We start from the raw sequence: 72,089 nt of genomic DNA on the forward strand, positions 1-72,089 counted from the left end.
TAGAGGGTCTAAGAATTCTGTTAACATAATTTTCTCTTACTATATTTTAATCTTCTCCCAACCACTTTACTGACTCCAATAGTACAGGAGAAAAAAACAAAAAACAAACTGGAAAATTAGAAAATCTTCACACTGTACAGTTAGGTATTAGCTTGTTGCTTTGGTTTTTTTCCTTTTCTTTCTTTCTTTTTATTTTATTTTTTTAATTTTTATTGGAATATAGTTGCTTTACAATGTTGTGTTAATTTCTACTGTGCAGCAAAGTGAATCTAGCTTGTTACTTTGAATAGCAGAATTTGAGAGTAGCAGAACTTCTCAGGATCACTGTTGTTGTAATATTCACTCATTTTAAAGCAGAATACCACTGTTCTACACATCACAACGATCAATCAGATCAAGTACGTATCTCATCAATAAGTCATGGCTATTTTAATAAGGAGATGAGACACGTATTTTACAATTTACAATTTTTACTGAAATTTCATCACATCATTCATAAACAACTCAAAGTTTTTCTCCCTTTTCAGCTAATTCATCCCTCAGTTTCTTTGGAGACATGGTGCCTCAAAATCACCTTGAATGCCTAAGCCATTCAGCTCTTACTCCCATCCTGCCAAATCTTTTGCTTCACAATTATGTCCATGGTGAGAATGGGAAGATGTACAGGGTGAACCTCAGTTAATTTTGTAAAAACTGCAATGAAATGAAAATGAAGTAAACAGGAACTATTTTAAATGTTCATTATTTTATAAAATTAGGCATTTAAAATAACATAACAAGAAAAATTACTTATAGTAACTGATTGTGAAACCTAGTAGAACTATTCCTCAAGGGACTGCATTTTGTTACCAAAAAAGCAGTTTAATGTTACTACATCAGATATACTTATTAGTGTGTAATTTAGCAACAAAAGATAAAGAGAGTGAAATAAAACTGCCTAAGCTTGTGCTTCCTTTTAATTATGAGCACTTGGGTACGGGGAAATATGCAGGTTTAAAACCCAGATGTTTTAAAATTCAAAGATGATGCTACACTATGTTATGTAAATAAGCAAGGTTATTGACAACTATATCACCACTGCCTACTTGGAGGTCAAATTTTAAGGAGATATCTTTATCCTCTATAATTTGAAATTAAAAAAATATTTGGATACAGTCAGTTCATTCAAACAAAATGTCTTTTTTTTTTTTCACTTTCTTTGTATCTTGGGCCTAAATATTTATTATTTATTTATTTATTTATATTCCACTTTTTCAATCTTTGAGCATAAAATATAATATTATACGTCTGCTCATTGACAAGAGGGTTCTGAATCAAAGCGGGCTGACGCATTCAATTAGAGAAGGAGTTTGGTCTTTATTCCTCTTCCCAAAACAGAACTCCCTGTTTTGTGGCACCAACAGCAATTGATACCCATGCTTTTTTCTTTTGGAGATTGGCAGAAGAAGCAGGCTGCAAACAAAGACAGGCTTCTCTGTGCTTCAATGGCAATTTAACTTCTTGTTCATCTTAACGTATAAGCAAAACCTATTGAAAAGCAACTCAGAGACTATTCATTGTGGAGAGTTTCTAGTTTCTAAAATGTGCTGTATTAACCTATACATGTTAATACAAAAGTAATATACATGTACTTTTGGTTTGGTGCTCATATTTATAAAATATTTTCATCAGGAATCTTCATTTTTAGTTTTCTTCCTATGAAACACGGGGTACCAAAATAAGATTTGTTTGTTCTTTATCACTCCAAAAATTGCTAAATGATAGAAATGGCTAAAAAACAGAAAAGAACTATTTTTCAGAAGAATTTGGTGAGGAAAAAGATTTTTTTGAGACCTTAAAACATGTCAGGCACAGGCTTGGTGCACTACTTACATTATCTCATTTAAAATAATTCCGTAAAGTTAGATGAATTACATCATTTTAGATGATAAAGTTGAAGCTGAGTGGAATTAGGTAATATTCTCCAGGGTCAATGACTGGCTATCAAACTACAAAGCTGGAATTCAAGCAGGTGCTTGTTTATCCTGAAATCTCTTTTACCCAGTATGTATGTTGGGGGAGGGAATGAGGTTTCATGGTTAATTTGCTACTCTGAGCCCCAGAAATTCTAGGGAGAAACAGCAAAATGGTTTCATTCCTATCTGTTTCATATCTTTGGCTCTCATGTAAAATATGATATTAAGAAAATATTCTTCTGCTAAGATAAATGTGAAAGCCGTCACTATTAACACACATACAACTATTTTAGAAAGACTGCATAGCTGTGGAGAAACCGTCTTTTTCTAAAATCTTTGTCACAATTTTCTCATTTTCACTAGTTTTAATTGTTTGTTAACTTATTATGCCTCTATGTGTGTTTCCCAAATGAGTGTGGATATAACACTGAAAGTTTGCAGATACAAAGAATCCTGGCCCACAAAACTGAGGAGCCAGAACAAGATGAATAAATTTCAGTATTCAGCATAAAGAGATGATGAAATTTGAGAAACAAGCAGGGTAATGTGGAAAGATACAAACTTGTGATGTTAGGTAGGTTCCCAGGGATTAAATCCTCTGCAGAGTGAATTAAAGAGAATAATATGGAATTGATTGAGTTCATTTAACTCATAATTGATTGTTTGTTATTTCTAACATTAGTTAGAATAAAGCTGAAATATATAGATTAAATTTCATTAGTGTAAAAACTAAGTTATATATTATTTGTACCCATAATTTTCAGGAAATTATGCTATTTCTAATATGCTATACATATTAGAAAATTATTATCTTACTATGTAGTTGTCTTGAGATTCTAGTGTTGTTTTGTCATTGACACATCTTTTTTCCTATATTTCCTTGCATATAGTGAAGATTCAGGAAAGAGTGTTAAAAGAGTCAATGAAATGAAATTTGCTAATTTCTGCAAAACACAAAATGATCACTTCTTTTAAAATAGTTTCATTGTGTTAGGTAGAATAATGTACCACCTCCTCCAAAGAGGTCTGTTAGGTTCTAATCCCTGTGACATGTGAATCTGTTCTTTCACATGGCGAAATGGATTTTTCAGAGGTGATTAAGTTAAAGATCTTGTGATTGGAAGATTATAGTGTACTATCCAGGTGGGCTTATTGTAATCACTAAGATTTTTATAAGAGAGAGTCAGTAAGAGCTAGAGTCAGGGAAGGTGATGTAAGGAGAAAAGCAGAGTTTGGAATGCTACAACCACAAGCCAACTGATGCAGGCAGCCTCTAGAAGCTGGAAAAGACAAGTAATAGATTATCTTTTATAGCTTCCAGTAGGAAAGCAGTTATGCTGACACCTTGACTTTAGCCTTGTAAGACTCATTTCACACTTATGACTTCTAGAGCTAATGAATCTGTGTTGTTTTAAGACACTGGGTTTGTGGTAATTAGTTATATCAGAAATAGAAAGGTATACACTCATCTACTTCTATAAAAATGACTTCCAGAAGATTGATAATCAAAACTTAGAAAAATCCAAGTCCATGTTTCTGTTAAGATGTTGTTGTCACGGGATCATTTGCTGGAGATATAGAAGCATATAAGGGAAGCCATCTAGTCTAATCTGAGGAAGTATGACTGTGAGTTAACTGCTATGCAGTAGACATAAGAGTTATCCAAGCTAAAGGGAAGTTGTGGAGGAATGTGCAAGAAGAGGGAAGTACTTCTGTCAAAGGGAAAAATTATTTGTGAATAATTTATGTTGGTTAAGAGCTTGGAGAAATTCAGAACTGAAAGAACTCATATGGCTGAAATCTTCAAAGTAATGTGGAAAGTAGTGTAAGATGAGACAGGTGAGCTGGAAAGAGCGTAGAACTATTGGTCATTTTAAGTTGGGCAATCAAGGATTTCGCCTTTCTTTTAGGAGCGCTTGGAAGCCATCAGTGGATCTTACTGCACAGGACTAGGGTAGTTTGGACTTGTGCTTTAATTAAACTATCCCATTTTATGGCATTCCACCCACATAATTCATTCACATATTTCAAAGCTGTTCTTCACCCCGACATTAAAAGCATCTGCAACAAATATATGACAAGGGTCATGATAGTTTTAGGATATCACCCTAATATGCATCTGTAATAATGTAGACACCATAGATGATTGAGGTGTTTTGTACAATGAAATACCATAATTAAATCCCCATATTTCTGGGTACTGGGTAGGCAGTTTAGATAATTAATGAAAGTCAGTTAGTTGTTCACATCATCTTAATCAATAAAGTCAGATGGCCTCAATATTTCTCCCAGCCCTAATGTAAATGGAGATTAAAAAGAAAAATCACTGTGATGAAAAACAAATCTTCTATAAGTGAACTTTAAAATGAATGTGCCCCTTGTGATAGTCATGGTCTGAGTTTTATTCCCAATTAAGTGCAATCTAAAAATGAATTAAAAATGACATTTGTAAATGGATGGAAAAGAAATCATATATAACAGTGATTTGATTTTAAAGACCCAGTGATATTAGCTCTTTAAAAAATTCTGAGGGTAAGAATGAATTGGCCTATAAAACTTCAGGTGTCAGTATTTCCCAGAGACAGATAAGGCCTCACTAATTTTTACTTATTTGAATGGAACTGCTCTAAGTTTGATTAAGCTCTTTTTTAAGAGGGGTACAGGATGACATATATATATATTATTTTATATAATCTTTATCAGTCATAATAAAAACTTAATGTGGGAAGAGTCCCATTGAAAATTGATTTTAGAAAGGGTAAGAAAACTTCATGTGATGGCTCTAATTACAATCAAGCTAAAGTGTCTACTCCCCTATCACATATTTCCAAATAGATTTAGATGTAATTTTTAAAAATTAAAATGGGTCCAGATCTTTTTGTATATTATCATAGATCTCCTACTAGTGGATGAGTAACTTGGGTTGAAGCAGTAGGACTCAGTTAAAGTCTGTCTTAGGGTCAGGATATCTCCTCTATGCTGGCAAAAGTTAAGTTTTTCTCTACTCAAAGTACATGTTCTCATTTTTAAACCAGAATCATTACGTTCACATAAAAATACTTTAAGTACTATGAAATCATACAAACTCAAGGCACCATGTTCAGTCTTGGAGATAGAACATCAGATTCTTAGACAAAAATGTCAAGGTTCTTCCAGACTGTCCTCCACACACTGACTTCATTTTATCCCCCTTTCTCCCATTCAAATAATTATTTTTTCCTTCTTCATGATCCATTTCTAAAATAAAACCTTGTTGCTTATGGCATTATGTTATTCTTAAAACGATTTTAAGTGAGAGATTGAGTATAATGGCTGTGGTCCATGAAGACATGATTTCTGGATTCATTTTCTTACGAATTTCAGATTTAATTCATGGTCTTCTGTGTTAGGAGACACTTGTGTATGTTTTGTTTTTTTAAACTCCAACTTCTTTATATTTAAGGTCTTGAGGTGGTTTGTGATACTTGAAACCAAAAGTTTCCCTAGAGAAACACCTATTATTCACATAAGACAAAATTAGGATATAAATTATTTGTGTTTATAACGTTAAACATCAAAACTGGTTAAAATACTTCTGAATAAAATAATGTAATTACTAAATTTCTATCAAGAAGTTTAGTACTTTAGACGATTATTTCTATTCCACCTGAAAAAGATCTATAATGATGACTTTCTTAATTATCTACAGAAATATTCTTTTGCATCATTAGGAGGTTAAATGACATATATATGTTCCACTTCCTTTTCAAATTTTCCAGTATCTTCCATTAGTAAGTGATAGTAAGGCTAATAGACTCCTTTTGGTTGTCTAAAATTTTTTCATGAAACAATCAGGGACACCCTGGTTTAATCTAATCCTAAACTTAATGAAAAATGACGTATGTAGTGAACAATTTGTTTCTCAGTAAGATATTACCTATGCACTAAAACAATTCTGGTAGTGGATATATGTATATGTATAACTGATTCACTTTGCTGCACAGCAGAAATTAACACAACGTTGTCAATCAACTATACTCTAATAAAAATTAATTTAAAAAAATAATAAAATAAAACAATTCTGGTAAATTTTTTAGACCATATACAGAGATTGCAAAATCAACAAATTATTTTAAAATCCAAATGAGTTCTACGTGTATTTATATTTTATATATTAATAGAATTATATTCTTATGTGATATATTACATAATATCACATATGAATATAATAATACATATTAATATATGTTATAAATACAATTTTTCAACTTTCATAAGCAGGAAAAATATAATCAGATATGGTTGGTGTTGACAATTGGAAACTAAACAAATAAAGGTTAAAATAATTTAATGATGAGGTTAGTCTGTCCCTTGGGAGGCTCAGTTTTGATCTGGATAACATAGAAATTAGTTTTTGGTTTCAGAAATAAGTATATAGTCACGGAGAGTAGAGATTAGTGCTGGCCTCTCACATTCCATTCTTCTCTTAGGGACAAATTAGGATTGGAGAAACCAGCTTCATCACCTGTAAGTAGAATGCATGTGTTCTTTTATGCATTTGATATCATGGTGCTAGCAATTTGGAAATATGAATTAGGTTATTTATTTATTGGAAGCAAAATTTGAGGAAAATAGGGCTTTATTATCTCCATCTGTAGCTGAGGGAGACTAATACTCATTTATGTTTGTGACCAATGTCACACAACTATGTAAAGACCTGGTTTTGCTGTGATCATCAGGATTAACAGTTGACAAGGAATGCTGGAATTAAAGCTAGGATGGGTGAGGACAAACTGGAACCCACCAAATTATCAGTGGAGATATTTCTCACCACCTCTGAACAAAGATGACCTTTCAGGGTGTCATGGCAACTGCTTCATCTTGACTCCCAAATCTTGTACAACTTCATTTTGACCAACTCTAACCTGGAATCACACAAGAAAGGGCATTTTGTGAAATTTAGTGCCTAGTGTAACCAAATTGACAAAAACATAATTCAGCCTATTGCTCAACACTGAAGCAAATATTTTGACCATTTTGTCAAATCTTTTTTTTTTTCTGTTTGAAGCTATTTTTAACTGAGGTATAATTGACATGTAACATTATATTCGTTTCAGTTGTATATCATAATGATTTGATATTTATACGTATTGTGAAATGATCACCATAATAAGTCTAGTTAAAAAGAAAGCATGTTCTCTGTATATATATATATAGAGAGAGAATGAGTAGCACTAAGTAGAATCTATGGTACCCTTAGTATTCTTCTATACATTCATTTAACTACCAGCAAATACTTTTCTAAAGGTCATACAGGGACACTGTTTTGAGAATATTAATAATGATGTTAAGGATCAAAGAGGATAGGGATTCTACACTCAGTTGTTTGGGAAATGCAGTGTTAAGCTAGGTTTAAGCAAATACTTAATTAACGATGCTGAGAGAATTTAATATTCCAGTATTTATTTTGAGTCAATAAGAAAGGAAAACAGGAACTTGTATGAGGAATTTTGTTAAATTATTTGTCTATATAACTCTTACTTTTCCCCCCACCTTGGTAACATCTCTAAGAAGAAAGAAGGAAATATCTTTATAGACTGAAAAATCTGTTACAAATTTTCACCTACAGATCTTATTCTCTGAATTTAAAAGGTAAATTATCTCTTTAATATGAAGGATGAGGAAGGTCGATGACTTTCCATAATATAGTCATCTTCTGACAATTTTGGATTGACCAGAAACTAAAGAATGGATAGTTTAATGCAAACAAACCAACCATTAAGGGTCATTTTTAGTTAATCAGCAATTTTAAAAGTTTCATAAAGTATCTGCAGAGTGGAATTCTTTCTTTGTCCTTGATTCATGATACTCCTATGACTTTGCTCAGGGGAAGAGTTGGCAGAATCATGCTGCAGTCAATCATAAAGCTATCATTAAATGTCCATGTTAATGACCAGATTCTAATCACATTGTGGATCATTTTAATCAAAGATAGAGACATGCTTTGAGAAAAAAATTACTCATGAAATTGGTTTTGAGTGAAAAGTTACTCTTTTGTGTATAAAGTTAAATTTTAATTTAATTTCATATTTTTATTTTAACCCTAGACAACTCACATTTCAGTCTGAAAAGACATTTAGCACTGACAAGTTTTCCTAATATATTATTTAAATAGCAAGTCAGTATGAAGACTGTAATGTCTTAAAAATGCTTTAGTATATTATAACCCAAATCCAATGTGAATGAGCGCTCAAAACTGGCACCCTGAAGAGACATATAAGAAAGGTCAACATTTTGAAGCAATATAGGTACTTTCTATTCATAGATCAAAATTAGTGTTTATAAAACTGATGCTATGAAAATATTGCAAGAATGCTAGGATTAGAAAAATTAAAACAAACATATGAATAAAATTTGTATTGGTAAAATGTTTTCAATGCTTTTATATTTGCAATAGGATCGATTATTCACTCCAGATCTTCAATGGTTTGGTTTAAATTCTATCAAGTCTTCTCTAATCTGCATAGTTTTATCTCTCACTTCTTTTGATTAAAGAGTATAATTAAAAATAAGATTATCTTGTTAAATATTAAAATATATACACTATATATGTAACAATATATTCTTATAATATTCACATATAATATCATGCAATACAATATTGTATAAACACTTGTATATGCTATAAGTAGCATATTTGAATTAATTTTGATATGATAAAAGGATTTGAAATTGAGATGAAGTGATATTTCCTATACTTGTAGAGGAATGATATAAATCTATTTTCTGATCTTTCTGAATATATTCTATATATTTTTAGTTAAGCTATATCTTGTAGCAGAGAAAATTAACTTTTTGAAAGTAAGCCAAAAATGCTGGTAGAGAAAGTTCACTGAGTTTCCCTGAATAATTCTTCCCTGAAGAATTAATACCATTATGATTTGAAAATATATTTAAATTTGCCAAATTTAATGAGAGAAAACCCATTGGAAAGAAATGCTAATCCGAATTTCCAAAACAAAACTAACAAAACTTGAAAATACAACATAGTTATCAAGGTACATTTGCAGAAAATAGATTGAGTAGACACGATTTCATAGTAAAGTTAGATGCTTAATTTTTAAAAGATTTTAAAAGAATTAAAAAGGAGATTGCTTGGGAAATAAAATAAGAGATTCCTTGATGAGTAAAAGAAGTCTAATTTTTTATTGAGTTAATTTTGAACAAACTATTCAAACTATTCATTAGAGTATGGATAAACCCCAAGACAAAAAAATTTTACTAGTTTGGGGTATAGTTAATAAAGAAGACCAAAAAATTGAGTGGGTCAATTCAATAAGATCATTTTTCTCTGACTTAGGAATACAGAAGTAAGTGGGTAGAATGTAGGTTGATCAGCTGATGCAATTACAAAAAGACCCAGGTTTCTTCTATCTTGAACTTGCCTTCTCTAAGGTGTTCTGAACAAGAGATCAATGCCATCTTGCCTACACATTGTCTGTTCTACAGTTACTGAGAAAGGCAACGGAGTTATTTCCTTCAAAGCATTTAAAGTCAGAAACCACTTCCTTTACAAAGATTTGACCTGGAAGTCACACCCTTTGCTTCTGCTCACCTTTCACTGCTTGAAGCTTACTCTCATGCTGCGCCACACAGATTCAATGGATGCCCAGGTTTGTATGCTCTAAATTAGGTCACCATATATCCAGCTAAACCAAAGTGGCAGGGGTGTGGAGAGACCATGAGAGGCTCTGTGGCTGGAGTCTCTGTACAATTTTTCTTTTTTTTTTTTGTCTTTGTATTTCTCAGACTAGAAAATCTCAATTGACATATCTTCAAGTTCACTGATTCTTTCTTCTGCCAGTTAAAATTTGCTTTGAACCCTTTAGTCAGTTATTCACTTAATTTATTGTAACTTTCATTTCCAGAATTTCTAGTTGTTTCTTTTTTTATAATTGCTATCTGTTCATGGTTATTCTCTATTTTGTGAGACTTTATTCTCATACTGACTTTTGGTTTTTTAGACATAGTTTTCTTTAGTTCTTTTAACATATTTATAATAGTTGATTTAAAGTCTGTCTTAAGTTCAATATCTGAGCTTCTGCAGGGACAGTTTCTATTAACAGTATCTTTTCCCGTGTGTGGGCCATACTTTTCTGCTTCTTTGCATGTCTCATAATTTTTTAATGAAAACAGACAGTTTGAATAATATACTGTGGCATCTCTAAAAATCAGATTTACCCACCTCTTCATAGATTGTTTTTATTGATATGCCATTGCTTTTTGTCTGTTTGTTTGGACTATATTTATATAGTCTGCATTATTTGTCAGATGCAGCCACTGAAATTTTTGCTGAGTTATCTTAGTGGTTAGCTTTTGTTAGACAGAAATATCCTTAAATACCTTGAATCTTGCTGAGGGCAGACCAGGCAGTTTGCAACTCTTCCTTAGCCTTCACATTTCGTTCAAAAACAGCTAAAGGTGAGACATTAGGGCCTTCTTATGTATTTCTGGGCAGGTACACTGTCCTGCATATGTGTGTGACCTTTAAATTTTCAAAAATATATTAGAGTTTTCCAAAGTCTACCATGGACACATTTTCCCCCAGTTTGTCCTTTTAAGATTTTTGGTGAGTCTCTTATTATCCCAAACTGATGTTGCTGCTTCAGACTTCTGTGATATTAAAAATTGCCAATGATTATTTTTGAAAAATGCCTTGAATATTAGTCTTTATGCTTAGAACTTGCACTGAGTCATGTCAGTACAGACAACCTTGAGAAGAGAACTTTTCAGGGACCTTCCTGCTATGTCAAATAATGATTCTCCCTTGCACATGGGACTTCTGAGGAGCTCCAACCCTAGTCTGTTTCCTGTAGTGACTGCTGAGCTGCTAGGCTGCTGGGTTTTATAGATACTGTAATTGCAAGCCTGTTAATTTTCAAGGATACCAAAAATACATTGAGGGGAAGTATGGAAAGATTTGTGGCAAGTTAAAATGTCCCAAGACTTGCTCTTTTCATTGAGATTTAGCCAATTTTCTCAAATAAACTCTTCTTGGATTGTTACAAGATTTTGGTTGATTTCCAGAGTTTTTAAAAGGTTGATTTTGAACAGTTTTGCCAGTGTTCTCAATATTTTTGTTGAGAAGCAGATTTTTGAATTTCCTTAATTTTTTGTTTGACATCTGGTTTTATAATTTGACACCTCTATTGTTTAAATTGTATATAATAACTAGTTACCTCAGTAATCTTTACCATCTCTTTAAATATATCAACTTACTCTGGAAAATAGCTATGGTAGGCTGTCTTTCTCTTTACCTTATATATGTATTTTTATCTTTCCCTGCAGATTGAATACATAACACAACTCTGTGGAACTCAAGCATAGTTATATGACTTGTTTAGATTAATGAGATGTGAGCAGAAGTGTGCTTATCACTTCTTGGCAGAAATATAAGGGCCAATGTGTACTTTTCCATACCCTCATTATTCTCTCATGATTCTAGGTATAATCCATATTGAAGCTACACCAACATCATGAGTCTCTGAGTAAAGATGTTGGAGAACAATGTGTAGCCTCCATTGATGGACTCATGCAAAAACCACTGAGATTCTGATGTTTATTACTGCAGCATAACATACCTCATTCAAATGTATATATTGACCTAACATAACACATATATATGTTAAACAAATACCTGGCATTTTTTTTTACGACAAAACCCCACAACCTTTATGATTCACAGAGGTTTTTTTGTTCATTAAAAATAAATAATAACTATTTTGCTTCTATATGGTGAGGCAGTGAACTGCACTTGATAGTGTATCCAAGATGCCAAAATATCCTGTATATTTCAAAAAAAATGATACATGAAGATCCTAGAGGCTATTTGTGCTTATTTTTAGGGAAAATGGGTTGTTGCTTACATATTTGAAACAGAGTGTATGCACGGAACACTTGATGGGAGACTGAAAATTCTTAACTCTGCATTTCATTTTTCTCACTAAAAAAAAAAACCCAAAAAAACCCATAATAGTAATGATTCTCCTATGTTCCATTCAGAGTTCTTATAAGAAAGCATTAGTGAAAACAAAGTTTAATACTCTCTAGGTGTAAAGCAATGATGTGGTGACTCAGATCTGTGTAAATCTTCAAATACTCATCTTTAAATAACTACCCTGTTCTCTTAGGGAACTTTAGACTAGGCATGATCACAGAATAACAAGATATTCTGTTAGGAATCAATGTGAGATCTCACCTTTCCCAGTCCCTTTATTTTACAGACAAAAAGTCTGATGTTCTAGAAATTTAAATGACTTTCCAAAAGCAACCCAACTGGCAAATCCCTTACCTAGATGGAACCAAGGCCTTCTGCATCCCTGGCAAGCTCTGATGAACATTTAAGAAAAAAATTGATAATGTATAATACTAGATATTATATCTTATGTATGTAAACATAATATTATTTTATATACAATTATAAACACACAGAGTAGAGTCCAAAGCCAGATAATGGCAGGGTAAGCTTGGAAGAAAGACAAGAATAAGTCTCAGGTCAGGGAAGAAATGACCATGCACGTAACGATGGTGTTTAATTCTTCAAAATAAGCTGTTATCATAGTAAAACAGAGATTTGATTTTGAATGAGAATTCATGTTTGGAAGTTGTTTCAAGGATGATGTGTTTTCCTTTAAGTTGATTAGAAAATTGCTTTTTTCTTCAGTAATCCTTTCGTCTTTGCAGTTAACAGCTGCTTGTCAAAGGAATATATGTGTCACTGCTGTCAGTTAACAGTAACTTCATTTTACTTAATTAAAGGTTTAAGAAAATAACATCTTGCAGTTACACCAAGACTTCCTCTATAAGTTTATCATCATGAGCATTAGGTAATTGCCATTCAAGACCCAGATATTCTTTGGACACGACACATTGAATCTAGCTAGCCACTCTAGAATTTAACTAGCCACTCCAGAATTTAGCTAGCGTAGTTACTGGGGTGTCTTCTGGAGCTCCCCAATCATGTGGTCAAATAGCCCTCATGAAGATGTGGAAAAAAATACCTGAAGAATGCTGACACATCATCCACCACCCACCCCCAATCCTTATTTTTCCACTATCAGTAAAACACAGTAACTGAGTCTGTCCTGCCCTGTTTTGGAGCACATCGTGTGTGGATCAGACAATTCTGTCACTTTTTTTCCCCTACTTAATGTTGTTTTAATTTAGTATCTTCTGGAAAATTATTAATGTTGTGAGAGAGGGGAAAGCCTGTGTGAGTGTTTGCCTCTGGCTCAGCTTTCATCAGGGGATTTCCTGTGGCTAAGAACCCTGGGTGAGTTTTATGATGCAGGTTCTGCTCACAAACCCATCATTGTCCCTGGAAAAATACTGACAAGGCAGACACTCACACTAAAGAGAAAACCCCAGGGATTCTGGTCACTTGTCTCTCCCTTAAGCACAGAACCAGGCTATGAGAGGATCCTTTGAAACAACACACATGGATTTCACTTCTCTGGTTATGTCCCTGTTTCACCAGAACATTAGGCTGAAATTTGCCTTTGACATTTCCTGGGGTTGCATCTCAACTGCTGGCAGATTCTTTGATTCTTTATGCAACATCCTTTAGAGAGCTGTTAAAGTTAGATCAGAAATACCTATGTGGCAACACATTTAAGCTGTCTTATTAGAAACAACTTTGCAGGCAGCTTTGCCATAGTTTGTTGCAGAAGCTTGAACAAGAAACCTATTTGCACACACAGCATGCTACAAAGGCCAATGTGATCTTTCCAAACTTGAAGCGCTGCCTCATAAACAATCTCAAAACACCTAAGTCTGCCGGAAGGCCCTCAACTGTGACCAACTATGAATATCTGTTTGGAACTTGGACCACAAATTTGTACATTTTTTGGAGATATTAATGTGTTAAATGCTTGAAAGCAGACAGTGCACTTTATTTTGTGCAGAATGGCTCTCCCTCTTCAGTGAAGCCTATGTAAATGGATTTTCTGATGAATTCTTACAAGCAAGCTGCTTTTGTTTCAGTTGTAGGAATTTAATTGGTTGATTTGTTTATAATTGCGGTTACATGCAATGCTCTACCTTCTGAAAAGATAGATGCCATGTGTATTTTTAAAACCTTCTTAAATAAATTATGTTACTTAACTAAACAGACCTTTTTAAAATGCAAAGTGCCGCTTCAAAGACCAAGCAATAGGTGCACTGGTAATTGAATGGAAAGTGGTCTCCCTGTAATTCCATTCATATTGTATGTGGTGATGGTGTTTAAAAGGCAGTAACCTGCCTTTGGCATTGTAAAGTGCCTGAAGAGGTTATTCTCCAATGTTTGAAGTTAAATTATTACTTTGATTTATAAATGAACAGGTAAATACCAAGAAATTAACAGCTATGCCAGTTGGAGCTCTAAAACAGGATTCAAAGATTTGTGAAATGCTGGAGCTGCAGTATTTATGCAAGGAATGCAGAAATCAATTTTCAAAATGTTTTCCATGTGTTGCCAGGGGAAAAAGAAACTGACATTTCAGGTAATGCAATAAGCATTGACAGATCAAATGTCTAGGAATTCTTTCCCTGTTATTATCTAACATGGCATCCTATTATTCCCCTACATAATTCTTTCTTCAACATTCAATTAAGTAATATTTGTTGAGTTCTGCTATCTTCTAGACACTGTTTTATACACCTGGGTTACATTAGCAGGAAAAAAGCAAAGTAACTTAGAACTATGGAGCTTAAGTTTTAGTTTGACAATAAAAATTAGTTGTAATAAAGAAATAAATTTTATGGTATAGAAGATGATAATTGGGGTAATCAAAAAAAAAAAATCCTAGCAATGTGAGGAAAAGGGAATGGGTGAGGGGTGGAGGTATGGGAGGAAACTTTTCATTATTAAGTAAAGAGATCAGGCTTACTTGAAAAGACTTAAAGGAAGTAGTGGGACTGAACAATGTTTCAATCTAAGACAGAGCTTTACAGGTACAGGAAAATGAGTAGAGGGTCCTAATGCTCCTAGGAACATGCCTAATGCGTTGAAGCAGGAGCAAGAGTGAGAAATGTGGCTGAATAGCTGGCTGGGGTATCGGGGGAGACAGAGGGTGGATTGTAGGAAATGAGATTAATCAGAGTTTCATATAAGAGGGGTAGGGAGATCATGTAGAACCGTGTAGGTTATTGCAAAATCTCTGGCTTTCACTTTAAATGAAGTTGAGAGCTGTTGTAGAGTTTTGAGCAGAGAATCTGACTTTCTTGTTTAAAAGATATTTCTGGCTTGCAGGTAGAAAGAGACCAATTCAGAGGTTATTTCAGTAGTCAATTTGAGAAAAGATGGTGACTTAGACCAAAGGTTGGCTTTGGTAGATGTGGTAAGAAGTGCTCAGCTTCTAGGTAAATCTTGGACATTAATCCAACAAAATTACTGACAGATTGGATTAGAGTGTGAGCAATTCAGCATGACCAAAAGGTATCCACAAGGATGGATTTGCCGTTGAATAAGGTGTATAAAACTGGAGATCAAGCAAATTTGGCAAAGTGGGAAGTTCAAGAGTTTTCCTTTGGAAATGTTAGGTTGAGATATTTGTTAGACCTTTATTTGGAGATAACCAGTGGCAGTTACAAGGACCTGCAATTCAAGAGCAAGTTGTGAGTTGGAGATATACAGTTAGAAATGTAGATGGAATTTAAAGTCATGAAATTACATGAATATGAATGTAGATAAAATAGAGAAGACAAAGGAATAGAAGAAAAAGAAAGGTGAGGGGATCACAGAGGAGCCAAGAGGATAAAGGAGAGAACAAAGGACTGAGACCTCAGCAGTCAATATTAAGTGGTCAAGGAGAAGATTAGGAATTTAAAAAAGAGATTGAGTGCCCAATGAGACAAGAAAACAAAACAAGATGAAACAAATATCCTGGGAACTGAGTGAAAACGCTGATAAAATTTGTCAAATACAAAGACAGTTCAAGCAATATATTGACTAATATTGATCATTGGATTTAGCTACATGGAGTTTATTGGTAATTTGACAGAAGCAGTTTCAGTGGTGTGATGGTAGCAAAAGTTTGGAGTGGGCTTAAGTGAGAATTGCTAGATGCTTCTTATCTGTACCTACACTTAACACAACAGAAGAACATGAAAACTCAACAATGTAGGAAAAAGAGGAGGCAAGTTCTGAGGAAAAAATATCCTTTAACAGATAAGAGGAAGTGGTATCTCTGCTCCACAGAAGATATTGTCATGCATTAGGCTCACACATAGTTGACTGATGTCAAGTCAAGCTGTAAAGATACGGAGGCTGTTACGTAGGAAAGTATGATGGTGAGACTGTCAATTTTATCTTTTGATTGCTTCAGTGAAGTCAGAAGCAGGATCATTAACTGAAAGTAAGGATGGGAAGGAGATTTGGGGTATAGGAGAGAGAAGAACATAGGAAATAGTCTTCTAGATCCTCTTTCTAAGGGTATGGTCTAAGAAAAAGCAATATCAGCATTACTGGGAGTTAGAAATGCAGAATTTCATGTTCCTCCTCAAGTTTACTGAATCAAAATATGGACTTTACTAAGACTTTACTAAGATTTCCAGATGATTTGTTTGCACTTTATTCTATTTATCCTTTTTTATTGAAGGATAGTTGATTTACAGTTTTGTGTTAGTTTCAGGTGTACAACAAAGTGATTCAGTTATATATATTTCAGATTCTTTTCCATTATAGTTCTTACAAGGTATTGAATACAGTTCCTGTGCTATGCAGTAGGTCCTTGTTGTTATATGAACTTTATAGTTTAAGGAAAAAAAAAAAACTTTTCTAGGAGAGTTAGGAGAGCAAAATAACTATAGGAATATATTTTGAGTGACTGGTAGCATTAAGGAAACACTGGAGCTTGAGGTCTGTGGTTATGAATACAGGGGCCACGAATTGTGCTTGTGTGGTTTTCTCAACCACGTTCAGTTACATGGATATATACAAGGATTGGGCAAAGAGTTAGATTTAACTAGTTGTGTTTTTGTCAATGGAAAATAACAAAACATGAGGGGACAAAAGAGACAAGAGTGTGTACAAGAAAGAGATTTTAATGTCTGGCAATGGAATTTAAGTTAGATAATGCAAAAGAGGATATTTAAGGAGGTGAGGTACAGTGAAAAGAAAATTAGATCAATGGATTATAGATTATGGTGAGTTAAAGGACTTCTAGACACAGGATATGAGAGGACTTGAGATGGAAAAATAAGAAATAGTTTGTTGGGACTTCTCTGGTGGTGCAGTGGTTAAGAATGTGCCTGCCATTGCAAGGGACATGGGTTCGAACTCTGGTCTGGGAAGATCCCACATGCCGTGGAGCAACTAAGCCCGTGTGCCACAACTACTGAGCCTGTGCTCTAGAGCCCGCTAGCCACAACTACTGAACCCACGTGCCATAACTACTGAAGCCCATGTGCCTAGAGCCCGTGCTCTGCAACAAGAGAAGCCACCGCAATGAGAAACCCACTCACCGCAACGAAGTGTAGCTCAAGCTCGCTGCAGCTAGAGAAAGCCCACATGCAGCAACGAAGAACCAAAGCAGCCAAAAATAAATAAATAAATAAATAAATTCATATTAAAAAAAAAGAAATAGTTTGTCAGAGAGTGGTTTGCAAGAAACAAATTATAGCATCAGAAATTAGGTAATTTAAAGAATACAAAACAGGATCATTGAAGGTCAAGATAAACAGTATTTGTATGGATGTATGCAAGTAGGTATGTTTTGTATCAATTAACATTTACTGTGTAAACTACCTCAAAACTCAGTAGATTAAGGAAAGAAAATTTTGCTTGGTTCGTGATTCTGTGGGTTGGCTGGATGATTCTTCTGGCATGGACTTACTTGGATAAAGCCTGCTGGGTTTTCTCATGTTTTGTGATTAACTGAAGAATCAGCTGGTAGATGGATGATTAGAATGGCCTCACGTATATTTCTAGCAGTTAGCAGGCTGTCAGCCAAGGCATAAGGAGTGACTCAGCTGCATGTCTCTCATCCTTTAGCAGACTAGCCTGGACTTTTTCACATGTCAGTGTTAGGGTTTCAAAAACAAGAGTGCACAATGCACAAACATTTTACAAGTCTCTTCTTACATAATGGTTGCTAATGATCCATTGGTCAAAACCAGTCACATAGCCAACGCATAGTAAAAGGATGTTGAACCAGACTCTACCTTCAGATAAAGAGGGACAAATTTATGACCATTTTTGAAATCAACCATAAGTGTTTATTTTCTGTCTTATTACACTCTAACTTCCATGAAGGCACAAACTAAGTCTATCATGTTCATTTACTAAACCTCTATTACTTCGTATGGTATTTGAAACATAGTGTGCATTAACAATATGAATGCCTATTTATCAATATCTCAACAAATCCGAAACAAAGTCAACTGCTTCCCCCAATAAACCATCAACGTTTCCAAATTTCCCTACTTTAATGAAATAAATATCAGTTTCCCAATTCTTTAGCTCAAAACTTTGTTGTCACTCCTAGGCAGCCCCCTTATCTCTTCTCTCTTGCCTTATCAGATCCAGTCCCTTGTTTATTCTATTTATTCAGTTACTCTCAACTGTACCTCTCTCAGCTTCCATTAGTTTTATTTTCTCATCATTATAACATTCTAGGTCAGATGATCTCTTGACTAGATAAGTTCTAGTTTGACTTTCTTCTACTAGATCTCCTTCCATTGTTCACCTGCCCTCCCACCAAAGTCCCAGGTTAATCTTTCAAAAGCATACTACTGATTATGCCACTTCTCTGTTCAATGATCTTCAATACTTCCCTGTTCTTTAACAACTTGTCAGCTGCACACTGAAAGTTCAGGATTCCGTGGAGTTAACCAGCTTTTACAGCCTTTACTCTCAAGCTTTCATGCATCTGATATTCCTGCTACCTGGACTACAGTTCTTTCCCTCAACATCCATATTGTTTTTCTTTTTCTTTGCTCTTTATCCACTAGCAAGTCAAACTTGAAGTTTTTAAAAAATTTTTCCTACACTCTGAGCTTCTTACTGGTCAAACTCCAACTCACTGAACACTTCCTTCAAAAAATTTGTCTTAAGCACCACAATCCCCAACAAAGAAAATTCTGCTTTTGCTATTGAAACTTCGTAACACTTTGTATCTCTTTTATTTTTTGTTTTAAAATTGTCTCTTCACTCTTCTGTCTGTCCCTTGAGGGTCTAACCTACTTCATTGCTGAAACTGTATGTTATTAGTGTATCCATAACATACAAAACATAATGTCTTATGCATAGCTTGTATACCATAAATATTTGACAAACTAATGTCAAAAGAGGAATTGAAAACCTCATATTGTCTTCACCTTACTAAACAGTAGGAGGCAATGTAGATTAATGAAATGGACTGAAATTACCATCTCATGCCACTTGAACTTGCCTTCCGACTTCCTCCCCGCTACATCTATTTCCAAAGGCTAAAAAGTAAATCAGACATCCAACAAATGCAAATTAAATCAATGTTAAGGAAAGTTTTGTTAATGTAAAAGGATACAGTATAACTACATTTCACTGTTAGAATTTATATATTTTATGGCCAGAATGAGGATGAGGGAATCTTAATGATATATATATATCACTAAGAACTCAGAAGTAAGGAAATGATATTAAAAGGTATGTTTAGCATCAATTAAATAGGGTGACATTTGCTCTTATGTAGTTACATAAAAGAAAAAACTTTCTAAATAATACTAATTTAAGTAGCATAATCATTTTTGTTTATAAGCCATATTTTCAGTGAAACTATTCCATTCCTTCATGACGCTACATTTGCTCACCTCAGCTGAAATAGCTTGGAGTCAGTGTTTTACTTTAAATGCACAATATTAATTTTCAGAGTTTTCTTGTACTACCAATAGGCTGATGTTTTATTATCCAGCAACACTCAAAGTTGCTCTAAGGAATTCTTTCCCAAAGCATGTATGCTCTTGGGTGTTTCATTGGAATTAAGAAAGAAATCTGGAAACAAAAGTTTCTTTACTCAAATAGGTTAGGAAAAACTGTGTTCAAGTTATTTTAATACAAATTTTACAATGCTCTAGTTTGTTGGTTTATTTAATAAATATCAAAGAAAAGGATATACATATAATAGTTCTCAGAATTCTTTGACGATGAAACAATTATATTTTTCTTCTTTATATGCAGTCATGGATCTCCTAACATACTGAGGAACACATCTTGGAAAATTGGAAAATAAGTATCGATACTACTGACTTTGTTATATGTTTCCATGTGCTGTGTTTGCCAGTGTGATTTCTTTTTACTAATTATATTGGACATTTGTTATTCCATGGCTTCTTGCATTCATTCCTCTGGCTCCTCTGGTAGCAGACCCTCAATATACTTTCAAGGAATTCTCTCATTTAGCACAGAATTGATGGGAATGATGACTCCATGCTATACCCAAATACTGGATGTAATGACCCAATCTGGGCTATTGGTACTTTCTCTTCTAAAATTTTGAATCTTTAGTGGAGAGACAGAAAAATAAAAAGCTAACTCATTCCAGTAAATAGCTGACAATACTGTTAAGTGTGGCAGGTAGAATAAACACCCCTCCTGCTCCCCCAAAACAAAAGATATTCATGTCTTAATCTCCAGAACCTGTGAAAGCTTAACCAAGTGGGCCCAATGTAATCACAAGTGTCTTTAAAGGTGGCAGAGGAAGGATGAAGAGGGAAGATCTAGGGAGTGACAGTGTGGAAAGGAACCTGATGTTTCTGGCTTTGAAGATGCAGGAAGAGGCCTAAGTTAAGGAACATATGTAGCCTCTTAAAGTTGAAAATGTAAGGGAAAGAATTCTCCCCCAGAGCCTTGGAAGGGAATGGAGCCCTGCTGACCTATGGATTTTAGCTCAGTGAGACCCATTTCAGACTCCCAAAATCACAGAACTGTAAGATAATGCATTAGTGTTGTTTTAAGCCAATGTGTTTGTAGTAATTTGTTACAACAGCCAGCCATAGAAAACCAATACAATAAACCTACCTTGATCCCTGAAATCAACATGGGTCTTATCCATTAAATGGTTCTTCAACTTTCTCTTACATTGCATAATTTCTCCTAAAACATTCTGATAAATTATATTTTTGTTGAATTTATGCAGTCAACTTCTGAGGCTTTGTAAACAAAGCATACAACTTAAGATGTTTATCAATATATTTTGGTCATCTTTTGCCCTTGTTGGATTATAAAATCTTCATAGAAAATATCTTCATTTATTCCATGTATAAATGGAATCTAATGCAGTCTTATGAATACTTTGTCACTAAATAGATGTATGCTGATCCTGAATAACTGGATTTATTGAAAAAAATTACAAAAAATAATTCACAGAGAAACATGTATTATGGATATTTTATTAGAAAAAAAGGAATGATGTAAAATTAGTTGTAAAGCATAAAATTTCCTCTGAAGCTTTGTTTAAATTTGTATGTCACCTGTGTGTGTTGTGTGTGTGTTTTCTAGATGCTTCACAGACAATTTATTTGTAATTAGTGTTCTGTGGTTTAACTACATTGTGCCTAGGTATGGATTTATTATATTTACCCTTATTGGAATTATAATTAGGAATTTATTTTTATTGATTTGCTTAGGTGATTAGGTCTAAGATTTAGTGTTGCTCAACAATTCTGGAAATTTCTTGGCTAATAGTTCTTTCAATATTATTTCTTCATTGTTTTTATTTTTCGGAACTCTGATTTAATGTACATTTTTTTCTATTCTTTTGAACATGCATGTGTCTTCAGCTCCTATCATATTTTGTATCTTGTTTTCTTTCCATCTTGAAATCTGTTACATTCTTTAAATCTAAAAACCATTTCATTAATCCTTTTACTCTAATTAATACTTTTTCTGTTTCTGATCTGCTCCTTACTTATCTTTTGATAATTTCAACAATTACATATATATGTAAATGCACGTGTGGACATATATTTATATTTCCACTTTAAAACTTTATAATCAAATTTCTTTTCTTTTTTATTTTTAAATATGCATATTTATTTCTTATTTAGATATTCACACATTTCTTATTTTTATAAATATATTCAACTTATTGCTTTATAGCCATGCTTGATAATTAAAATATAAGCATTTTAATATCAAATTTTGATATCAAGTTTGTTTTATTAGCTGTAAATCGTTTGCTTCATTTCCTTAGCTGATTTGTGATTTTTGACTATGAGGTCATATTCTTTAGAGAATCTGTAGAAATATGGTGAGCATATGTTAAAGTAGAGTTACTCTGGAAAGGATTTTTTGCTATCATTTGACTGTCTGGAGGCACTACAAATCTAGGATCATTTTAAATTAAATTATTTGGTTAAGATTTTTCAAAAGAAACAGGTTGTTTGAATTTAGATTTCAGACCTGCATGAGAGCCAGATGCTAAAAAAAGAGAGAAAAGGGATTTAAAAAAACTATCCTTTATTTTTAGACAAATTTACATACACTTCTAAATATATATGTTTTTCCATTCCCTAATAATATTCAAAAGGGAGAATGTCATTTATTGAAAATTTTGATTTTTTTCCTAGAAAAGTGAGTTCATTATAATATTACTTATTACAATGTAATATCACTTAATGTATTCCAGCAATAATTTATGGTGATTGTTCAGAACCGACAGGGACCAGATGAATAACAAAAGGAGGGCTGGAGAGATATGGTTAACAAAGAATAGATGTAATAAAATAAAAGGCACAGCTCAGTTATCACCACGCTTTCCTTGACCTTCTGACATTATAGGCACAGTATTGTTAGATTTCCAAATTTTATGGAGAAGCTAGAATTCTAGATTTTGAAATATTAGAAACACATTAAAAAATAAATAACAGAATTTCACAAGCAAAAATGGTGATATAAGGACCTCCGAAAATTTGACCCTCCTTAAACTACGGTCAGTTAATCTACGACAAAGGAGGCAAGATTATACAATGGAGAAAAGACAGTCTCTTCAATAAATGGTGCTGGGAAAACTGGGCAGCTACATGTAAAAAAATGAAACAAGAACATTCTTTAATACCATACACAAAAATAAACTCAGAATGGATTAAAGACTGGATACTATAAAACTCTTAGAGGAAAACATAGGCAGAACACTCTTTAACATAAATCGCAGCAATATCTTTTTCAATTCTCCCAGAGTAATGGAAATAAAAACAAAAATAAAGAAATGGGACCTAATTAAACTCAAAAGCTTTTGCACAACAAAGGAAACCACAAACAAAACAAAAAGACAACCCACAGAACGGTAGAAAATATTTGCAAATGATGCGACTGACAAGGGATTAGTCTCCAAAATTTACAAACAGCTCATGTGGCTCAATAACCAAAAAACAAACAATCCAATCAAAAAATGGGTGGAGGATTTAAATAGACATTTCTCCAAAGAAGACATACAGATGACCAAGAGGCACATGAAAAGATGCTCAAACATCGCTAATTATTAGAGAAATGCAAATCAAAACTACAATGAGATATCACCTCATACAAGTCAGAATGGCCATCATCAAAAATGTACAAACAATAAATGCTGGAGAGGGTGTGGAGAAAAGAACCCTCTTACACTGATGCTGGGAATGTAAATTGGAACAACCAGTATGGAGAACAGTCTGGAAGTTCTTTTAAAAAAAAAACTAAAAATAGAGCTACCATATGATCGAGCAATCCCACTCCTGGGCATATATCCAGAGAAAAACATGGTTCAAAAGGATACATGCACCCCAATGTTCATTGCAGCACTGTTTACAATAGCCAAGACATGGAAGCAAACTAAATGTCCATTGACAGATGAATGGATAAAGAAGATGTGGTACATATATACAATAGAATACAAAGCCATTTAAAAGAATGAAATAATGTCATCTGCAGCAACATGGGTGGACTTGGAGATTATCATACTAAGTGAAGTAAGTCAGAGAAAGACAAATATCATATGATATTGCTTATATGCAGAACCAAAAAAAAAAATGATACAAATGAACTTATTTACAAAACAGAAACAGACTCACAGACTTAGAGAATGATAACAGGAGGGAAAGGTGGTGGGGAGGGATAGATTGGGAGTTTGGGATTGACATGCACACAGTGCTGTATTTAAAATAGATAACAAGGACCTGTTGGAAAAAAAAGAAAAAATTTAAAAAACAATGAAAAAATCTGTCAAAAACTGTCAGAATTAACTTTTTCAAAACTATGAAAATTAACCAAATGCTTGCAGCAACATTTATTTTTAAAACTGCTGAATGTTGATATTAACAGTGAGCTTTATGGTATTTTAACTTGCTCTAGTTCTGTTCCCTTCTATCCAGCCCAGGAATAGACTTGTAAAATAACAAGTCAACCAAAAGGAAGTACCAAAAGGAAAAGCACAAAGCTTCAGCTTTTTCAAAACCTCATTCTGAAACAAAAATGAAATTATTATTTGTCCATTCCCTGGAAATACTCCACTTGAAAAGTCTTTCTTTTTAAACATGACTCAAACTCATGCAGTACTAAAGTTTCTTCTCAGTTCATTTTTTTAAAAAAAATTATAGGTAAGTATTTTAATGTTTCAGTTTCTGCAGATGAAGGATAAAATTTGGGCCAAATAATAGTCTGCTCAAAAAATCTGAAAAGGAAAAGCTGAGGAATAAGTTGTTACCCTAATAAAATAACGTAGACTAGGTATCTTAAACAACAGAAATTTTTGGTTTTTTTTCTCACAGTTCTAGAGGCTTGAAGTTTAAGATTCAGGTGCCAGCATGGTTGGTTTCTGTTGAGAGTGCTCTTCCTGGCTTGCAGAAAGCCACTTTCTCACTATGTCCTCATATGGAAAAGAGAGAGAGAGCGAGAGAGATCTTTATTTCTCTCTCTTATTTTTCTTAGAAGGCCACATTCTTACCAAATTAGGACCCCACCCTTATGACCTGATTTAACTTTACTTTCCAAAGAGCCTATCTCTAGATATAACCATATAGGGAGGTAGGGCTTCAACATATGAATTTTGGAGGAACACAGTTTAGTCCATATAAGATGTCATAGAGTCTTTGAAAAGCTCTGATGTATTGCTGGGAGTCTAGAATGCCATGCACATTTGTGGACCTGTGTAGATGCCTAGGAAAGACTTGAGAAGGCCCTAATATCTCACTTACAAATGATCTTGAAACTCTGCATAAGCAGAAATTAAAGGCCAAGACAGAGTGGTAAAAGCATGCCATGGCATGCACACAGACATCTCAATAAAATGGAGAGATTTATTAATTTCAGAAATTTAAGGAAATCTCTAACCACTAAGATAACCAAACAGAAACCTCAGTGGCCACAAATGACAAGGAATACATAGTTTACAGAATCAGTCCTGAAAAGTTAGGAAAGACAACAGCTACAATAAGCAGTGATGAAAACAAACCTTGGAGATAGGAGAGAATAAATAGAAACTCTCTCTGAAGAAGTCATGTTGAAATTGTTAGACAAAGAATTTAATCAGCTATTTAAAATATGGTTAAGGAGCTAAAGGGAACCATGTCTGAAGAACTAAAAGAAAGTATCAAAAATACAACAATTAAAATGAAAAATTCAGTATGATGATCAACAAGCAATAGACGAGAAGACAGGTCAATGGACAGCAGAGAATATCAATAAAGTCAAAAGTTGTTTCTTTGTAAAGATCAACAAAACTGGCCAACTATATCTAGACTGATCAAGAAAAAAATACAAAATTTTTAATTACTAAAATAAAAAATATAAGAGGGGGTATTACTACCCAATGTACAAATTAAAAAAAAAAAAAGAATTTAGGTGAACAAGGAACAGTAATATGCCAACAAATTAGATAACCTTATTAAAATGGACAAATTCCTAGAAAGACACAAACTACCAAAAATGACACAAGAAGAAACAGAAAATCTGAATAGGCTCATAACAAGTAAATAGCTTGCATTTACAAAAAATAAAAATTAAAAAAAAAGAATTCCCACAAAAAAAGCTCAAGTAGAAATGGCTTTGATTGTGAATTCTATTAAATATTTAAAGAAGAATTTGCATCAGTTCTTCACAAACTCTTAAAAAATAGAAGACGAGAGAATTCCGTACTCATCCTATGAGGCCAATGTTAGCATGATATCAAAACCTGGCAAAGGCATTAGAAGAAAAGAAGCTACAGAACAATATCACTTATGCATATAGACGCAAAACTTTTTGACAAAATACTAGCAGATTGATTCCAGCTGCATATTGAAAGGATTATATAGCGTATCCAAATGGGATTTATTCCAGAAATATAAGGTTGGTATAATATACAAAAATTAATCAATGTAATAAACTGTATTAATAAAATAAAGAACAAAAACAACTGAAGAAACTTAACCATCTCAATAGATGCAGAAAACTCATTTGACAAGACCAACATCCTTTCATCATAAAAACACTCAGCAAACTAGGAATAGAGGTTTAGTTCTGCTAAACGGTCAAATGCACCAATGATAAATCCACAGCTGACATTACACTTAATGATGAAAGAGTGAAAACTTTCTCCCTAAGATCAAGAACAACACAAGGATGCCTGCTCTTGTTATTTCTATTCAACATTGTATTGGTGGTTCTAGCCAATGCAATTAGGGAAGAAAATGAGATAAAAGGCATCTGGATGGAAAAGGAAGAAATAAATGATCTCTTTTCACAGATGTCATAATCTTATAGAGAAAATGCTAAGAAACACACACATACACATACAAACACACACACACACCATACAGTTAGAGACAATAAATGAAGACAGCTAGATTCCAGGCTATAAGATCAGTATATAAAGATGCATGGTATTTTACACACTCACAATGAACAACTGAAAGTGGAATTAAGAAAACAGCTTGAATAAAAATATTATCAAAGATGAAATACTTAGGAATGAATTTATCCAAAGTGCAAGATGTATGCAATGATATATACAGAAATTTGTTGAAATAAATTAAAGAAAACCTAAATAAATAGAATGACATCTGTGTTCATGGATTGGAAGACTTAATGCAATTAAGACGGAAATACTCTCCAAATTGATGTATAGATTCAACATAATCCCTATCAAAATGCCAATGAGGGACTTCCCTGGTGGCACAGACGTTAAGAATCTGCCTGCCAAGGCAGGGGACACGGGTTCAAGCCCTGGTCTGGGAAGATTCCAAATGCTGTGGAGCAACAAAGCCCTTGCACCACAACTACTGAGCCTGCTTTCTAGAGCCTGTGAGCCACAACTACTGAGCCTGCATGCCACAACTACTGAAGCCCAGGTGCCTAGAGGTCATGCTCCACAACAAGAGAAGCCTGCAACAAAGAGTAGCCCCCGCTTACTGCAACTAGAGCAAAGCCTGTGCACAGCAACAAAGACCCAATGCAGCCAATAAATAAATAAATTTATTTTTAGAAATGCCAATGACTTCTTTTTAAATAGACATGCTTATTCTAAAATTCATATGGATTAGTAAGTTTGCCAGAATAGCCAAAACAATCTTCAAAAAAAAGAATAGAGAGAACTCAGAATACTTAAAAATTTACCACATAGCCTTGATAATTAAGACATGTGGTATTAGCATAAGTATGGGCACACAGAACAATAGAATTGAATTGGGAATGTAGAAATAAATACATATTTATTGACATTTCATTTAAGAAAAGAGTGCCAAGAACATTCAAGGCAGGGAAGGAAAGCCTTTTCAACAAACGGTGCTAAAATCATTAGAAATCCACATGTAAAAGAATAAACTTGGATCCCTATTTCATGCAGAATGTACAAATTAACTTAAAGTAAAATAGTTTAAAAACAACTATAAAATTCATAGGAGAAAATATAGGTGTAAATCTTCATGACTTCAAAATAGCCAATGGTTTCTTAGATGTGACAGCAAAAGTACAAGCAAAAATAGAAAAAATAGACAAATTGAACTTATCAAAGTCAAAAACTTTTATATATCAAAGGGCAATATCAGGAAAGTGAAATGACAAACTACAGAATACAAAAAAGGTATATATAAATCATATATTTGATAAGAAATTAATGTCTGGTATGTGTAAGAATCTTTAAAATTCAACCATAAAAAGATAAAATAATCTAATTTAAAAATTGACAAAGTATTTGAAAAGACATTTCATCTATATCTATATCTATATCTATATATGGATGGTCAATAGGCACATGAAACAATGCTTGAAGTCATCAATCATCAGGGAAATGCAAATCAAAATCACAATGAGATACCAGTTAACACCTACTAAAATAGCTATAATCAATAAACAGAAGATAAAAAGTGTTGGTGAGGATGTGGAGAAATTGAAACACTTATATATTGCTGGTAGGAATGTAAAAAGATGCAACCTTTGTTGAAAACCATTTGGTAGTTCCTCAAATAGTTAAAAATAGAGTTACCACACAGATGTCATTCTCTAAATCACCATAAGTAGAACATCATGGTAGATCTTACTGGGAGTAAAGCAATCAAAAGGCATGACTATTGTCCTTCAGCTAAGTGCAATACAGTTTGTAGGAGAAACTTTCTAGATATCAAAGTGATATGATTTGGCTTTAATAATGCTATAATCCAAGTACAACATTCTAGAAGTGTATCTTTCCGTGTTACAGTGGATTACAATTAATGGGAGGTCTGTTTACTAATTCACTTGCGTTGAAATTGTTTTTGAGCAACTATTTTTTTTTTTTCAAATTGGAACAACCATATGAATTGTATATTCTATCTTAATAAGTACATCTATATTGTATTATATATATATTCTATTATTCATTTGGCAGAAGATGCATTTAAGACACAGAAATGCCAAGAAACAATCCTAATTTGCCAGATCTGATAAACAGTGAAACCATAATTTTAACTCAATTTTTAGAATTCCAAAATGTCTAGAATTCCAAAATTATGGTGTCACATGTCCTAACACAATATTGAGAGGTGATTTTTGAAATCTGTTGGATGCTAACCATTTTAATTTGTATTTTCTCTTAAAAAATATTGTGTCCGGATTCATGGAAACTGGGTTATATCTTCAAATTCTGGGTGCCCCGAATTTTTTTTTTTAAATAGAAAGTAAATAAATGCCTTTCTAGACTCATTTTGAAGATCTAATAAGTAAACTCTTTGTGAAACACAAAGTACATTGGTGTGATTTTTCTTTGTCTTTATCATTAAGGATACCACTGAGACCACAGGCTGAAGTCCTCAGACTAAAGACCAAACAGTAAATTTTAGGCCCTAAGCATCCTGTAAAAAAAAAAAAAAAAAAAATCTCTGTATGAATCATTATCAAGCAGACTTTGTCACACATTTGAAGTAGTATCACATTTTTAAAAATGTTATGCCATGTAAAATAGATAGCTAGTGGGAAGCAGCCGCATAGCACAGGGAGATCAGCTCGGTGCTTTGTGACCACCTAGAGGGGTGGGATAGGGAGGGTGGGAGGGAGAGAGACGCAAGAGGGAAGAGATATGGGAACATATGTATATATATAACTAATTCACTTTGTTACAAAGCAGAAACTAACACATCATTGTAAAGCAATTATGCTCCAATAAAAATGTTAAAAATAAATAAATAAATAAATAAAATGTTATGCCAACTGGTGATTGAGCATGTGATTGCACAAAGCCAGCTTGGTCACTGGATATTTTTGCTCCCTGAAATGACCTTTCTAATCTTTAGAGCAGAACTTTTGTCTCAGGGTGTGTTTAATAATATATTAAGCATTAAATATATGAGCATAGCATAAACACATTAGTATTTTTTTCAATACATGTTTTTTTTGCATCTTTAAAATATCACAAATAAGTCTGAGGAATTATCTGGCGTCTTGCTGTTTCTGTAGCTGGAAAACTTAGATTTTATTTATAACCCTGCTGAACTGTTCCGTTTTCAGAAATGTAGATACCATCCAAAATTTTTCTGATATCTTTGCTTTTAACCGTTGGGGTTTGCTGAATCAAAGCAGTTAAATTTGATAGAAGTTCAGTGTTGTTATCTTCAAGAATTAACTCATCTTAAAAAAAAAAAAAATCAACTCATCTTTTTGGGCATGAGATACTGAACAAGCAACTCCTGGCTTCATCCAAGTCCAGTAGATGTATTTTTTGCCAAAGAAATTTTGGATTTCAACAAGACACCCGTTCTCCCGAAGAACAACATTGATGGTGAAATCGGCATGCACAGACCTCATCTTAGAATAGACCAACACCCTTGGTCATGTTCTGTACATGACTACAGGTAGTGCAGATGGAAACGAGTTGCTTTCTATTTCCCCACCCTTTGTAACCTGGAGCCTCTTCTTTTTCTTTCCAAGGAGACTGAGTTCTACATTGATGTGACTGAAGTCCTTCCACAGGGTGCCTCTGAAACTGTGCATCCCTTCAGAGTGATGTTGACATCATCTGGAATGTGGACAGTCTTAATGCTGAGAACAGTCTTCATTCTTGCAAAAGATGCAACAAAGAATCACATTCATATTTTTTAACTGCCCTGAATTCCATATTCTTATGTACCTGTACTCATTTCCTTGTCAAAGAAATATAATTTATTTAATATATATAGTTTCTTGTTATTTTGCCATGTGTGTCTTTCCACACAGAAAATATTTTGTTACCTAATTTTTAATTGGTAGTATCTCAATAGCTACTTTCAAATACTTTCAGACTCTCTTAATTCTAGACTTGTAAGAGTTTCTTAAGCTGTTATAAATAGAAAAAAATATACAGCTGGATTTTAAATCTGAAGCTATCATAGCCCTATGGGTAGAGGCATAGTTAAAAGTGAGTGGCATGAAAAGTAACTTAAGTAGCATCATGAACTGTTCAAATTTAATAGGGGACAGATTCAAGAAGGATCTTTTTTTCCCTCAAATCATGCTCAATACATTAGGTGTTATTCACTAAAATCTCAATTAGATGCATAGACTGAGTACTGTGGGGCTGCCCTGATTAGTTGCATGTATGTCGATCACTGAGCATCGATCAATAAAGTAATCAAAGTTGAAATATATTCTGCTTACAGTTTCTTGTTTCCAGTATGCTAGGAAGTAACTGTAATCGCTATTCCCTTTAGCTCTGCCACTTGGAAGACTGACAGAGGAACAGCACTTCAGGAGGAAATGTTCTCCTCATTGGATAAATTGATGAGTGGGTACTTGAAACTTAGGGCTGTAAGATTGAGGAAATCTGATCAATCCTGTACCAATGATATATACGAATATTCAAAAGTTATGTTGTTGGCCTCTCCAAAGAATGTCAAAAAGTTTGCAGCTGGTCACTCAGATTGAAAAGGTATCATGAAATGGGGTTACTATACCCCAAATTCTTCATCTTAATTCAAACCAAGGTATAGAATTATTTGGTATCAGTATTTAAAATGGTCATAATGATTGTAGCAGGCAGTGGAATGCCACAATGATTTCCCACCTTCTGGTACCCAGGAATTTGTGAAATCTTTTCTTGACTATAAGGTGGGACCAGTGAGTTGATTCTAACCAATAGGATATAGCAAAGGCAAAAGAATGTCACACTTTTGATTAGGTTATTTTATACAGCAAAGGTGATGGGAAATCACCCCCATGATTATTTTATGAAGCAAACATACATGTTGTAAACTTCCTATTGAAAGGGTCACATGGCAAGGAATGGAGGGTAGCATAGAGGACCTGGCAGTTAGCAAAAATGTGGAGACCTGAGTCCAATAATTTCAAGCAGTTGAATTTTGCCAGCAGCCTGAGAGGACTACAAAGCAGGTCTCAATTTGAGCATCTAGATGAGCACTTAGCCCAGCTAACACTTTGATTGCAGCTTTGTGAGACCCTGAGCAGAGGAGTCAGATAAATTGTGCTTGGACCTCGACCCGTGGAAAACATGAAAAAATAAATGTGTGTTGTTTTAAGCCTCTAAGTTTGTTATATATTATTATTATATTTTTATTATTTATGACATTGAACACACATACAATAACAGAGGAATAATTTCCACTTATATTGTTGATGGCAAATATTTCTGATAAAATAGTGCTGTAACATCATTAGCAAGTATTTATGAATGGTAAATTTGCGGTATGAAATTTCTCCTTTAGATGAGTTATGTATTTAACTGAGAGGGCGTGCATTGCATAGTGCTTAAGAACATGAGTTCTACATTCCTGGGATCAAATCTCAGTTCTTCTACTTTCTAGCTGTGTTATCTTGAGCAATTCATGCAAGCTCTCTGAGCTTCAGTTATCTCATCTGAAAAAAAAAAGGATAATAATTGCATATATCTCACAGGCTTGCTATGAAGACTGAATGAGTAAAAATCATTCCATTTATATTTGTTAAATTATTGAAATAAAGATTTTGGTTTTATCCAGTATAACTATCCTGTAAAGAGTGTTATTTCTGTCAAAATAATTAATCTTCAAAAGTGAAATAAATAACTCTACCCATTGTACCTAGAATTAATGTCAGGAATAGTACAGGCTATGAAACAAGTGGACAAAAAAATTGCAGATGCCCAAAATTGAAAGAAAATGAATTCAATGACAGAGCAAAAAGAACATTGAGAAATAGTCACAGATTCATAGCAGATAATCTCAACAGATTACAGAAGTCAGAGAAAGAGAGAGCATGTAGAACTTGCTTTCAGAGAAAATTTACCTCTAGGTGGAACAAAGTTCTAATGATAAAAGTTTTGGTTAAAAACAGCTGTAAAAAAAAGGAAACTTTATTTAATAAGGATATGTAAACAGTAGCGAGAAGAACTAGTAAAGAAATCATTATGCTAATTGTAAATTTTAAGACAGGCTAAAGTCATTAAAACACACTAAGGAAAGAATGACAAAGAGTGGCTCACCCAGGAACATATTTCACAAAGGTAGAACAGAGACCATACTCACTTGTTCCTTGCTGGAAAATTACTATTAATTTCTATATGATGTCGCATCAGTGGTGTAAACTAAGTTTACCGATATTTTGTGTTTCTAGTTTTTATATAAATAGCAAATCTGTATATGAGTCCATCCAATATATAATCTGATTCCAGCAAATATGTTTTATTGGATTCTCAGTTAACTGATGCAATTTATCCTTGAAATCATGTTGTTCAATGGATTAGCCCATGGTTAATTTTCCTTAGACTTCTCTCTCAGGCATAAATATTTTAATTCAAGGTCCTTGTAGCCGAAGTGGGCAATGTATTCGAAACAGGCCATGGGCCCTTGCTTTAAATGGACATTGAGTTTAGTTACCTTTTCAATGATTACTTTTGATTTAATGACCTTTTCAATGATTACATTCAATAGGTAAAATGATTGAAAAATCAGGATCCTTTGAATCAAATTCTCTTTCTTTTTCTTTTGAGTACAGAGATAACTTTAGTTTTCTATTATAAAGATAAAACAGTTATAAAATAATCAACTTTTGATGAATACAATCTTCTGGTGAAAAATAAAAGTGAACTATAATCCATTTGATATTAATGAGGGGCAAAGTTAGATGATGAGCAGGAAAGGGGGTACTTACCATGATCCTAAAGAAGCTTCAGATTTTGAAATTTTTCAAGTCTGTATTGCTGTTATAAATCACAAAAATATAACTAAAAAATCTCAGTAAACATGACCTTTTTTAAAAGGATTTGTAAATATCACTGTATTTTTCTCTGTCACTCTTCTCTAATTTAGAAAGATAAATAGAATATTAAATATTGTTCTGGTGTTGAATCAAGTAGTCATTAGTATTTAAAGTCCTAATAGTTTTTCCCCTTAAATACCCAGAACTCTCCAATAATTTTAGATATCTATCAATTAAATACTTCCTAATGTATTAACATTATTTTTTTAATTTGTATAATGAAATATTTATTTTGAATGTTTAATGTGTCTATATATAAAACATGATATATTCTATTGGCTTAATTATCTATGTGAGACGTCAGAAACAATTTTGTGAAGTACAGAATGATAAGCAACATTGTATATATATATGTATGCATATGTAGGTTTAAATGTTTCTGTTCATACTTCTCTTTTCTGTTATTTATATTTACCCTGCTATACAAATGTATCTCAATTGATGTTATTATTCCAATCTGAAATGGGGGCAATTCATGTAATATATGCTATTATGACACAATACTATATAATAGACACAAAAACTACATTTCCAGATAAGCATTTCTCATAACATTATAGACATAGATGCATAGATAGATGATAGATTTATAGATAGCTAGATTTATAGATAGATTTATAGCTAGATAGATAGATAGTGGTAGACAGATGGATAGATATCCATTGGTAGTAGATGATAGATTTATAGATAGCTAGATAGGTTTATATATAGCTAACTAGCTAGATAGTGGTAGACAGATGGATAGCTATCCATTGGTAGTAAATTATTCTAGTGTTCTGTAAGTAGTCACATAATTAAAGAAATAATATAGCTCTAAAAATAATTCCAAAGAGAAGTGATAAAATATTTTGAAAAAAAAAAAGTGTTACCAGGGAGATAAATGTGTAAACAGAGGAGGAAATAGTTAGATTCAACAAACTATTGCTCATTTGTTGAACATTTATTATATGTCAATATTTCTTTTAGGGAATTGTATTAGGTATTGGGGATTTTACTACTGTATATTTAGAAGCATAATTTTCTACTTGTTTTTTAAATGTAGTCCCATTAATTTATGGACATACTGAATAGTAGGTAGATTAAAAATGCTAAACCTAGTTAATTCCTTACTATTTATACCAGAAATCCTATCAAGTGATGACATTGTGCTATTCAACGTGTGAGAGAAATGTTTCTTATCCCATGGAGCATGAAATCTAACAGGTAATATTCTTCTGAATGTTAAATCATGTATTCATTTATTTATTCATTTAAAAAATACCTATAAATAATTGAAGCAGAGAACCTTTTAATTCTGATATATCTTAAAGGACATGAAAATATTTTCAACATGGTCACTTATGACCAATCCTCACACTTGAAATAGGAAATGTGGGCAACTGTGGTGATATACACATATAGATGGATGGATAGATACAGAAATGTTATTAAGATTTTTTTTTTACTATTCTTGAAGGTCTGTATTTTCTGAGGTACATTTATGGTATTGTATGCACAATTAAATGATGCTTCAATAACAGGAAAAGGGGATGTTAATTGAGGAAGACAGTATCAGGTTGTTGCTCATCTATTTACATGAAGACAAGGTAGAAGGTAATGTTTAATCTATGTGTGGTGATCTATTTACCACAAAAATTTGACTATGACTTCATAGGGAAAAATGAGATAGAAAATACATGTTAAATTGTGCATATTAAATTTGAGAGGACAAAAGGTGATTTGCTTGAGGTGTGACGTTAACATAAATCCCAGGCCATGGGCTGATGACCCCTGTACCAGATCAAGAATAATGACAGCAAGCAGCAGCATGGCCAGCAGAGCCAGCACCTTGGTGCTCCTCACACTGAAGTAGCGTTGCTCTCCCCCTTGCCCAGAAGGTCATGGAGATAAAGAAGACAGGAAAAAGGACAGAATAGGACCAGCCAGCACAATAGCAGGAGCACAGTTTTCAGCTGACAGAGTGTTGGTGCTCCAGCTGGGTGTCAGGCCTGAGCCTCTGAGTGGGAGAACTGAGTTCAGGACATTGGACCACCAGAGACCTCCCAGCCCCAGGTAATATCAATCAACGAGAGCTCTCCCAGAGATCTCCATTTCAATGTTAAGACCTAGCTCCACTCAATGAACAGCAAGGTCCAGTGCTGAATACCCCATGCCAAAAATATTGCAAAACAGGAACACAACCCCACCCATTAGCAGAGAAGCTACCTAAAATCATAATAAGTTCACAGACACCACTAAACAAACGACAAGATATGGTCCTGCACATGAGAAAGACAAGATCCAGCCTCATCCACAAGAACACAGGCACCAGTACCTTCCACCAGGGAGCTTACACAACCCACTGAACCAACCTTACCCACTGGGGGCAGACACTAAAAACAATGGGAACTACGAACCTGCAGCCTGTGAAAAGGAGACTGCAAACACAGTAAGTTAAGCAAAATGAGAAGACAGAGAAATACACAGAAGATAAAGGAGCAAAGTAAAAACTCACCAAAACAAACAAATGAAGAGGAAATAGGCAGTCTACCTGAAAAAGAATTCAGAGTAATGATAGTAAAGATGATCCAAAAACTTGGAAATAGAATGGAGAAAATACAAGAAACGTTTAACAAGGACCTAGAAAAACTAAAGAGCAAACAAACAATGATGAACAATGCAATAAATGAAACTAAAGATTCTCTAGAAGGAATCAATAGCAGAATAACTGAGGCAGAAGAATGAATAAGTGACCTGGAAGATAAATAGTGGAAATAACTACCACAGATCAGAATAAAGAAAAAAGAATGAAAAGAATTGAAGACAGTCTCAGAGACCTCTGGGACAATATTAAATGCATGAACATTCAAATTATAGGGGTCCCAGAAGAAGAAGAGGAAAAAAAAGGGACTGAGAAAATATTTGAAGAGATTATAGTTGAAAACTTCCCTAATATGGGAAAGGAAATAGTCAATCAAGTCCAGGAAGTGCAGAGAGTCCCGTACAGGATAAAACCAAGGAGAAACACACCAAGACACATCTTAATCAAACTATCAAAAATTAAATACAAAGAGAAAAGATTAAAAGCAGCAAGGGAAAAGCAACAAATAACATACAAGGGAATCCCCATAAGGTTACCAGCTGATCTTTCAGCAGAAACTCTGCAAGCCAGAAGGGAATGGCAGGACATATTTAAAGTGATGAAAGGGAAAAACCTTCAACCAAGATTACTCTACCCAGCTAGGATCTCATTCAGTTTGATGGAGAAATTAAAAACTTTACAGACAAGCAAAAGCTAAGAGAATTCAGCACCACCAAACAAGCTTCAAAACAAATACTAAAGGAACTTCTCTAGGCAGGAAACACAAGAGAAAGAAAAGGCCTACAATAACAAACCCAAAACAATTAAGAAAATGGTAATAGGAACATACATATCGATAATTACCTTAAATGTAAATGGTTTAAGTGCTCCAACCAAAAGACATAGATTGGCTGAATGGATACAAAAACAAGACCTGTATATATGCTGTCTACAAGTGACCCACTTCAGACTTAGGGACACATACAGACTGAAAGTGAGAGAATGGAAAAAGATATTAGTTGCAAATGGAAATCAAAAGAAAGCTGGAATAGCAATTGTCATATCAGACAAAATAGACTTTAAAACAAAGACTATTACAAGAGACAAAGAGGACACTACATAATGATCAAGGGATCAATCCAAGAAGAAGATATAAAAATTGTAAATATTTATGCACCCAACATAGGAGCACCTCAATACATAAGGCAAATGCTAACAGCCATAAAAGGGGAAGTTGACAGTAATACAATAATAGTAGGGGGGCTTCCCTGGTGGTGCAGTGATTAAGAATCCACCTGCCAATACAGAGGACACGGGTTCGAGCCCTGGTCCCACATGCCACGGACCAAGCAAGCCTGTGAGCCACAACTACTGAGCCTGCACTCTAGAGCCCTCAAGCCACAACTACTGAACCTGTGTGCCACAACTACTAAAGCCCATGTGTCTAGAGCCCCTGATCCACAACAAGAGAAGTCACAGCAATGAGAAGCCTGTGCACCTCAACGAAGAGTAGTCCCTACTTGCTGCAACTAGAGAAAACCTGTGTGCAGCAACGAAGACCCAACACAGCCTAAAATAAATAAATAAAAAAATAATAATAATAGTAGGGGACTTTAACACCCCACTTTCACCAATGGACAGATCATCCAAAATGAAAAACAACAAGGAAACACACCTTTAAATGACACATTAAACAAGATGGACTTAATTGATATTTATAGAACATTCCATCCAAAAACAACAGAATGCACTTTCTTCTCAAGTGTCATGGAACATTCTCTAGGATAGGTCATATCTTGGGTCAAAAATCAAGCCTTGGTAAATTTAAGAAAATTGAAATCATATCAAGTATCTATTCTGAACACAACCCTATGACACTAGATATCAATTACAGGAAAAAAAAAACCTGTAAAATATATAAACACATGGAGGCTAAACAATACACTACTAAATAACCAAGAGATCACTGAAGAAATCAAAGAGGAAATCAAAAAATACCTAAAAACAAATGACAATCAAAACATGATGACCCAAAACCTATGGGATGCAGCAAAATCAGTTCTAAGAGGGAAGTTAGTAGCAATAAAATCCTACCACAAGAAACAAGAAAAACCTCAATTAAACAACCTAACCTTACACTTAAAGCAATTAGAAAAAGAAGAATTAAAAAAAACACCAAAGTTTGCAGAAGGAAAGAAATCATAAATCTCAGAACAGAAATAAATGAAAAAGAAATTAAGGAAACAATAGGAAAGATCAATAAAACTAAAAGCTGGTTCTTTGAGAAGATAAACAAAATTGATAAACCATTAGCCAGACTCATCAAAAAAAAAAGGGAAAAGACTCAAATCAACAGAATTAGACATGAAAAATGAGAAGTAACAACTGACCCTGAAGAAATACAAAGGATCAAGAGAGATTACTACAAGCAACTATATGCCAATAGAGTGGACAACCTGAAAGAAAAGGACAAATTCTTAGAAAAGCACAACCTTCTGAGACTGAACCAGGAAGAAATAGAAAATATAAACAGACCAATCACAAGCACTGAAATTGAAACTGTGATTAAAAATCTTCCAACACACAAAAGCCCAGGACCAGATGGCTTCATAGGTGAATTTTATCAAACATATAGAGAAGAGCTAACACCTATCCTTCTCAAACTCTTCCAAAAAATAGCAGAGGGAGGAACACTCCCAAACACATTCTACAAGGCCACCATCACCCTGATACCAAACCAGACAAAGATGTCACAAAGAAAGATAACTACAGGCCAATATCACTGATGAACATAGATGCAAAAATACTCAACAAAATACTAGCAAACAAAATCCAACAGCACATTAAAAGGATCATAGGCCATGATCAAGTGGGATTTATGCCAGGAATGCAAGGATTCTCCAGTATATGCAAACCAACCAATGTGATAAGCCATATTAACAAATTGAAGGAGAAAAAGCATATGATAATCTCTTTAGCTGCAGAAAAAGATTTCAACAAAATTCAACACCCTTTTATGATAAAAACCCTCTAGAAAGTAGGCATAGAGGAAACTTACTTTAACATAATAAAGGCCGTATATGACAAACCCACAGGCAACATCGTTCTCAATGGTGAAAAAATGAAACCATTTCCACTAAGATCAGGAACAGGACCAGGTTGCCCACTCTCACAACTATTATTCCACATAGTTTTGGAAGTTTTAGCCAAACCAATCAGAGAAGAAAAAGAAATAAAAGGAATCCAAATTGGAAAAGAAGAAGTAAAATTGTCACTGTTTGCAGATGACATGATACTATACATAGAGAATCCTAAAGATGCTACCAGAAAACTACTAGAGCTAATCAATGAATTTGGTAAAGTAGCAGGATACAAAATTAATGTCAGAATTCTCTTGCATTCCTATACACTAATGATGAAAAATCTGAAAGAGAAATTAAGGAAATATTCCCATTTACCATTGCAAAAAAAATAATAAAGTACCTAGGAATAAACCTACCTAAGGAGACAAAAGACCTGTCTGCAGAAAACTATAAGACACTCATGAAAGAAACTAAAGATGATACAAACAGATGGAGAGATATACCATGTTCTTGGATTGGAAGAATGAACATTGTGAAAATGACTCTACTACCCAAACCAATCTACAGATTCAATGCAATCCCTATCAAACTACCAATGGCATTTTTCACAGAACTAGAACAAAAAATTTCACAATTTGCATGGAAGTACAGAAGACCCCGAATAGCCAAAGCAATCTTGAGAAAGAAAAACAGAGCTGGAGGAATCAGGCTCCCTGACTTCAGACTATACTACAAAGCTACAGTAATCAAGACAATATGATACTGGCACAAAAACAGAAACATAGATCAATGGAACAGGATAGAAAGCCCAGAGATAAACCCACGCACCTGTGGTCAACTAATCTATGACAAAAGAAGCAAGGATACACAATGGAGAAAAGACAGTCTCTTCAATAAGTGGTGCTGGGAAAACTGGACAACTACACATAAAAGAATGAAATTAGAACACTCTATAACACCATACACAGTAAACTCCATATGGATTAAAGTCCTAATGTAAGGTCAGGCGCATAAAACTCTTAGAGGAAAACATAGGCAGAACACTCTATGACATAAATCACAGTAAGATCCTATTTGACCCACCTCCTAGAGAAATGGAAATAAAAACAAAAATAAACAAATGGGATCTAATGAAACATAAAAGTTTTTGCACAGCATAGAAACCATAAACAAGATGAAAAGACAACCCTCATAATGGGAGAAAATATTTGCAAATGAAGCAACTGACAAAGGATTAATCTCCAAAATATACAAGCAGCTCATGCAGCTCAATATCAAAAAAAACAAACAACCCAATCCAAAAATGGGCAGAAGACCTAAATAGACATTTCTCAAAAGAAGATATACGGATTGCCAACAAACACATGAAAGAATGCTCAACATCACTAATCTTTAGAGAAATGCAAATCAAAACTACAATGAGGTATCACCTCACACCGATCAGAATGTCCATCATCAAGAAATCTACAAACAGTAAATGCTAGAGAGGGTGTGGAGAAAAGGGAACCCTCTTGCACTGTTGGTGGGAATGTAAATTGATACAGCCCCTATGGAGAACAGTATGGAGGTTCCTTAAAAAACTAAAAATAGAACTACCATACGACCCAGCAATCCCACTCCTGGGCATATACCCTGAGAAAACCATAATTCAAAAAGAGTCATGTACCACAATGTTCACTGCAGCACTATTTACAATAGCCAGGACATGGAAGCAAACTAAGTGTACATCAACAGATGAATGAATAAAGAAGTTGTTGCACATATATACAATGGAATATTACTAAGCCATAAAAAGAAACGAAACAGTTATTTGCAGTGAGGTGGTTGGACCTAGAGTCTGTCATATAGAATGAAGTAAGTCAGAAAGTGAAAAACAAATACTATATGCTAATACATATATATGGAAGCTAAAAAAAAAAAAAGTGAAGAACCTAGGGGTAGGACAGGAATAAAGATGCAGACGTAGAGAATGCACTTGAGTACACGGGCATGGGAAATGGTAAGCTGGGACAAAGTGAAAGACTTTCATCGATATATATACACTACCAAATGTAAAATAGATAGCTAGTGGGAAGCAGCTGCATAGCACAGGGAGATCAGCTCAGTGCTTTGTGACCACCTAGGGGGGTGGGATAAGGAGGGTGGGAGGGAGATGCAAGAGGGAGGGGATATGGGGATATATGTATACTTATAGTTGATTCACTTCGTTATACAGCAGAAACTAACACAACAATGTAAATCAATTATACTCCAATAAAGATGTTAAAAAAAAATGGAAAAAAGAAAAATAGAAAAAGAATAATGACAAATCAATTAGCTATGTGTACATGTTAGTAAATAATGCTGAAAATAAAAAATAACATAATTAATTTAGTTTCCTGAAGTTTTAAAGAAAATTAATTTTTCTATAAGTAAACCATTTGTAACTAAGGCAAATCTTTTGTCTACTAATCTGTTCATTTATTAAACAAATGTTTTTATGTAAGGAGAAATTTTGAGTGTATTAACTCTGTATAAATATGGCCAGTCAATTATTTAATTTTTCAGTTTAATAGATACATTTTTAACATTTAAATGATTGATTCTTAGAAAACTGATTAAATGCATGTCCAACTATGTAAAGAGTTCATTAAAAATGCATTATATATTGAGTTGATACTATTTATTGATTAATTTTTTTTGATAAAATAATAGTAGTAGTAAGAGAATTATTGTTGTGTATATTAGTAGGTGTCACTCTTTTTCTTGCCACCTCATCCAATTGGTTTAAAAAGTTTTACTTTTGTATATAAGTTCATATATAAGTGTTTTTACCATCATTTATGTTTTAATTACATGTGTTTATATAGTCAGTTATTAATACCTAGGAATAAACCTACCTAAGGAGGCAAAAGACCTGTACTCAGAAAACTATAAAACACTGATGAAAGAAATCAAAGTTGACATAAACAGGGGGAGAAATATACCATGTTCTTGGATTGGAAGAATCAACATTTTGAAAATGACTATACTACCCAAAGCAATCTACAGATTCAATGCAATCCCTATCAAACTATCAATGACATTCTTCACAGAATTAGAACAAAAAATTTTACAATTTGTATGGAAACACAAAAGACTCTGAATAGCCAAAGCAATATTGAGAAAGAAAAATGGAGCTGGAGGAATCAGACTCCCCAGCTTCAAACTATACTACAAAACTATAGTAATCAAGTATTGGCACAAAAACAGAAATATAGATCAAAGGTACAGGATAGAAAGCCCAGGGATAAACCCACACACATGTGGTGACCTAATTTATGACAAAAGCAGTAAGAGCATACAATGGAGAAAAGACAGCCTCTTCAAAAACTGGTGCTGGGAAAATTGGATAGCTACATATAATAGAATGAAATTAGAACACTCCATAACACTATATACAAAAATAAACTCCAAATTGGTTAAAGACCTAAGTGTAAGGCTGGACACTATAAAACTCTTAGGGGAAAACAAAGGAAAAACACTCTTTCACATAAACCACAGCAAGATCTTTTTTGACCTACCTCTTAGAGTAATGAAAATAAAAACAAAAATACACAAATGGGCCCTAATGAAACTTAAAAGCTTTTGCACAGCAAAGGAAACCATAAACAAAATGAAAAGACAACCCTCAGAATGGGAGAAAATATTTGCAAACAAATCAAAGGACAAAGGATTAATCTCCAAAATTTACAAGCAGCTCATGCAGCTCAATATCAAAAACACAAACAACCCAATTAAAAAATGGGCAGGAGACCTAAATAGACATTTCACCAAAGAAGACATACAGATGGCCAAGAGGCACATGAAAAGATGCTCAACATCACTAATTATTAGAGAAATGTAAATCAAAACTACTGTAATGTATCACCTCACACTGGTCAGAATGGCCATCATCAAAAAATCTACAAACATAAATGCTGGAGAGGGTGTGGAGAAAAGGGAACCTTCTTGCCCTGTTGGTGGGAATGTAAATTGATACAGCCACTATGGAGGTCAGTATGGAGGTTCCTTAAAAAACTAAAAATAGAACTACCATAAGACCCAGCAATCCCACTACTGGGCATATATGCTGAGAAAAACATAATTCAAAAGGACACATGTACCCCAATGTTCATTGCAGCACTATTTACAATAGCCAGGACATGGAAACCTAAATGTCTAACAATAGATGAATGGATAAAGAAGATGTGGTACACATATACAATGGAATATTACTCAGCCATAAAAAGAAACAAAATTAGGTCATTTCTAGAGATGTGGATCGACCTAGAGTCTGTTATACAGAGTGAAGTAAGCCAGAAAGAGAAAAACAAAAATCGTATATTAACGCATATATGTGGAATTTACAAAAATAGAACAGATGAACATATTTGTAGGGCAGGAATAGAGATGTAGACATAGAGAACGGACATATGGACATGGGGGGAAGGGGAGGGTTGTTTGCAAGAAACTGAAATTATAGCATTAGAAATTAGGTTTGACATAAATACACTACCATGTGTAAAATAGATAACTAGTGGGAACCTGCTGTATAGCACAGGGAGCTCAGCTTCATGCTCTGTGATGACCTAGATGGATGGGATGGAGGTTTGGGAGGGAGGTCCTAGAGGGAGGGGATATAGGTATACATATAGCTGACTCATTTCATTGTACAGCAGAAACTAACACAACATTGTAAAGCAATTTACTCCAATTAAAAAAAAAAACACATGTAAATGTAAATATATAAATTAATATATCTGTATGCATATACAATTGTTTATTCACATTCTTATATAAGTAGCATATTTGTGTATGTGTGTCATTGCAGAAACGACACAAATTAGCAATTATAAGACCAATTTTATTTGAAATCATGATGGTTTTATTTGTATTGATTACAAGGTGTCTGCAACAATTGCTAACAAGAGCAAATCCATAGAAGTTGTGAGAATATCAATATGCTTCTAAGTCACAAATAATGAAGATGTATATCCAAGGTACTTTGAGTTTCTGAAAATTATTCCTTAGCTCTCAGAGTGAATAGAACTATAGTAAAATCATTTTTGGTTGATTAGATAGAAATGACAATATCAAGTGAAAAGAGAATATAGTAAATTGTCAGATTCATTTTAATGCACATGGTATTTTACAATGATATAAATACACAGTATCTTGCAATTATATATGTTGCAAGTCATGGTAATTTTTCCTGCACTCTTTTTTCTTTCCTAAATTGCCATGTAGTTGAGCTGTCAATAAGATATTCTCAGAATAAGTAAAATGGAAACTTAAGAAAATACTTAGATAACTCAAGCAATGACAATATGAAAAGTTATTTCAAGAAGGAGAGGTAGGAAGGTTGATGTGTTCAGACTCACAGACTCCTCAGTTTGATAACTTTATTTCATGACTTAGGAATTAGTAACTACAGGCAATGAAGTTTATGAATAGAAAAAGATTGAGAGAGATGACATTATATTATTCCTCCAATTATGGTGGTATCTCTGATTTTAAAATATCTTGTTAAAAGGTGTATAACAGTAACCATTTTAGTTATTAATCTCCTGTTATTTCTTACCTCTGATTTTATTATAATGAATATGTTTAATGTTGATATTTATGCAGTTATAAGAGTTAATACTCTTAAGAAGATTAAACAAACTCTTCTGAGACATACTATTAATGTGAGAACATGTTAAAATATAATATTCAGGCATATAAACCATATATTTTCACTCTTCCACCCAGTTCTACAAAACTGACATTTATAATTCAGGACATTCTCAAGGAGTAATTAGGTAATGTTTTAATTTTACCAGAACTCGGATTCATCTTCTAGAAACATAATTTTGAAATGTCTTGTTGTAGAAATTTATGTTAAATTGCCATCAGGAAACCACTTTGGACTATTAGAAACTCTGTTCTCATCTAAATTACCCCTGCCTCTCTTATTTTTTTGTTGAAGGATCCCATTAGTATAAAATCCTTTATAGGAAACTAGACATGAATAAAGAATTGTTGTCTTTATTCTGTATTTGCTCCCTTTTACAGGTGATATAATTGCTTACAAACTGAGTTTTAAATCAGATTATCTTAAGGCAAAGTGCTGAATGTACATAGGTTGTCTCTGTTTAGACATTTACTGAATCCATTACCTAAGGGGATGCAGGAAATAGGCAGTGAATATTGGGCCTCATTTAACAGTGCAGATTCAGAATAGGCCTATTTGAGATGCTGTGTATAGAGAATATATAAAGAAATTTTATATTTGCAATATTTGGGGGAAAAAAATGTTCTGTGCTCAAACTTTCTGTGCTGAATTGAAAGTAAATGGGGAATGAGAAGGAGCTAACATTTGTTAGACCCTGCTATGAGCCAGATCATGGAAAAAAAAAGAAAAAAGGAGGTAATATATAAGCCATATTGAATCCCTTTTACTTTGGTGAGCTTTCATTGAAATTTCAGGGTTTTTTTGCAAATATTGATTTATTTTAAATTATTTATCCCTAAGTGTGTTACTAAGGAATTGTAGTAAGTGCCTTTTCCCCCACAGAAGTTCTGTTATGCCAGGAGCTAAAAATTTAGCTTGATTAGCTAAATTATCTTTCTTTGTTCAACTGGTGATAATTGTGTCTGAAATTTAGAGAGAATTTAATATATTTTATTCATAATATTCTTTGCTATGCAAGCTGTCCATTTTTTGAGACCTACAAGCACTTTCTGTGTTCCTTGTTTTTATGTGCATAATGTACAACCTGTGACCAGGAGTAATCTTAAGAAATAGATGAATCCTTTGATTGCTTTTCTCAGGATCAGCAGTTCATGACATTATGACTATGTACAACTCTATCATGAAGAAAGATTATTTAGTAAATACTTTAGCATGCTTAAATGCCCTCTCCTATGTCAGAACATTCAATTCTTTGGTAGTGATTATGGCAGCTTAAATTTCCTGCCAGGTCCTTCAGGATGCTCTTAGATTAACAACAAGAGGACCTATACCAAGATCCAAAAGGCAATGAGGATTTCAGTTCCTTGTATGTTTCATGAATGTTTTCAAATTAAGTTTCTTGTTCCATGGTGAATGTCCAAGAATTTAGGTCTCTTCCATGTGACTGAAAACCATCGAACATATTTTATAAGAAGACTATTAACTCTATATGTAAAACTCTGTTGCCCACACATGCACTGATTTTCTTTAGGACAAAGAGTAATATCTGATTGGAGGCCATTGATAACTGAGTAAGAACATCGTCCTCCTTTTCTCTGGGATCTCAAGCATGAAACTGGCAATTCATCCAACAATAACAAATATCAGCACAGTAAACTCTTGTGCCATGAACAAGGCTGTCTTAGATACATGAATAGACAAATTTTGGGGTTTTGTTAGCTAGTTATGTTACCCTGTATGTTTCCCAATCCTGCTTTAATTTCCAGGAGACATTTAGCAAACTAAGAGCCACCCTGCTGTTAATACTTATTTCTTATGTACCTTGTTGATTGTCTAAGATCTGTTTTTATTTTTAATTATTCTGTTTTGCTTTATATTTGTTTGTTAGGCCACTTCAAATCCTCTTGGGTGTAGACTTTTCTGAAGTAAATTATTAATGTACTATCTCTGAAACACTCAAGGTAATAATACACTCAAGGTTGAAAGAAAATAAGCCTACTGAGAAGAGCTCTTTTCTCCATATCTTTAAAAATGGACTTATTAATCACTGTAAGAATGAAAATCATAAGGGAGGAAAGAGTGGTTTAGAAACTGAGATGGAAGATGACAGGAAATCATTAGAAAAATCAATATGTTTAAATGATGAAAGATCAAAACATCATACTTCTGAGAAATGTACAAATATCAAATAGGGTAGTTTATTTTTCAAAAAGCAGTATTATTCTACTCTAGGGGAAAACAGGGGATCAGGGTATAAAGCATGATAATAGGGGACCTAAAATAAAATTTAAAGTTTTTCAGAGTGTGAAAATGATGCTGAGTTCCAGGAAAGAAGGAGTATTGTGATGGATTATAGCATTCCATTTGAGAGTTTTGCTGATAGCAGTTCATTATAAAATCTGTATGTGTATGTGTTTAGGCATATGTGGTGAGTGTTTATACATGTGCTCATGCAGGAGAGAGAGTTGAAAAGACTTAATTATTAGGTTGTGGGTCTACACAACCTTGCTGTTTTTTAAAATAAATTTCAACATACATATATTCTAAACCAGCAATTCCAATTCCAGGCACTTCTCCAAGAGGAATTAACAGAGCTTTCCACAGAGAGATTTGTACAGTAATCTTCATAATAATGTTACTTACAATAATCTTAAACTAGAAATAACCAACTATCCACCAACACAAAAATAGATAAGCAAATCGTGGTATTCATTAGCAATTAAAATTCATTAATTTAGTATACTTTAAATTTGTGTATTTTACACTATGTAAGATTTACCTGAAAAAAGAACTTTAAACAAATATTAAATTCTGATTAATAATATGACTCCTGAGACATTTTGAAGTGGGATATGCAGTTGTCTGAAACTTAATAAGGCATATTGATAGGTGGCTAGAGAGAAGGATATGTATACAATACAACAAATTCGACAAAATGTTAATAATTATATAATTTTAGCTACTGGAATATGTCTATTCACTGTACAATCTTATATATGTTTAAAATATTAATGATAAAATGTTGGGGATAGATTAAAAGAAACTAATACCACAAAAAGAATGATTGTTTGCTATTATGTTTACCTCTATATTTATATCTATATCCATATGTATTCAATACATATAACAGCAGGAAGGAATTGTAAAAACATTAAGTGAAAGAAATTGGACCAAAAAACTATATACTCTATGATACCATTATTATGACCATCAAGAATGGGCAAAAGTAATACATTATAATATAAATGAGAAAATTGTTGCCTATGGATGTGGTGATGGCCTGAAAGAAGCAAGAGGGACCTTCGGAGGTGCTGGAAATGCTCTATATCTTGATCGAGGTGGTGGTTAAATGAGTGTATACACGAGCCAAATCCATCACTGGTAAAATTAAGATTTTACCTAAAAGAAAAAAATTGAAATAAAAACATTTTAAGATTTTTTAAAATGCTGAGATGACTCATGTATGATATAATTTTAATAAAGGAAATACTAAAGAATGTTCTTTATCAGAAGAATAACTGCAGGTAGAAGCATGAAGAAACAGGAAGGAATAAGGAGCAACATAAAAGGTAAGTGTATAGGCAAATCTAGATATAAAACAATTTTAATTGTTTTATTGTGTTTAAAATGTGTATCAAATAAAATTAAATGATTAAGGTAGCAAACAGAGAAGGAATAGATACGCTGAGTTAAGTTTCTCTAAGGTCACTGAGTCATGAGAAAATTGCAGAAGTCCTAACTTATGTAACTTTTATACATCAAAATTTTAGATTGTAATGTCTATAAGAACCATAACAATAATAATAAAAGATATGAAACTAGCAAGTCATAAGAAAAAATTGTTTTACAAATAAATAGACAAGAATTAAGATATAAAGGTAATAAAAAATGATATATAGGCATTTAAGTATTTAGGGTTGAAGTGCATGGTAGTATACAACATTCTTTGATATGCCTACAAAATGAAATAAATTGATGGCTAGAATGATAAATGAAAAGATGTATAAATATGTAATAAGCTAAGTTTTGCAACATGAGAGAAAGTTAGATGCTACACTTAAGCATAAATATGTCAATAATTACATAAAATTGTTTTAAATAATTAATTAAAAGGCAAATATTGTCAAACTGAGCTTGAAAGGGAATAAAACAAAAAACAATTCTGCTTACAACTTGCTTTAAATATGAAGATACAGAAGAAAAATAAAAAAGCAAAGGAACTGAACAATGTTAACCAAAAGAAAACTCATGTGGCTCTACTATTATCAGACAAGTAGAATTTAAGGTAACACTACTAAGGTGAAGAGATATATCTCAAAATGATATAAGGGTTATTGACTAACATATGTAAAATTTTAGATCTGTATGTTCCTAATAACATAATGTCAAAATATATAAACCAAATGGGCAGAAGCCAAAAGGGGAACTATTCAAATTCACAATGATATTGGAAGATTTTAACCTATTTCTCTTAGTCACAGGCAGAATAAGCAAACAACAAATCTGTAAGGGTAAGAAAAGTTTCATTATGAATGACAATTATGATCAGATTTTTATATCTGGAACATAGTACCAACAACTGAAGCATACTAATTCATTTTAAGGGCACATGGAACATTAACAAAAATAAAAATATGTTAGGAAATGAAGCGAGTATATTATCTTACTAATGTGAATTTAAGATAGACAACAATTAAAAAAATATAATTAGAAAATACCAAATATCTGGATATCAAGTAGAATACTTCTACATTGCCAAGGACTTAAACACATACAAAATGAAAATTATAGAATGTTTTGAACTCAGCAAAACTTGAAAATATGGATTTATAAACTTCTGAAGCAAGAATGTTTATATTCAACTTGGAGAGAGTCAGTACTCTTCGGTTGTGGTGTCTTTCTGTTCTCCAGCTCCTGATCTGTTGTATTGGCCAACACCTTGTCAAGAAATGATTAATCTGGAACTCTGGTTATCTATTTTATCTCTTTTCTCTCCCATTCCACCCTCTCCTCTAAGAAGTATCTTTCCCTATGCTTAGAACAATGTGCACCACATCATTTCATAGCTAATAATCCATAGATGCTCAATTCTCATAGAAACTCATTATATCCATTTTCTTGCTGTGAAAGTTGGATCAATATTGGCTAAAATATACACACAAGAAGTTAGATGATCCAGAATATATATGTGAGCTCCATCATCATCATCATCACAACAAACACTTTCATAGTTCTGTACATAAACTCAGCCTTAAAACAAGTATGTTAAATGGGTACTATTTTATACCCCACTTATACATGAGAACCCTCAGGCAGGAAATGTTAAGTAAGTTTTTCTGGTAATAGAGCTAATAATGCTGACTTAATTTGAACGAAGGTACCCTAGCTCAAAAATATGCTCTTAGCTATTATGCTATGCTGCTTCTTATAAATATAGCACATGCAAATATACCCAAATATAGGCATTTTTTTTTCATCAACTGCCACCTAACTTTTTGTAATTAGGTTCTCTGAGTTAATCTAATGTATCCTAATTTTAGAGTTTACTAATCAATAAAACTTTGACTTTATTGCACTAGTTTTTTTTTTTTTAATTAGAGAACAATAACCTACAAATTGATTAAATATTTGCTGAATAGCTATATGCTTTTTACCCTTTAAATATATGGTAGTATGCAACTACTTCCGGTCAGGAGGCATTATGGTTAGCTGTCTTGCCAGAGCACGGCCTTTCAATGCAAATGCCTACATTCTAATATCAGTTTATTATTTGAACCAATTCAGTGACTTCCTTGTTGTTCAAGGTCAGGCAAGTTACACAAACTTCCATTATGCCAGTTTCCCTATGTGTAGAGTTAAGACGATAATCCCTGTTCCATGGGAAAGTATTAAATAAAATAGTGCAGGTAAAACACATAAAAGTCTTTGTATAGTAGTTGAAAGAGAGACAGAGACAGAGAAAGAGAAAAACACAGAGACAGAAAAAAGAGAGTTGTTAAAAATTAAACTGAAACATTAAAATTTTAAGAGTTTATTTGAGTAAAAATCAATTTGAATGGGGCAGCATCCAACCTAGCAGATAGAAAGGAGACCTGAGGAGTTGTACACAGTGAAAGACTTTTATATATTTTTTCTTTCTCATTCTGGAACAATCAATCATTTTACTTTCCTTACCTACTTTTCATACACAGCTTTTTTCCTTTCACTCTTATTATGCCTAAGTAGTTTTAATTACATATATTGATTGGAATTTTATCCCTTAGAATCCTTACTTTCTAGTAAAAACTAAGAAGTGAGAAATTGTGGACAGTATTCTATGGATTGGCAAATTTATAAATACACTTTGTAATTTCTAGAAGTATATTCTTCTTCACAGTAAAATTTCCAATGTGGCACAAAACGTTTTTATTAATAGACCCAAATATCTTTAGTTTCTCTGTAAAAGGAAACTGAAAGTGGATAAATCTGTGTTCAGTAATTAATGTTTTAGTATTTTATCTGTTGGAAATGATCTAGATATTCAATGCATATCCATTAGTTAATTTATCTCAGTGTAACTAAAGTTTCGAGATACCAAAATTATTTTGGAAACTATTTTTAAGTAGACATACCATAAAGCATAATTATTACTGAAAAGATTATTTAATCTTATTAATCTTTTATCTTACATCTATTTAATTTACTTGTTTTTAACAATGATATTTAGGTTAGTCATGAAAATTTCATGAGACATTAAGCACCTAACTATCATACTAAGTTATCTTTCTTACTGACAAATTCTGTCTGTAACAGAGAGAACATAAGCTTATTAGGCTTTCAGTAAACCTAGGTAGAAAAGAATAGTATATTTAAGGTTGATAACTCTAAAGATATGTTTGTTTTAAGTAAACAAACAAACTGAAACTAGCTTTTATTTACCAAAGATTATCCTAGCTCACGTGACCTTGAAAAGCATTTGAGTTAGTTTCTGTATTTTTGAAAGTATACTTGATTTATATAAATCAAGTTTGACTTTAAGCCAATTAAATAGAGTCCTTTACAAATTAATTTTGAAAATGCCATCCAGAGAAGAAAAATCACCCACCTATAAAATACATACGTATAAGTAATATAAACATACAGACAGACACAAACAGAGATCTTAGAGCTTTTATTTTAAAATTTTAGCCATGAGGCAGGGGCAATAATGCAAAAATCACTATTTTATAAAAGAACAGTTCGATCCAAATTGTGTTTCTGGCAGATGGAATAAGTGAAATTTATCTGCTCAGACAGTTAAACCTTTTTACTAATATTTGAGAAAAAGACTTTTAAGATTTTTCATAGACCTAGTTTTCAAAATAGGCTTTTTTTTTTTCTCTCCTGATAAGAATTGCCTTGGTTCCCAGAGAAGATCAGGGGAATACTTCTATCTCAAAAGGCATAGAGAAAGTAAACAAGTTCCACCAAGAAGGACTTTTTTCTCCTAAGTCCAGGTCTTTTACAATATCTGTATGTCTTCCGAGATAAATAAGAGAGGTTTGGGGATTTGTAAAAAGGTAGATGGACTTTGAATTGTTTCTAGGGCCACATTTCTGTGCTTGTAAAGACTTGAATTGTAAGACAGGTACAGTTGTTTTAATTCTTCAAATAATTGGGCTACAACCTGAATGATGGGGAGGCTGACACACCTTCCAACTACACTTTCTTCAATTTGCTTCTGTATATATCAGGGGGAAGACCTTCAGCTAAGATGGAAATCAAAATATTCCTACATTGTACATTTAGAGCTGCGTGCCTTTGGAATGTTTTAGTAGATTCCTCCACAAAAACTTCAGAATATTTTTCTTTCCCTTTGGGTATATAGTTTCATTTTAGTTGTGTGGAGAAGACCTAAAAAATGTTTCTATCAGGCCCTGAATATCAGCTTACAATCTGGCCAACTTTTGACCATAGAGATACTTAAAAAAATATATTTTGAATATCTTGTCAAGTTTCAGTAAATATTCCTGGACGACCAATAAATATTCCTGGACAACCAGTAGTGAACAACCCTATGGCCTCAAGAGGTATCCCCAAAGAGGGTGCAAAAAATACAAAATACTACCTTTCCAAGATCCAGACCACTTCCAAAGATAACCAATGTAAACTAATATATATATATATATATATATACACAGAAGGCGGCAAAAAAGAAAAGAGTTCATTTGGGGGTCTAAAGAATTGCAATTTGGGAGACGCAGATTTGGGTAAAACCAAAACAAGTATTCTGGGGAAGAGAAAGTGTCAAGGATTTATTAAGACAAAAGCCACAAGTTTGTTAAAAGTTGCCTGGCAAGAATTGTGATTGGCTCTGACGCAAGTCAGGAAATATTTGCCCTTAAGGAGTAATGAGTTATATTAGGGTAAGGGTTCAATAAATATCTTGATTTTCTGGCAGATATTCTGTATGCCTTTGTTAGGACAATAAGTAGTCAAAAGATCAGACTCTATCCAGGCTGAGATGTGCATAAGTCACATTTCCTCAGTAGACTTCCGGCTCCATTTGAGAGAGCTCTCTTAGTAATACAGACTCTGTTTAGATTTTCCTTCCACATCAAAAGAAAAAACGACTTAAAAGTTCCCCCCTGAGAACCAGCAACAGTTTGTAGGAACCCTAGCTGTAAATAGGGTGCAACCTATATTTCTGTCTGGCCATATTTTGGGGGTCCCCAACTTGGTGGTTGCTAAGCCAAGTTCTCAGGACTTTTTTAAAAATTTAAATTTTTTTTTTTTTTAAATACACAAACAAGAAGGTAATAGGTGTCCTTGAGGGAGAAAGGAAATTCCCAAGTCACAATTTAAAGATTTAATGCTTACAAATTTTTTCTGACTGTTGATCTGAATTTGGAAAGGAAGGGATAATGTGAAATTTTACTTCTCCCTTGACCAAGCACTGCAGATAGAGATCTGGGAGCACTGACTTTGGTAAGAATTCTCACCTTTTCCCAGTTTCTGTCAGTTCTCCCAGGAGCCTGTCTACAGGTTCTGGAGAGAGTGTGGTGTCCCGATGGGTCTCATCTTGGTCGCCAGAAAGGGTGGAGACGGAAAAAGAATTTTCCTTCTATCATTACAGTGAGTGCTTGGCTGAGACTCCCTTTTCTCTAGGACATCTCATAAATGGATAAGCTTATCTAGATTAAAAGTTCTCTATTGTAGCCACTGTAATACAAGAATTGTCTTTGTTAAGGTTATCCTGCTTGTTCAGTCTTAAAACAAAATTTTATTCACCCAAAGCCTCACACTGGATCAGTCCACTTTAAGATGGATCTAGTCCAGTTTCCAAGTCAGACTCCATTAGATCTGGACCCAGTCCAGTTTATAAAGTAGGCTGACTCTGGCTGGTTTCTGGAGCCTGTCTCAAAAAAGAAATGCTCAAATAAAGTCTGAAAGCTCACAGTGCAAAAACTTCAGAGCTAGGATCTGAGGAGGGACTTACCCACGACCTCCAGAGGCAGAGAGAAAGCATCAAGATCAAGGGCTTAATAGGTACCTATGTCTGGTTGCTCATTGGTCATGGGGACCATCAGTGGTATCCTTCAGCTCTTTTTTCTGATGCCAAAACTGTTAAAAGATAAACTGAGGGATATTAGAAATTTTAAGAATTTATTTGAGCAAAACCCAATTTAAATAGGGCAGCATCCAATCTACCAGATAGAAAGGAGCTCTGAAGAGCTATACAAAATGACAGCCTTTTTCATTTATAGGCATAAGGGAGTGGGAACAAGTTATTCTAGGCAAAAAAGCAGGTTAGTTATTGCAAAATTACTTTCCTTTAGGGGGTGTCAGGGGTCTACCAGGCAGATTACCTAACTAGTGCTGATCAGGAAATTTTTGATTGGTTTAAGATTCCATTTCTAGGAGAGCCAAAAATATGATTACATTAAACCTTTGTTTGGTGACTCCATTTTGGGTTTAGCATAAGGGACTCTATTTTAGCCCTGTTGTCTTTTTTTTTTTTTTTTTTTTTAACAGAATAAACAATCAAAAATAAATAAATGAGAAGAATTTTATTATTACACTGTTGGACACTGTGCTAAGTCCTGTGAAAGATACAGAAGGAAGTATGGCCTGACCTCCAATAAACTTCCATTCTAGTTGAGCCATGAGGCCTAAGTGATTCGAAATAACAAGTATACAAACCACAATTTATAATTAAGTTAATTAGACATAGGTAAAAATTCCTTAGATTTGAATATCTATGGCTTGTAAGGCTCTTTATAATTTGACCTCTATCTACTCCAGCATCTTCAGTCCATAGACTTTAAGGCCACAGTTCTTTCATCTAGGAATCCTTTACCTGTCCTCATTTGGTCTTCTTGGAAAATTCCTAACTATCCTTTGAGTTCTAACTTAAGTGTCACCTTTTCTATTAACCTTTTTTACACTTGTGTACAATTTTGGTCTACACTACACTACATTAATAGACATTTGTTTTATTTACTATCACACTAAATTGGCAGATGACACTTTACAGTTGAAATTCTTCTTTTTGAATAATTTCTCTAAAAATTACTAGACAAATGACCGTGGTCAAGTTAGCTAAACTCTTTATGCCTTGGTTAACGCATCTATAAAATGAAATCTAAAGTTCTACCAAAATCTTAATGTCAGCATGAGATTATATTGACTAGGACTAGTGTAATAAACAATAACAGTAAACTTTGTTGAGTGTTTATTATATCTCAGACATAATTTTAAACTCTTACATATATTAACACAAATCCAATATCATTTGTGTTATTATTTTCCACATATCACAATCAAGAAATCTTATGGCCAGAGGATTTTTAAAGTTATGTGGCAGGATATGATTTTAAGCAAGATAGGGTTGCTACAGGGTCTACACCCTACAAAAATTCTGATTTTGTGAATATGATTTAAAATACACTGGGAGATCTATAAAATAAAGTACAAATGGTGGTAAATATTGAACTTTTTGTAATCCATGTTCAGAGAGTTAACTTAAAGGTAACATACTGTTGTTTCCTTCTTTTGGTTTTCATGAATGAGAAAATGCTGCCTTCCATTTAAAGAACCAACATTTATTTCTAATTCTATTCTGAGCTCATGAAATTGCATGAGGTTTCACCAGTTAGAAAGTAGACACACTTTTATGCTTGAACATGATCAGGCTTGAAAAGTCAAATCTTCTGATTTCTTAATAGGCATCACTGGATGGTTTATAAATTCAATCTATTGTAATGAGTTCACTGAGGAAAATTATGTTGTTTAATATTATCTAATCTGAACTAAGAGGTTCATCAATAGAGCTGTTTTGCAAATCAATTATGCTATGTTTTACGTAATCATGTAAATTGCTGTTGTATCTATCCATTTTATTCAGTGAATGATATTTAAAGTAATTCTGCACTTGTTGTCAAGATTTAAATTACAAGGGCATTTAGCAGTTGTCTTATGGTAGATGTCAAATAAACAAAAGTTATCAGGCACATTTAGAAACCACTTATATACCAAATTATTTAGTCTCATCTTAAGGTAAAGTTAATTTTATAAGGCATGATAAAGAATAAATACTTACCCTTGAGCACAGGAATTGATGTGGGAAGACACTGATTATTTTCTCAGAAAATTTGATTAGATAATTTTACGATGCTTAGAATGTCAAACAAATAAGTACTACTGAACTCTCTGCCACTTTATGGAAACAAATAAACCAGACTGGAGCTTAACACCACTCCAGTGAGGTCAAATATATATGTGTACATAATACTGGGAGGTTATATATTTATATATTGAATATTTATATTACATGGTTCTCTATGCTCCTGAGAAGCTTATGATATAGACCATCACCTGACTTTAATATCATTCTAATTTTTAAACTCCTTATCACAGAGACATATTTCTATTTGTATAATTGACTACCCAATATTTAATTATGGAAACAATTGTACAAATGCCCAAAACACAGATTTTGGCTACCAAATCAAGTACAATTTTCTTTCCATCCATATAATTTCCCAAATAAGCCCACCTACTATAATATAACAAAGCCATATATAATTGAGCTAACATTTGAAGAGCTGGGATAAGAGAATTGCACAAAAAGAAAAAAAAATGTGTGAAGTCTATAAATGGGAAAGGACTTGGAGCAATAAAATAAAAAGAAAAGAATCTCATGCATGTAGGTTTTGGGGGGTATTAGTGAACCAGAATGTGTGGGATAGAGATGAGGTCAGAAAATCATTGTGAAGAGTTGAGATTGATCCTGTTGGCCATGGTAAGGAATTGGACTTTATTTTAAAAAGAGAAGCGATTTGAAGATTTTTTAAAGTGAGAGTAGAGTGCAATGGTTTAGGATTTAAAAATCTAACTCTGGCTTCTGTGGGATTACATTTTTGAATTTGGATAGAGCATTGAATAGCTATTGCAGCAGAAAAGGCAAAAGATTATAGTTACTTGGATTAGGCTAGTTGCAGAGAATAGCTAGAAAAGAAGAAGCATTTCAAAAATATTTTGGAATAATAAACAATAGAACTTCTTATAGATTAGATGTTAAAGATGAGAAAAAAAGAACTTAATAAAGATGGGTCTTAATCTGTGTCAACTGGATGGGTAGTTGGCCCAATTACTAGAATGAGAAAGTCTTCAGAAAAATGGATTTTGGTCAGAGCTAGGGATTAAGATGTAGGTTTTGGATAAATGTGTGAGATGCTTCTTAAACACAGATATGCAAGGAACTCTCCCTCTTGACAGATTTTATGAGAAAAGACCGTCTTCGCTACCATGATCTTGAGATGGAGCTGTAACTAGTTTTCCCTCCCACCTTGGCATTTTTCAAACTGCTTTAGAAATTCACATTCATCAACCTTAACTTTCTGGTCTGCAAAAATTTCTAATCCAAGGTACCTGCCAAGTATTCATAAAGAGATGAACACTTTTTCATTTTTCAAAACTTCTTGTATATTTTTAGTAAAGCAGCTCTAATATTAATATAACATTTTAAAATACTTTAGGGGCACCTTCAAGATGGCAGAGGAGTAAGATGGGGAGATCTCCTTCCTCCCCACAAATACATCAAAAATACATCTACATGTGGAACAACTCCTGCAGAACACCTACTGAATGCTGGCAGAAGACCTCAGACTTCCCAAAAGGCAAGAAACTCCCCACGTACCTGGATTGGGGAAAAGAAAAAAAGAAAAACAGAGACAAAAGAATAGGGACAGGACCTGCACCTTGAGGAGGGAGCTGTGAAGGAGGAGAAGTTAACATACACTAGGAAGCCCCTTCACTGGCGGAGACAGGGGGTGGGTTGGGGGGGAAGCTTCAGAGCCACAGAGGAGAGTGCAGCAACAGGTGTGCAGAAAGCAAAGTGGAGAGATTCCTGCACAGAGGATCACTGCTGACCAGCACTCACCAGCCTGAGAGGCTTGTCTGCTCACCTGCTGGGGTGGGTGGAGGCTGGGAGCTGAGGCTCCGGCTTTGGAAGTCAGACCCCAGGGAGAGGACTGGGGTTGGCTGCGTGAACACAGACTGAAGGGGGCTAGTGCACCACAGCTAGCGGGAAGGGAGTCTGGGAAAAACTCTGGACCTGCCTAAGAGGCAAGAGACCATTGTTTCAGAGTGTGCTAGGAGATGGGATTCAGAGCACCACCTAAAAAAGCTCCAGAGACAGGCGCAAGCCATAGCTACCAACATGGGCCCCAGAGACCGGCATGAAATGCTAAGGCTGCTGCTGCAGCCACCAAGAAGCCTGTGTGCAAGCACAGGTCACTATCCAAACCTCCCCTCCTGGGAGCCTGTGCAGCCCGCCACTGCCAGGGTCCCGTGATCCAGGGACAGCTTCCCCAGGAGAACACATGGGGCACCTCAGGCTGGTGCAATGTCACACCGGCCTCTGCTGCCACAGGCCAGCCCCACATTCCGTAACCCTCCCTCCCCCTTGAGTGAGCCAGGCCCCCTAATCAGCCACTCTTTAATCCCGTCTTGTCTGGGTGGGGAACAGACACCCTCTGGCGACCTACAGGCAGAGGAGGGACCAAATCAAGAGCTAAGTCCCAGGAGATGTGCGAACAAAGAAGAGAAAGGGAAATTTCTCCCAGCAGCCTCAAGAGCAGCAGATTAAATCTCCACAATCAACTTGATGTACCCTGCATCTGTGGTATACCTGAAAAGACAACAAATCATCCCAAAATTGAGGCAGTGGACTTTGGGAGCAACTGTAGACTTGGGGTTTGCTTTCTGGAACTAATTTTTTCTGGTTTTACGTTTATCTTAGTTTAGTATTTAGAGCTTATTATCATTGGTAGATATGTTTATTGATTTGGTTGCTCTCTTCCTTTTTTATTTATTTATTTTATATATATATATATATATATTCCTTTTTCTCTTTTTGTGAGTGTGTATATGTATGCTACTTTGTGTGATTTTGTCTGCTTAGCTTGGCTTCTGCCATTTGTCCCAGGGTTTTGACTGTCCGTTTCTTGGGTTTTTTTTAGTATACTTTTTAGCACTTGTTATCATTGATGGATTTCTTTTTTGGTTCGGTTGCTCTCTTGTTTCGCTCCTTTTTTTTTATTACTTTTTAATTTTTTTAATAAGTTTTTTCTATTTTAATAACATTATTTTATTTTATTATTAGTTTTTCTTTCTTTCTTTCTTTGTTTTTCTCCCTGTTCTTCAGAGCCATGTGGCTGACAGGGTCTTGGTTCTCTGGCCCGGTATCGGGCCTGAGTCTCTGAGGTGGGAGAGCTAAGCTTAGGACATTGGTCCACCAGAGACCTCCTGACCCCATGTAATATCAAATGGCAAAAGCTCTCCCAGAGATCTCCATCTCAACACTAAGACTCACCTCCATTCAACGACCACCCAGCTACAGTGCTGAACAACCTATGCCAAACAACTAGCAAGACAGGAACAGCACCTCACCTATTAGCAGAGAGGCTGCAAAAATCATAATAAGTTCACAGACACCCCAGCAAACACCACCAGATGTGGTCCTGCCCACCAGAAAGACAAGATCCAGCCACATCCAGTAGAACACAGACACCAGTCCTCCCCACCAGGAAGCCTACACAACCCACTGAACCAACCTTACCCACTGGGAGCAGACACCAAAAACAACAGTAACTACAAACCTGCAGCCTGTGAAATGGAGACCCCAAACACAGTAAGTTAAGCAAAATGAGAGACAGAAAAATACACAGCAGATGAAGGAGCAAGGTAAAAATGCACCAGAAAAAAAATGAAGAGAAAATACACAGTCTACCTCAAAAAGAATTCAGAGTAATGATAGTAAAGATGACCCAAAATCTTGGAAATAGAATGCAGAAAATGCAAGAAACGTTTAACAAGGACCTAGAAGAACTAAAGAGCAAACAAACAATGATAAACAACACAATAGATGAAATAAAAATTCTCTAGAAGGAATCAATAGCAAAATAACTGAGGCAGAAGAACGGATAAGTGACCTGGAAGATAAAATAGTGGAAATAACTACTGCAGAGCAGAATAAAGAAAAAAGAATGAAAAGAATTAAGGACAGTCTCACAGGTCTCTGAGACAACATTAAACGCACCAAAATTCGAATTATAGGGGTCCCAGAGAATGAAGAGAAAAAAAAAAGAGACTGAGAAAATATTTGAAGAGATTATAGTTGAAAACTTCCCTAATATGGGGAGGGAAATAGTCAGTCAAGTCCAGGAAGCACAGAGAGTCCCATACAGGATAAATCCAAGGAGAAACATGCCAAGGCATATATTAATCAAACAATCAAAAATTAAATACAAAGAAAAAAGGTTAAAAGCAGCAAGGGAAAGCAACAAATAACATACAAGGGAATCCCCATGACGTTAACAACTGATCTTTCAGCAGAAACTCTGCAAGCTTAAAGTGATGAAAGGGAAAAACCTACAACAAAGATTACTCTACCAAGTAAGGATCTCATTCAGACTTGACGGAGAAATTAAAACCTTTACAGAGAAGCAAAAGTTAAGAGAATTCAGGACCACCAAACCAGCTCTACAACAAATGCTAAAGGAAATTCTCTAGGCAGGAAACACAAGAGAAGGAAAAGACTTAGAATAACAAACCCAAAACAATTAAGAAAATGGTAATAAGAACATACATATCGATAAATATCTTAAATGTAAATGGATTAAATGCTCCATGCAAAGGACAGAGACTGGCTGAATGGATACAAAAACAAGACTCATACATATGTTGTCTACAGGAGACCCACTTCAGACCTAGGGACACATACAGACTGAAAGTGAGGGGGTGGAAAAGGATAGTCCATGCAAACGGAAATCAAAAGAAAGCTGGAGTAGCAATTCTCGTAAAAGACAAAATAGACTTTAAAATAAAGACTATTACAAGAGACAAAGAAGGACACTATATAATGATCAAGGGATCAATCCAAGAAGAATATATAGCTATTGTAAATATTTATGAACTCAACATAGAAGTACCTCAATACATAAGGCAAATGTTAACAGCCATAAAAGGGGAAATCGACAGTAACACAATCATAGTAGGGGACTTTAACACCCCACTTTCACCAATGGACAGATCATCCAAAATGAAAATAAATAAGGAAATGCAAGCTTTAAGTGATATATTAAACAAGATGGACTTAATTGATATTTATAGGATATTCCATCCAAAAACAGCAGATTACACTTTCTTCTCAGGTGCTCATGGAACATTCTCCAGGATAGATCATATCTTGGGTCACAAATCAAGCCTTTGTAAATTTAAGAAAACTGAAATTGTATCAAGTATCTTTTCTGACCACAATGCTATAAGACTAGATATCAATTGCAGGAAAAAATCTGTAAGAAATACAAGCACATGGAGGCTAAACAATACACTACTAAATAACCAAGAGATCACTGAAGAAATCAAAGAGGAAAAAAAATACCTAGAAAAAAATGACAATGACAACACGACCACCCACAACCTATGGGATGCAGCAAAAGCTGTTCTAAGAGGGAAGTTTATAGCAATACAATACTACCTCAAGAAACAAGAAACATCTCAAATAAACAACCTAACCTTACACCTAAAGCAATTAGAGAAAGATGAAGAAAAAAACACTAAAGATAGCAGAAGGAAAGAAATCATAAAGATCAGAGCAGAAATAAATGAAAATGAAATGAAGGAAATGATAGCAAAGATCAATAAAACTAAAAGCTGGTTCTTTGAGAAGATAAACAAAATTGATAACCCATTAACCAGACTCATCAAGAAAAAAGGGAGAAGACTCAAATCAGTAAAATTAGAAATGAAAAAGGAGAAGTAACAACTGACCCTGAAGAAATACAAAGGATCATGAGAGATTACTACAAGCAACTATATGCCAATATAATGGAAACGTGGAAGAAATGCACAAATTCTTAGAAAAGTGCAACCTTTTGAGACTGAACCAGGAAGAAATAGAAAATATAAACAGACCAATCACAAGCACTGAAATTGAAACTGTGATTAAAAATCCTCCAACAAACAAAAACCCAGGACCAGATGGCTTTACAGGCAAATACTGTCAAACATTTAGAGAAGAGCTAACACCTATCCTTCTCAAACTCTTCCAAAATATAGCAGAGAGAAGAACACTCCCAAAATCATTCTATGAGGCCACCATCACCCTGATACCAAAACCAGACAAAGATGCCACAAAAAAGAATACTACAGGCCAATATCACTGATGAACATAGATGAAAAAATCCTCAACAAAATACTAGCAAACAGAATCCAACAACACATTAAAAGGATCATACACCATGATTAAGTGGAGTTTATGCCAGGAATGCAAGGATTCTTCAATATACGCAAATCAATCAATGTGATACACCATATTAACATATTGAAGGAGAAAAAGCATATGATAATCTCTTTAGCTGCAGAAAAAGATTTCAACAAAATTCAACACCCATTTATGCTAAAAACCCTCTAGAAATAGGTACAGAGGGAACTTACCTTAACATAATAAAGGCCATATATGAAAAACCCACAGCCAACATCATTCCCAATGTTGAAAAAATGAAACCATTTCCTCTAAGATCAGGAACAAGACAAGGTTGTCTTCTCTCACCACTATTATTCCACATAGTTTTGGAAGTTTTAGCCACAGCAATCAGAGAAGACAAAGAAATAAAAGTAATTCAAATCAGAAAAGAAGAAGTAAAGCTGTCACTGTTTGCAAATGACATGATACTATACATAGAGAATCCTAAAGATGTTACCAGAAAACTACTAGAGCTAATCAATGAATTTGGTGAAGTAGCCGGATACAAAATTAATGCACAGAAATCTCTTGCATTCCTACACACTAATGATGAAAAATATGAAAGAGAAATTAAGGAAACACTCCCATTTACCACTGCAACAAAAAGAATAAAATACCTAGGAATAAACCTACCTAAGGAGACAAAAGACCTGTATGCACAAAGCTATAAGACATTGATGAAAATAATTAAAGGTGATACAAACAGATGGAGAGATATACCATGATCTTGGATTGGGAGAATCGACATTGCGTAACTATACTACCCAAAGCAATCTACAGATTCAATGCAATCCTTACCAAACTACCAATGGCATTTTTCACAGAACTAGAACAAAAATTTTCACAATTTGTATGGAAACACAAAAGACCCCGAATAGCCAAAGCAATCTTGAGAAAGAAAAACGGAGCTGGAGGATTCAGGCTCCCTGACTTCAGACTATACTACAAAGATACAGTAATCAAGACAATATGGTACTGGCATAAAAACAGAAATATAGATCATGGAACAGGATAGAAAGTGCAGAGATAAACCCACGCACATATGGTCACCTTATCTTTGATAAAAGAGGCAGGAATATACAATGGAGAAAAGACAGCCTCTTCAATAAGTGGTGCTGGGAAAACTGGACAGCTACATGTAAAAGAATGAAATTAGAACACTCCATAACACCATACACAAAGGTAAACTCAAAATGAATTAAAGACCTACATGTAAGGCCAGACACTATAACACTCTTAGAGGAATACCTAGGCAGAACACTCTATGATATAAATTACAGCAAGATCCTTTTTGACACACTTTGTTGAGAAGTGGAAATAAAAGCAAAAATAAACAAATGAGACCAAGTGAAACTTAAAAGCTTTTGCACAGCAAAAGAAACCATGAACAAAATGAAAAGACAAGCCTCAAAATGGTAGAAAATAATTGCAAAGGAATCAACGGACGAAGGATTAATCTCCAAAATATACAAACAGCTCATGCAGTTCAATATCAAAAAACAAACAACCCAATCCAAAAATGGAAAGTAGACCTAAATAGACATTTCTCCAAAGAAGATATACAGATTGCCAACAAGCACAAGAAAGGATGCTCAACATCACTAATCATTAGAGAAATGCAAATCAAAACTACAATGAGGTATCACCTCATACTGGTCAGGATGTCCATCATCAAAAAATCTACAAACAGTAAATGCTAGAGAGGGTGTGGAGAAAAGGGAACCCTCTTGCACTGTTGGTGGGAATGTAAATTGATACAGCCACTATGGAGAACAGTATGGAGGTTCCTTAAAAAACTAAAAATAGAACTACCATACGACACAGAGATCCCACTCCCGGGCATATACCCTGAGAAAACCATAATTCAAAAAGAGTGACATACCACAATGTTCACTGCAGCTCTATTTACAATAGCCAGGACATGGAAGCAACCTAAGTGCCCATCAACAGATAAATGGATAAAGAAGATGTGGCACATATATTTAATGGAATATTACTCAGCCATAAAAAGAAACAAAATTGAGTTATTTGTAGTGAGGTGGATGGACCTAGAGACTGTCATACAGAGTGAAGTAAGTCAGAAAGAGAAAAACAAATACCGTGTGTTAACACATATATATGGAATCAAAAAAAAAAAAAAAAAAGGTTCTGAAGAAGCTAGGGGCAGGACAGGAATAAAGACGTAGACATAGAGAATGGACTTGAGGACATGGGGAGGGGGAAGCGTAAGCTGGGACGAACTGGAGAGTGGCACGGACATATATACACTACCAAATGTAAAATAGATAGCTAGTGGGAAGCAGCCACATAGCACAGGGAGAGCAGCTCGGTGCTTTGTGATCACCTAGAGGGGTGGGATAGGGAGGGTAGGAGGGAGACGCAAGAGGGAGGAGATATGGGATGTATGTATATGTATAGCTGAATCACTTTGTTATACAGCAGAAACTAATGCACCATTGTAAGCAATTATATACCAATAAAGATGTTAAAAATAAATAAATAAGTAAATAAGTAAAATAGTTATTACGCTGTTTTAAAACTCAATTTCTTTCCAACCTTTCCATACAACTTCTTAACCTGCCAACAAACTCTGATTTATTCTATTCTTATAACACACTATATTGGTCTTACCTGTATAAACATGAGTTATTTTTAATAAAATTTAAAAAAATGACTTAATTATATACTTGTCTAATTGTTGCATGTGAGTCAGTGTTGTATCCATATTTATTTTCAATTCAGTAATTACAGGAATAGAGTTGTATACTCTTTATAGCCTCTATAAAATTGAGCCTCTGTTTGGTAAATAATAGGTACTCAATATTTGCTGAATTAAGTTGAACCTCCACTCTACAAAGACAGACAAATATCTAATGGAGAGAGACATCCTTTGAAATAAATATTTGGACAAAGTTTTGCACAGTACGTATACTTTTACCTAATGAATTTCTTCTTTATTTTATTTCTATATTCTATTGTTCTAGTCAACTTGTTTTGTTGTTAAAGTTGTCAGGAGAGTTTTATCTTTAAAATATAGTTGCACAGCTTAAAGGTCTACTTGATTTTGATTTTCATAAATTCTTTTATGAATAAATTTAGAAATTTTAGCCAAATAAAATATGCTACTATTTTTTTTCTGTTTCTTAAATGAAAATAATAGGGAAATAGGAAAAACAGCATAGAGCCAGTTTTATTAGATGCTTTTTGCATATTTGTGAATGGTTATATATTTTGGTTAATGAATCTAATTTCCTTAGAAAGCAGTTTTCTAGAAGGCAGGATTTGGGTAGTATGTCACTGAATGCTAAGAGAACTAAAAAGTCAACACCAAAATTGATTTTTAATTTAAAATGAGTCCTGCACTGGCAAGTGGGAAATTTACATACCATGAAATCTCAGTAATTTTTACTTAAAGCCTAAAATTTTATGTTAACACAGTAAAAAATAAATAAAATGACCAATAATATGTGTAATTAGTTTATTTTTTGAGATAGTCGTCAATTTAGAGGTATTGAGTTTTCACATGTCTATTTTATGCTGTTGATTAATAGGTGAAAGAATAGCACAACACATGTTTTAACTTTTCCTGAAGAACAGCTATTTGTAATCTGGGAAATCCTGCCCTATTTTGTCCATACCTGTAAATTGATCAAAGCATGATGATGACTTTTCAAATGACTTACAATTTAATAGAGGTTATTAAAGTTTGTATTTATCATAATTGATACATAATTCTAATGACAATATAATTTGATACAATATAGTTGACTTCAAACTTGAACTTACTTGCTTTTATCTTTCTTCAGCATTTCCCCCAGTTTCTTGTAGAAAAGGTGATATTTGTGCTTACTCTACTTCTCCATGGAAATTTAACATCTTTGATTTTTTTCAGAAAAAAGTGCTGTCACTACTAATAGAAGTAATTTCTTGAAATGTAAAGTTAAATTTAATTTAATATGATAGAAAAACTCATTTTCCTCTAAATGTTTATTTTTCAAAAATACATAGTACCTATTTGCTTTGTAGTGCCTATTTGCTTTGTAATATGGTAATTAAGTCCACCTCTCTCTCTCTCTCTGTCTCTCTCTCTCTCTCTCTCTCACACACACACACACACACCCTCTATTCAAACGAAAGTATTTATATTTTTCCCTGAAATTACAGTAGGTTCTCTTTCCTAAAACTGATGTCTGTGGACCTCATATCCTCCTTTTTTAATTCTATAACACTTTGTTTACATGCTACATTTGGAATGAGTGAAAAAAACTTTACTTCTTAAATTGTATTATAACTTAATTTTACATTTTTCTTCTTTATTTTTATTCACTTACAGAAAGATTGCTATTTACCAGATTTATCTAACTTACTTTATTTTTCTAAAGCTGTACTGAAACATATTATAATGGGTTCATATGAAAGGATCAGTGAAAAAACGTCTAAGTATGATGTGCTGTCTGCTTTAATGTGAACAATTTGATTGAAGAGAAAGTTCAGAATTCAATAAAATAGCTATAGCAGGATAAAACCTTACTGAACTTGGAAAGAATGTACTGTATGAGAAGAGTTGGTCTATGAGTAAAAGAAAAACTACTTGGCATACATGAGAATTCTTGATAGTAGAAGAAACAAACTAGAGATAGGTCAAGGCCTTTTCTTGGCTGTACCTTACACAAGGATCTAATAGACAATGCTCAAGAGGATCCTCTTTACATCTATTTCCAAGGGAAATCACACAAAGACCATAGAGAAGTTGACAGACAAGAAGCAGAGTTCTTGTACATGACAGATTTAAGAAATCCCAGTTGTTGTAAAGACCATTTAGTAGTTGAGTGTGACGTTTGGGAGAAGGCACAGAAATAGAATCATGGTGATATTAAAGACCCTATTATTAACTTTCAGTGTGACAAAATCAATTAGCATTATTGCATTTTAATTTCTTCATTCTTAAAATTGGTTCCATCTAACCATTCTACTTATGCATTGGGTTATTCTGAGGAGCAACTTACGTTAATTTACCTAATGGTGTTTTTTAAAGTATAGTGCATTGCATATATGCTTTTTGCAGATATTTTTATTAGCTATGTATTAAAAAGTAAAGACTATGAGCTGTGATGGGGAAGGAAAGTGACAAAACAAGAGGGTCAAATAAAGAATAAAGCCACAAACAAGTATGACATGTTCACGGATGGTCATGAAGGAGACATAATAGGAAGAATGGGAGAGAAGACTTTGAAATGTAGAATATCAGTTCAGAGTGGACTTTGAATGCTAGGCACAGTCACTCACATTTCAAAACATGTGTAATAAGAAGCTCCATATTTATTTATGGAATCACACTAGAAAGTAAATCTTTTATGAGCACCCTAGTTTAAAAAAATAAAACTTTAAATTTATTTCTATGTATTTAAAAAATGTAAGTTTTGTGTATTATTTTAATAGTATTATTGACTTGCCATTCAGAAGACTTTACCTAGTTGTGATGATGAACTTTGTTTAAATGCTTCAGCATCTTGCAGTTTCTTATGATTATTTTCATTCATTTGTGATGAGGGTAGCTAGAGTTTGGAGTGCAATCTGTTTCCATGGAACAAAGCAAAGCTGATTGACCTTTAATGCAATTAAACCTGTGAGTTTGCCTCATTAGTCACATATTTAAACTAAATGAGCTGTTATATTTACCTAACAAAATTACCTTGTAGTCCACATTTTAGAGTAAATAAGGTATAGCCAACTTTATAAGATTATTTCATGCAATAAATTCCTATCTCAAAATAATTAATTGTAAAGATTATTACACATTTTGGTTTTATATGATTTTCTCATCCAAAACATTTAGAAAATCTGCACTACATGGAATGCAGTTTGAAAGATCTAAATATCTTTTAGAAAAGGACTATCTTATTTTAGTAAACATAAGAATTATAATAGTAAATATCAGTAATGTAAACATCCAAGCAGCTTACATTTTCTCTTTCAAAGTCAATATAGTCAACTGTAAATGAGCTGAGAATTTGGTAAATACTTCTATAAGTGTACTAATACTTCTGACATGTGCGTTGGGTAAATGATGGGTCATGTAATTAAATGCATAACTTCATGAGTAAGAGCTATTATGTAGTAAAATTTTGAAATAAGTAGAATATAGTAAAGGTAACATAAATGCCATGCTGAAACCAAACATTAATGTGTATTAATATTTATTAACTGACTGAAAGGGTAATAAAATAACTGCCATTTATTGATTAGCAGCTATGTCTCTGACACTATACTAGGGTCTTCACCTGCAAATAACACAAATAATTTAGGAGGGGGTCAATTGCCACATTTTATAGATAAGCAGTCTCAGGAAGGTGACATAGTCTCATAGCCTCAGCTAGCCAGTGAATGACAGAGTCAAAATTCATATGCAGACATGGTGAATCCAAGTTCAAAATTCTTAACATTTTGGTATGTTTTTTCAGAGTCAAAGGTGTAGCATTCACATTATTAAAATGAGTAAATGCAAAAGTGCTTGTATTTATTATATATACTTAGTAATATATAAATAAACTGTAACATGTGGCTATTGGTATATATATATATATGCAATAATAATACATTTTATCAGGAAAAATGGCATTCAAGTTGCAGATGATTTTGGCTTGGGGAAGCAAACCAGAAGTCACATGTACCTGGGGCCAACTCTTCTCACCTGATTACGAGCAGATTATTTCTGCTTTTTATGTTTCATATATTTTGTCACATAATATTTTAGCTGTAAAGAGAGTATATATTCTGACTCCATCACTAACTACCTATATTGTCTTAGGTGAGTTTCATTTATATTTCTTCATCTGAAAATTGGGCATAATCGAAGTATTAATCTGAAGGCTGTTGTGAGGATTAAACAATATAACCCAGCAGAGTGCTTAGAAAGTACCAGCCACAAAGTAAGTGCTCCAAAAAGCAAGTAATTTTTATTATTATAATATATTATAATTCTATATCATTTACTATTACATTATACTCTGATAAAATAACCACTATATTTATATAAATATACTTATGTAATATATTTATACTTTTATTCTAAAAATGAGTGAATATTAATCTCCACGTTTCAACTAGTTTTCAATCTGATTAATTGATACACAAAATTCCTATTTTCACCCATTTCTTGAATGCTTAGTTTTGTAAAAATATTCTAAGAAAATACCTAGTGTACAGATTATTAAGGATAGTGTAAAACGTTTCTGAAATGTGCAAACTAAAACGTCATTATTATAATATAGGTGAAAAAATATATATAAAATCTTGATTGTTTTTAGAGTTACTGTATAATAGCATCATCTGACAAGAATTGTTTCTTTTATTATATGTAGTTACTTTCAACAATAGAAGAATAAGAAAAAACAGTATAGTATTTTGAGTCAGCCATTACTATGGAAAAGCTTAACTTTGTTTAAGTTCAAGGGGAACAAAATTCACTCATAATTCCATGAACTATGCAACAGAGGATAATCATTTCTCTTATCAAAATCCAATAAGTGTATTTTTATGTTTAAGGCACATCAAGAATATATATATATATATATATATATATATATATATATATATATATATATATATATATCTTTTAATTCCTAAGAATTCAGAACCAAAACCTTCATTCATTCAGTAAGTTTCCTGGGACTACTGCTTAGGGCAGCTTGAACACTGCAATGGGCGCTCACAGCCTGGGGCAGCTGGAGTATTCATGCTGTCAAGTAAGTCGACACAAACAGAGAATTACAAACTTTTATAACCCTGAAGTGTTACAAGCAGCGGGTGTTAAACAGAAATAGTACAGCTATGGAAAAGTGTAACAGAAGGGATTGATCGGATCATGGTTTAGTAAGTACAGGCCAACAGGAAAACATACCGGCCATTCTTTGTGGGTAAAATGAAGAATTGCTCTGATTATCAATTGGGGATGTTTGGCTAACTGGTCATCTGGGTCCATTCAGGCTGCTGTAACGAAATACCACAGACTGGGTGGCTCATAAACAACAGAAACTTATTTCTCACACATTCTGGAGGCTGGGATGTTCGAGATCAAGGTGCTGGCAGATGCAGTGTGGTGGTTGATAAGGTCTTGCTTGTTCATAGATAGGGCCTTCTTGTTCTGTCCTCACATAGTGGAAGACAAGGGGATCTCTGTGGAGTCTCTGTAGACACCAGTCCCCACCTCCTAATACCATCATGTGTGGGGTTAGGATTTTAACACATGAACTTTTTTTTGCAAGGGGCAGGGTGGGCACAGACATTCAGACCACAGTATTGGTTTCAGATAACTTTTTAAATCAAAGTTTCTCCACCTTTGGAGAACTACTGAACTTTGGGGCCCGATGGTCCTTGGTTGTGAGGGCTCTGTGAGATGTTTAGCAGCATTGCTGGACTCTACCCACCAGATGCCAGTACTTCTTAGTTATAACAATCACAAATGTCTCCAGATATTGCCAAATGTCCTTTGGGGGCAAAATCCTCTCCCTATCCCAACACACACGCACCAAATGAGATTTATTCCTCTGAAATAACAGAATATAACTTACAATAATTGAAATCAATAGGATTTAATTTGCTCACCTACGAACAGGCTGCTGCTCCCATTGGTTCAGAAGCTTGTCTCTGCCAGGCTTGGGGGCTCTGAGATTCTCTTGCATTTTCTCTCATTCTTATAGGGTGACTACTTTAGCATCAAGCATTGTGTCCACATCTGAGGGAAAAAGAAAAGAAAGTGAGGCAAGATGCAGTCGTGCCTGTCTCTTTTTATCAGGAAAGGCAATGTTTTCTCTTCTCTTGCACACCAGCAGACGTGAGTTCATCTCTCATGGGTGAGAAGTGGGTCCCACAGTCATTCCTAGTTGCCAGAGAAACTGAATAAGTGTCTTTCCCACATCTCTATGGTGGATGGGGGATGAGAAGAAAGGCTTTAGCAGTGCTGCCCATGGTCTCTGAACACTTAGAGATAAAAGAAACTAAAAATCTTTTATAAGCTATAAAGTATGGGACAGGGCTTCCCTGGTGGCACAGTGGTTAAGAATCTGCCTGCCAATGCAGGGGACAGGGGCTCAAGCCCTGGTCTGGAAAGATCCCACATGCTGAGGAGCAACTAAGCCCATGCACCACAAACGCTGAGCCTGCACTAGAGCCCACAAGCCACAACTACTGAGCCCGAGTGCCACAACTGCTGAAGTCCAGGTGCCTAGAGCCCGTGCTCTGCAACAGGAGAGGTCACCGCAGGGAGAGGCCTGCACACTGCAGCAAAGTGTGGCCCCTTCTCGCCACAACTAGAGAAAGCCCGCATGCAGCAAAGAAGACCAAAAGCAGCCAAAAATAAATAAATGAATAAATAAAAATTGAAGAAAAAAAAAGTATGCTAGG

General features: G+C 34.0%; 1 pseudogene; it reads right to left on the reverse strand.

Annotated features, from left to right (window-relative positions):
• Positions 1-29,845: 29,845 nt before the first annotated feature.
• Positions 29,846-30,428, reverse strand: LOC118890787 (annotated as a pseudogene).
• Positions 30,429-72,089: the final 41,661 nt, after the last annotated feature.

This window comes from Balaenoptera musculus, chromosome 2, assembly GCF_009873245.2.
Source record: "Balaenoptera musculus isolate JJ_BM4_2016_0621 chromosome 2, mBalMus1.pri.v3, whole genome shotgun sequence".
Taxonomy (NCBI): Eukaryota; Metazoa; Chordata; class Mammalia; order Artiodactyla; family Balaenopteridae; genus Balaenoptera; species Balaenoptera musculus.